The following is a 72,089-nucleotide window of genomic DNA, read 5'->3' as shown; positions in this document are numbered from 1 at the left end:
GATAGAGAATGTATATGCACCTTGTTCTTAACCATAGGGTTATGAGCATCAGTATTGAGCATAATGACCGAGTAAGCAAGGACATATGCTGCATCAGCACTGATGAAAGCCTTCGGGTTACATTTGCAATAACGCTCAGCAAACTTTTCCATGATTCGATCAATCTTTTGTGCCTCACCTGGCAATCTGAAACCTTGCAAAAAGGCTCGGATTGCCTCATAAAACTCCATGCCTTGAAAGTCAAAGTAGTCAACATATGCATCACTTTCAGTGGTAAATCTTCCCTTTCTCCAAGATAATCACCAATCAACGTTTTCTTCAGACCAGATGTATTTTTAAGAAAAGCAGCTATCTCCTCTGAGGAGTCACGAATCATTTTTGCTTTGATAAGAAATTCAATTCCTCTTTCAGGCTTCCGATTAAAAAGAGATATACCTTCCTGCCAGGAATTTTATATGAGATTTCAAGAACCATGATCAGCTAAATCAGACCAGTTTACCAGACATCATCTGAAGACATACCAGAAGTTCAAGCTTGTAAGCTCGGCGTTGCTCGATCGTTAAGATGCCAGAAGTTTCATTTAGGGTTTCAGAATGAAAATCTGACCCTTCAACGGGCTCATCCCCATTCCCATTTTCCATGGGGGCAGTTCCAGGTTCAAGACTGTTCTCAGCTGCTTCGAATCTCTTGGTAGAATCAGAATCTGGAATGCGCAACTGTATGTTTATCCAGTCTCCCATTGATTTCAAAATAGCCACTAAACACTTTATAGCTTCAAGTTTCATGGTTTCTTTCTGGGGAGGCAATAGTGTTGTCTCTGTACCCGGAGGAACCCCTTGAATTGTTTTCAGAAGTCCATTGACCACTCTGGAAAGAACAATAATGAAAAAATTGGGAAATATTCAAAAGGAATTAACTTCTAAAAGAAGTAGTTTCGTAAGTCTGATAAAATTATAAAGGTAGGGAAAATACCTCTCAAATATGTCTGACGAATTGACATCACAATCAGGGTTTTAAAAAACGACCCGCGATCTCGATTTTGGCCGCGATATAGTGGTTTCGCCGCCGTCCGAGTTACCCGTTACGGCCGCAATCACGGTAAATCTGAAATAACCGAAAATACGACCGCGACCGCGATTTGAAACTCTGATCACAATTATAATTAATAAAGATATCTACCAAGATTTGTGAATCAACAGAGTTTATCCAGAAAGCGTAGAACTATCATCTTTTGCTTAAAATTAGGTTGAGCCACATTTTCCAGGACCCTCAGAACAATCATAGGAAAAAACACTCCAATCTCAGCTTTCAGGCCAGCTCGAAACCTGGACACCAGACTAATGAAAATGGAGCAAGAAAGCTGGAAAACTATCATAAGAGTTGAAGCACTGTTCTTCAAAAGTGACAGACACAAGTACTGCTTTATGGCACCTAAAAACCTGTACCACCAGAAGCATTTTCACCATTAGGAAAAATTCAAATTCATGACAGGGAATGTGAGCCAAAAAAAGAAAAGAAAAGAAAAGAAATGTGGGATAAAATAGAGTCAGTTTTAATCAAGGAAATTGAAGATATTATATACAGACTGCTTACTACTACCACCACTACCAATGTTAAGGCAAGAACAAAAAGTATAACATCTCAAAGACAAATAAAGAACTGAAGGTGGTGCTGGAATATGAATGCGAACAACAATGTTATTGAAATCAACAAGCAAATGCACCACCGTTGTCCAAAGGCACATCAGTAGAACACCCAGAACACGTTGCTAAATGTACAAAGGATCCACACCGACAAGACAGATACGGCACAATATGGTTTAAAATATCAAGAGAGTTTTACACCACCAAGATTTACTTCAACGTCACCTCGTCAAAAAAAGACACCTCAGATGTTTCAAAATCTAAAAATATGTTTCAATGATTTTGTCAATCCTTAGAGACTCATCGTCTGCCTATAACTCACTGTTGATTCCGAATATAACCTAAATTGAGCACATACTAAATCCTATTCTGCAAACTAATAATATTAAGAGGGCATATAAAAAATTACACATCATAGTTTCCATGAATTTAAACAAATACAGAACTAAAGCCCTACACCTAAGAAACTATTGGAAATGCAAATTAGATGATCAAATAAATATGTAAAAATATGGAACACAAAAGATACCTTTCACTTGTTCTAAAAGCAGCTCCAGCATTCTCCAGAAAATCTTCAACAACTCCAGAGCCAAAATCTTCCCTCTCAGCAACTGGGGATCCGCCAAAGCCTCCTTAGGTGGTGTCTTCATTGACAACTTACAAAGTGCTCTAAAGACCAAAAATGCATCCCGTCTTTCATAGTTGTAAAAAGCGCGCCTGAGGCGCAAAAGCGTAGAGGCTCACTGAAAGGGGCTTTTTCAACACTGAAGCGAGGCACGTAGCCTAGGCGCACCTAGGCTCAGTGAGGCACAGCAAGGCTCTGAGGCGCGAGGCTCAGTCGAGGACCGATGTGGGCTTAAAACCTTGTGTTCCTTCATCGGAATCCCCAGGTTTACAAATCGGGCCTCGACTCAAAGAACTCGATGATTTTCTCATGTTTTCCTGTTTTTCCCTCTCATGTAGCTCTTCAGGGAGGCTTTGTCAACCTTTAGTTTATTGGTCGACTTGGCGTACGTTAGCATGTTGAGTTGGTGTGAAGGTTGGAGCGGTAGAAGTGGGGTCAGGTGAAGGGACAGCCACTGGATACGACGGTTCACGAAAGCGATAGATAGGTGTTGTTCATCCTCCATTGTCTTATTTGGATTCATTTTCTACAAAGAACAAAAAGGTCGGTAGGGAGATTTTGAATGATGGTTTGTCTTCGTACGAATAAGAAGGTGAAGAAAAGGAGAAAGTGACTAGTGAGTAATTTTAAACACAAAAGCTATGGTAATGTGTCGTATTTTGATTGGCGGGAAGAAAAATCTTTAGTTGTCGCAGGTACTTGTGGGGAATGGATAAAGTCATGACGCAGAACGTTTTGTGACCGGTTGATGTGGATATTTGTTTATATTAATTTAATCGTAATTAAAAATTTACGTCTAACAACATTTCTATATTTTACCTTTTCTAAATAATGATTAATATAAAATTAAATGTCTAAATCATATTTAAAATTAATTTTTGATGTTTAATTTTTTTTATTAAAAATAAGTGTATAATGTTTCTTCCGTTATACTTTTAGGTTTCTACTGTTAATAAAAACGTGAGTGACATGTGTCACGTTTGATGTTTGATGATGATTATCAGTGACTTTATTTGATGTTTTGTTTATGCATGTTGGATGCTTTTGTTAAACTTAGTACTTGATTTATGCTTGTTGATAACTTTTATGACGTTAGGTTGGTATTTGAGTTTGAGAATGAATTCTATTGAAGCTTAATATTGGGTATATATGATATTTGAGTTTGATTGCATTAATATATACATGTATTACAATTTTTTGGATATCATGCGCCTCGCCTTTGTGAATCCTGCGCCTTTCATGCGCTTCGCGCCTCAAGGCTCTAGGATACTTTGCGCCTCGATGCGCCTTGAGCCTTTGATAACTTTGCCGTCTTTCCCAATTTGAACCTCCAAATCATCATCTCTCTCCGTTTCATCATCCACCAACTCCCCTTTCCTCCCTTCTAATGCCGTCTTATACATGCTAATTTCCCAATATTTTGCATCCAACATATCCTTATCAGTAGAATCCAGAAAATCAGCAGGATTTGTGGTTTCAACAGTAGTAGTGTCAAATGCACCATCATGGACACCTAAAGTAACCTTGTGGTTTCAACAGTAGTAGTGTCAAATGCACCATCATGGACACCTAAAGAAACCTTACTTGGTGTCACTGGATTAAACACTCCCTCAATGCCATGCATAATTTTAGTAATAAACTTTGAACAAAGTTAGTCGTTGATCCATCAACATCTGATTTCTCAACTGGTCCCATCAATTCAGCCACTACAATTGGCTGAACCGGAACTGTGGAGGAATCTGCCTCCATTCTCCTAAACACAACGACTAACATTTGAATCAAAGTCGCTTTCACAGTCGTTTGATTAACTGAATTTTTGGTTTCTAAGTAAATATCATAACAAGTTCTCACAGTTTGCAACAAACAGTTACCATGAATCCGCAATGAGAAGGAAGTTACCGCGGTTAAAAGCGTTTTCAAATAATTCAATGGCGTCATCACCTAAAACGTGGCATCTACATACCGAATCAATCAATTGGGCTAACAGCTTAGCCTCAGGGCCTCCAGTGGGGTCCGCTTCGCCACGCAGGTAACCGTGTGCGATTAACTTCTGAATGCAATCAATGGAGGGATCAACGATCTTGTTCAGTGAGTGAATAGTCCACGTGGCCTCCGTCGTTGATAAGGCCAGGGATCAAGTTTTCCGGCTCCGAATCAGACGGAGATAACGGCGTCTTCGACGGAGAGTGAGTTTCTTGAGAAGAGATTTGCATTGGTGAGACAGCTTCGAGTGCTTCCGCCACGAAGCGCCCTTGATGATCTTCTCTAAGGCCGGGACTAGCAATTTGCTAACGCGGGAATCGGCTTCAGTAGAAGTCATTCCCTAGTCGAGTACAACTCATCAATCACCAACTCGGAAGATCTAGGAAACGGTTAACGAAATGCTGATACGTTTCATCTGATCTCCCTCTTTAGCGTGTTGATTATCCGAGTAAGAAATGGAGTCGGGTTGACTCACTGAGCCTACACTACACCACCATTGCCATTGCTCTAATTGCATACAAATTACACACAATGCGAAGAGCCGAAGAGTGGGATGATTTTTTTTCTGTTTGGCTAAACAGATTCAGAAGGATTGAGATTTAGATCGAAATTTTTATCTGTATTTTTAAGGCATATTTCACAAATAAGTACCTAAAGTATATTCTATTTTCATTTAAGTACTTAAAGTATTTTTTGTCAAAATAAATATTTTAACTTTTTTTTTGTCAAAATAGGTACCTAAAGTATTTTATGTCAAAATATGTACCTAAATTATTTAAACATTTTCATCTAAGTTCTAAAAATGTTGACATGTGACACTAATTAAAGAATAATTTACGTATTTAGATGAAAAAAAATTGAATACTTTAGGTACCTATTTTGACAAAAAAATACTTTAGTTATCTATTTTGACAAAAAAATAACTTCAGATACTTATTTTGATAAAAAAAATACTTTAGATACTTAAATGAAAAAAATGATATACTTTAGGTATTTATTTGTTCTATAAACTTTTTTAATCAAAATTTCAAGTTTGAAAATCAATGTTCTGAAATGCCCTTGCTTACTAACGGCTTAACGGACGGGGTGCAAATTGCACCGTGCAATAAAGTGGAAGCTAACAAGTAGAATGGTGAGGTGTAATTTTTTATATTAAGGAGGGTAATCAAGGAATTTCAAATTAAGTCTGGCGATTGGCGGGGAATTAGCGTCCCAAGTTCCAACCAGTTATAAATTTGAATATTTATCTTAGTTCTTAGTTTAATTCTTGGAGAGAAAAATATATTGGTCAAATTATGTCACAAGTTCTTATACTATGCATAATTTTATAATTTAGTCTCTGAATTTTTAATTATGTTCGTTTTAATCAGTGTATTTTGAAATTTTAATCTTACCCTATAAAGTATAAATTACAAAAACATTAAGGGAAATTATAGACATTATTAGTTAAGGTTCGTTTGAGAATGCTTGTCCAAATACTTTTAGTTCAAAATTCTGTTTGAAATGTAAAATTATTATCAAACAATTCATTTTCAGTCAAAATTTAACGTTTGAAATGTGATTATTGACTTAAACCAATAAGTTGAAAAAACAACACTTTTGCATTAGAAAAAGTGTTTAAAAAACTCTTTGGAGAAGTAAAAATATGATGATCGGGGTAGCGAAGAGCTATAGGGAAAATTGAACAAGAATAAACCATTTTCTTTCTATTTGATGAAACCCTAACTATAAAAATTAATGTACTTATTCATTGACGGGTTTCATAACAGATTAACTAATTTTATGAGTCGTATTTATAATAAGAGAGAATCGCCTCAGTGACCAAAAAAAAGTTATAATATACGATTTTAACCAACTTTTTTTGGATTTGCCAAAATGACCAACAAAATCGCAACGCGAAATAAAAATCGCAACGCGATCCCCAGAATCGCAAATCAGTTTCCAAAATCGCAACGCGATTCTTGAAAATCGCGATGCGATAGTACAAATTCGCATTGCGATTTTCCATAATCGCAACGCGAATATGAAAATCGCAACGCGAACACATAAATCGCAACGCGTATCCGTAAATCGCAACGTGTATCCGTAAATCGCAACGCGTATGGGTAAATCGCAATGCGTATCCGTATATCGCAACGCGTATCCGTAAATCGCAACGCGTATCCGTAAACTGCAACGTGTATCCGTAAATCGCAACGCGTATCCGTAAATCGCAATGCGTATCCGTAAATCGCAACGCGTATCCGTAAATCGCAACGATAATCCGTAAATCGCAACGCGTATCCGTAAATCGCAACGATAATCCGTAAATCGCAACGAGAATCTGTAAATCGCAACGATAATCCGTAAATCGCAACGAGAATCTGTAAATCACAACACTTAAATTTTGGGTATATAACACTGAAATCATAAACTAAATCCCTAAATCGCAACTCATTCCATCTCCATCTATCACTCTCTCCGGCGACATCCGTTCCTATATCCAACGACATCCTTCCCAATCCGGCAACATGTTTTAGTTTCGCAGCTCGTCTGTTTAGTAAATTAATTTACAACCATGAAATCATCTAATGTTGATCATGTTTGGATAGATTTGTGTTTTGGAGGGTCATGGGATAATGTTCATGGTGTTTTACAAATATGCCTTTACCCATGAATCTTCAACTAAAATTGTCTTTACAAAAGTTAACTTATGAAACTCTAATGCTACGTGTTTCAAATAAATTGAATTTAGAGCCCCTAAGTGGATTTAGGCTATCTTATCAGAGAAATGGTAAAGTTTATTTGTTAACCGACAATGAAGATGTTGAACGATTCATTGCTTACATTAGTGTTTCACAAGATGATGTTACATTGTATGTTGTTGAACCTAGAAGTAGTATTGTTGGGTCAGTAGCGGGTAGTAATCAACTAAGTTTTTCTCAAAACCCACAACCTTTCTCTAATCCAAATCCCAATCAACTTTCAGCACCAAATTCCGGTTTTCGTATTGACCAGTTAGACGATGATGAGCCAACAGAAAAAATTGTGAGTACTAGTCAGTATTCGAAATTTGGTCTTGGTCAATATCCGGACTTTGATATTGGTCAATACACGGATTTTGATGATGTTTCAGAAGAAGAAACAGACCATGCGTGTAATGATATTGATATTGGTCAATACCCGAATTTTGATGATGAAACAGCCGTTGCCGAAGAATGTAATGTTGATGTTAATGAGGAGGAAGTTACGACTGTGAATGAACATGTTGAACATCCATTCTGTAATTCATAATCCTGAAGAAGAAAAGAAGAAGAAAAAGTCCCCGAAGAAAAGAAAATGCCACGGGCGTATAACTGGAATATGCCAGAATTACTTCAGATACCGGAAGAAGAGTTGATAAAGAAAGCAGTTGATTGTTACACAAAAGTTATTCGTATCAAGAAAGATGATTGTTTTGATACAAAGGAAGACTTGAAGATAGCTTTATATACGAAATGTGTGGAAGATGGCTATCAACTAAAAGTTAACAAATCAAGCAAGATCGTTTCGAAACAAGGTGTATGATTGACAAAAACTGTACGTGGCGTATGATTGCAAAGAGAATAAAAGATTGCAAAATGTTTCAAGTTAGGACTTTTATTGATAAACATACATGTTCAAGAACCCAAGTTTTTCCTCACCATAGACAGGCAAACAAAAGGTGTTGGGTGGTTTTCTGGCTGAGTTAATGTTTTTGAATGGCAGGGTATATCGGGACATGAAATTATGACTGACATGAATGCTCGGTTCAAGATTAGTATATCATATTCTCAAGCTTGGAGAGCCAAATGTTATGCCTTGGAATTGTTGAGGGGGTCGCCAGAAGCATCGTTTGCCCAACTGCCGGCTTATTGTCACAATTTAAAGCTGAAAATCCTGGGTCGGTAACTCATATCAAAACAGATAGAGATGGACGCTTTGAGTTGCTGTTTATCGCCATTGGTGCTACGGTTAGTAAATCAATATAATTTTGTTGACTCATTTTTGTTAGTTACATGCATTTCACATTTAAATGATTATATTTCTTGTGTATATTATTTTGTAGATTCGTTCGTTTATTACTTGCATGCGCCCAGTTATTATAGTTGACGGAGCACATTTGAAAGGTCGATACCTTGGAGTAAACTTATTAGCAGTAGCCATGGATGCTAACAATGGGATATTGCCAATAGCTTACGGGGTTGGCAAATCTGAAACCTCTGATTCATGGACATGGTTTATGGGGCATCTTAGGGATTGCATAGGTCCTATTAGCAATCTGACATTCATATCCGATAGGGCAAACTCAATTGACAACGCTGTTAGAAGGTGTTTCCCAGATGCTTTTCATGGACTTTGTGGTGTTCATTTGTATAGAAATCTAAAATCAAGGTCTGCTGGTATAAAAAAGCACAAATGGACATACTGGAAGGCTGTAAAAGCTTATCGGGAAGTGGATTTCAATAAGCATATAAATTGTTTAAGACGTGTTTTGCCTCAGTGTGCTCAAACACTAGAAGATGTCGGGTTTGAAAGATGGTCAAGAGTACATCAACTTGGAGCAAGATATGGTTTCATGACGTCTAATAGTGCAGAATCAATCAACGCTCTAAGTCGTCATTCCCGGAAATTACCCATTACTATGTTAATGGAGTTTTTTCGAGCCTCTATTCAACAGTGGTACTACAAGAAAGAAACCATGCAGGTATTATTTCTTTGAATTCGTAACTTATCATATTTATATATTTTACTAAGTATTGTTTATTTAAATTTACAGGAACATTGGAACATCGTGTTACACCATGGACTGAAAAAAAGATAACGAAACGTGTTGTGAAGTCAACGTCATGGAGAGTTGAACCATGTTCAAACACTTTGTTTCAAGTACTGGATAATAACTTAAATGGGCTAGTCGATCTAAATGCAAAGACGTGTAGTTGTATGAAATGGCAAACATCTGGTTATCCGTGTGGCCATGTTATAAAAGTTGCTCTTCATTTAAACCAAGATGATTCAAGCGCATACGCTATGGATTGCTACACTACAGAAGTTTATCGACAGACTTATGCCGAGATTGTCTACCCTATTCCACATCCTTCTGAGTGGGACATACCAGATGACTTACAAACAGTTTTGCCACCAGCCATGGACAGAAGGCTACCTGGCCGACCAAAAAGTCACGATCGTATACCGTCTAAGGGTGAAGAGAAGAAGAGATCGACATGTAGTCGGTGCAAGGAAAGTGGTCATACAAGGTTGACATGTGGATCACCAGTGCCATCAAAATCATCTTTTCCTCTACCAAAATATGGATCCTCATCAAAATCCAAAGCTCATATGGTGTCAAGCAAAAGGCAATCATCTTTAAAATCCCAATCACGATTGGCTTCACCTTTTGAGACTGTTAACTTAGGTGATTTTTAAATGCAAACGTTGTATTATGTGGATTTTATGTGTGAACTTTTAACATTTTCAGTTGAATTAATGACTCAGGCCAACCATTTTGACTTAACCAACTCTTGTTATTCAGTTGTTATCACTATTAGGCATGCATTTGACTATCGCAACACGGAAAATACAATCGCAACGCGAATGAAATCCCAACATGAAAATCGCAATGCGGAAATGAAAATCGCAACGAGAGAATCGCAATGCGAAATGAAAATCGCAATGCGAAATGAAAATCGCAACGACAGAATCGCAATGCGAAATTAAAATCGCAATGCGAAATGAAAATCGCAATGCGAAATGAAAATCGCAATGCGAAATGAAAATCGCAATGCGAAATGAAAATCGCAATGCGAAATGAAAATCGCAACGAAAGAATCGCAATGCGAAATGAAAATCGCAATGCGAAATGAAAATCGCAACGAGATAATCGCAATGCGAAATTATAAACGCATTGCGATTTTCATTTCCGCATTGCGATTTTCATTTCGCATTGCGATTCTCTCGTTGCGATTTTCATTTCGCATTGCGATTTTCATTTCGCATTGCGATAGTCATTTTTGCCTTCAACATAATGCAGATTGAAATCAACAAAATCAACCATTACATTTCAATCAATTAAACAAGCACAAATAAGAATTATGTTCGCATCAATTACACAAATCAACTTTTACAAATCATCTTTTACAAATCAATTAAACAATCAAAAAATAAGCAATAATTCTTATTTCCGATCATCTACTATTGAATCAACTTTTACAAATCAATTAAACAATCAAAAAACAATCAATTAAACTATTGAATCAACTTTTGCAGCTCGACATCATTTTCACGCAGTTCACTTCTGAGATTAACCTGCAGAAACCAAACATTTGTTCAAACAACACTTTCTACGCAAATTATTGAATTCTAGTTAATTAACCAAACATTTTCATTTATAAGTATATAAACTTACCAATTGTTTATGGACATTTTTATAACGCGGATGCAGGTAGGCAGCGTCTCGTATATATCGATTTAGCCATATAATGCCGAAACCACAAGCCTACTGCAGCTTTATCTCTATCGGTGGGAGGTAGATACTTGATGCTTCCCGTCGTCAAACGCTCCAACGCCAAGCATACGAGAGGACCACAATCTCCTCTGGCTCCGCTCGTTTGTTGTGGCGCGGTCTCGTCTCTAATAACTGTAATATTGAGCTTCTTTGGCTTCTTGTTTCCAGAACGAGTCCAATAATTGATCGCATCCAAGAATTTAGCCAAATGAGAGCTCCATCCCTTAATAACATCTCTTAAATCAGCCAATGATATGTAATTTATCATGCTGTCATACACTATTGTCTTAAGGGATGGGAGCTGAAGCTCGACGAGAATCCAATGTTTACGTTCCAAAACAGGGATAAACACCTGCAATCATAAGTAATAATTCATTCATTTGCGCACTTATTTCATAAAACCTTTAAACTCAATCTAAAATAAATACTAACCTTATCGACCTCCCACCATGCAGGATAAAGTTTAGCTTGTCCATTGCCCAAATCAAATGATTCATCTCGTGCATTCTTCAAGTGAACGGCGTGAAAAGACGTCGGCATTATTGTATATCGTATATTTTTATTTTTCTTAAGTTTTCTTATTATTAGAAGACGTGTCACCCACGCATCGATATGCTGTTTTACAAAAAAGACATATTAGTGACTTACATAAATTTAAAAAAAAAATTAATCAAATTGAAATATAAGAAAAATATAAGACTTACCCCCCCATCGAAATAGCCATTGTCTTCGACCCCTAATAATACGCCCCACCAAGGCCGTTCAAGCAACAAAAAGATATCATCGGTGAGCTTGCATATGTCAGTGAAACACCCCTTGCTCCGCTCATGTAGATAAAAATCAACTGCGGTCTTAGCCCAAAGGGTGTTATCCAAAATTGTGTCCGGTAGTTGTTCCCTCTCCTCTTCAGATACCGGTATGGTACTGGCCGGTAACTCATACGAGAGCCAACTTGAATCCATCATGTCCGGCACGACAGAGGGTTTCTCAAGAAGCCTACATATGACGCCATGTGAATCGGGCTCTTGAATGGTGGGAGGGACCTCTTCAATGATGACAGTGGCCTCTTGAACGGTGGGAGGGGACTCTCGAGGAATGATATGGGGGGCCTCTTCAACGATAGGAGTGGACTCTTGAGGGATGACAGGCGAGTCGGGCTTCTTCTTGCGGTGTCTTCGCACTATTGGGGTGTACGGAGACTTAATAGCACGTGCACGCTGTCTGATGCGTGAACTCCGTCGTGCAAGCATAACCCGACGTAAAGCATCCACTCTATCGGGCCGCTAAATAATTAAATACAAAATCAGTAAATAAACAGACATGATATTTAAACAGTGAAAACAAAGACAAATATGTTTCAAACTTGCATTGTATTCACCCAAGTCATTATTCTATCATAGTTCACAAAATGCATCAGATAACAAAGAAAAATATGTTTCAAACTAATACCCTGAAGTTAGTATTTGTCTTTGTTTTGTCTATTGGTTGAAGTAATGCAATCCATTCAAGTTTCAATTTGCAGAAGAAGAAATAGTTTACTTTCGCAACACGAAACTTAAAATCGCAACGCGAAACCAAAATCGCAACGCGAAATGAAAATCGCAACGACAGAATCGCAATGCGAAATGAAAATCGCAACGAAAGAATCGCAACGCGAAATGAAAATCGCAATGCGATTTTGGTTTCGCGTTGCGATCTTGTCGTTGCGATTTTGGTTTCGCGTTGCGATTCTGTCGTTGCGATTTTCATTTCGCGTTGCGATTTTGGTTTCGCGTTGCGATTTTAAGTTTCGTGTTGCGAAAGTAAACTATTTCTTCTTCTGCAAATTGAAACTTGAATGGATAAATTTACTTTCAACCAAAAGACAAAACAAAGACAAATACTATTTCACAGTGTTAAAGAATACACAGTTTAGCAGAATTGGCAGCAACCGAACAAATTTACTTTCAACCAAAAGACAAAACAAAGACAAATATATTTCACAGTGTTAAAGAATACACAGTTTAGCAGAATTGGCAGCAACCGAACAAATTTACTTTCAACCAAAAGACAAAACAAAGACAAATACTATTTCACAGTGTTAAAGAATACACAGTTTAGCAGAATTGGCAGCAACCGAACAAATTTACTTTCAACCAAAAGACAAAACAAAGACAAATATATTTCACAGTGTTAAAGAATATACAGTTTAGCAGAATTGGCAGCAACCGAACAAATTTACTTTCAACCAAAAGACAAAACAAAGACAAATACTATTTCACAGTGTTAAAGAATACACAGTTTAGCAGAATTGGCAGCAACCGAATAAATTTACTAAGCAATCTAAGTGAAATGGCTAATCTAAGTGAAATTACGAGTAAATTTATCATTAAGTTAAATATGGAAAATCTTAAACTTACCTCGTTGCGTAGAGTATGAACCTCATTCTGCAACGATACTATCATCTCACGTAGAGCGGCAACCTCACCACGTAAAGTTGACACCTCCACACGCCATGCACCATCGTTATCGCGTAGAGTACCGATCTCCTCACGCAAGGCATTGACCTCATCACGTAACTCCCTTGACTCATCCCGTTGAGGTGGAGGTGGAGAACAGGGAGATAGGAGTCGTGGCATCTTTGCCGGTCGCCTATCATGAGGTGATGGTGGAGAAGAGGCTCGATGATGTGACGGGATAGGTGATGGCTCTCGTTCTAGAGATGTATAGTCGGGTCGATCGGGTGATGGCTCTAGGTGAGGTGATGGCTCTCGAATTGGAGGAAGTGGATGCTGCTCATCATCCGTGCCATCAAAAAAATTCTGACTAGCTTGCCACCAATCAGTGGCAAGCTCTTCCTCCGTGGGTGTCAGTCTTTGTAATGGAATGTTGGCCTCCTAAAATATAAAAACTCAAACAAAGTTAAACGTCTACTATTAATAACTTGTTTATATATTATATGAAAGTATTTGTGTTAACTTACATTATTTATTGTGGCATATGGTATTAAGTCTTCCCAATCCAACAGAGTTTTCCTCTTCCAGGAAATAGCCCTGGGAATATCATTTGACGTTTTTATTGCATATGTACGCATGCTGGGGAAAGCCTCGAATATCCAAATCTACAAACAATATAATAACAAAATTAGTAATTGTTAAATAATTAATTATAATTTTAGAAACATTATATAGAAATTCTTACCTTAAAGGCCCAAACAAAGCCTGACAAAGTGTATTTGGACCCATCGCCCCGCAAACTTTTGCGGTCATCAAAGGCAGACGACAACTTAGTCCAGGTAGCTTTCCATATATACGAACCCCACGGAAACAGATTCCATGCATTCAGGTCCTCTACCAATATTATTAGCTCCCGATGAATAGGTTGTCTGGCCTCTCTGCCTAAAAAGCCGGCATACACAAGTAGTAGAAGGCATACTCGGACAACATCGACGTCTTCCATCCGAGTGAAACCAGCTTTCTTATTAAATAATTTCTTCAGGTCGTCGACATGTAGGTTCGGCTTCTCCATTGACTCATCCGGAAAAACCCGGGATAACCATGATGGGCGGGCGATATGACGAGTGTACCGGCCTACATCATCGTGTCCGAATCGTAGACCAGTGATTAAGCAGAACTCCTTCCGCCCAAAGCAAGTATACGCTGGTGGAAAATGAAACCATATCTCTTCCTCACCACGTTGTATACTGTCGGGTAGATTTGATGTCATGGTCTGAAGCCACAAATGGGTCAAATTAGCATCTCCACCCGGATGCTGTACTCTCAGCCATGGCCCGAAGCAGGTTTCCTCAAACAATTGTCTTTGAGCAGGTGAAAGCTTCTTTGCAATTGTAGTGGCCAGGCTGACTTTATTTCTCAAGGTCAATTGAGCCGAAAAAAATTTCTACAAAAACAATAAACATACCAAGTTAGATATACCAAAAACTACACTGTGAAGATATACCAAAAACAATAAACATAAAAAGTAGTAGTTTATTCTTGAAACTAAAATTTGCAACACTGTTTTGTCTTTTGGTTGAAATGAAAATCGCAACGAGAGAATCGCAACGCGAGATGACAATCGCAACGAGAGAATCGCAACGCGAAATGAAAATCGCAACGAGAGAATCGCAACGCGAAATGAAAATCGCAATGCGATTTTGGTTTCGCGTTGCGATTCTCTCGTTGCGATTTTCATTTCGCGTTGCGATTCTCTCGTTGCGACAGTCATTCTCTCGTTGCGATTTTCATTTATCTCGTTGCGACTCTTCTGCAAATTGAAACTTGAATGGATTGCATTACTTCAACCAAAATACAGAACAAAGACAAAGACAAATACTAACTTGAAAATCGCAACGAGAGAATAGCAACGCGAAATGAAAATCGCAACGACAGAATCGTAACGCGAAATGAAATCTAAGTGAAATGGTTAATCTATTATTGAAATGACCAGTAAACTTATCATCAGTTTCAATATGAAAAACCTACAATAATGCAAACATTTCAAAATAAAAATAATTAAAAAAACTAACCCTCGGAGGTTGATTTTCCATTTCTGAATATTGTGAGGGATTTCTGACCGTGAATGGTTGTGAGGGATTTCGCCGGAGATGGGGACGGAAATCTTCGGAGATGGGGACGGATTTCTTCGCCGTAGAGAGTGAGAGATGGAGATGGGACTGAGTTGTGATTTTAGGTTTTAGGTTATGAGTTGCGATTACGGGATTTTGTCTTAATATTCTTTTTGTAATTTGAAAATAAAATACGCGTAGCGATTATAATGGCGCTTTAAATATCGCGTTGCGATTTACGGATACGCGTTGCGATTTTATGTATTATCGTTGCGATTTACGGATACGCGTTGCGATATACGGATACGCATTGCGATTTACCCATACGCGTTGCGATTTACGGATACACGTTGCGATTTACGGATACGCGTTGCGATTTATGTGTTCGCGTTGCGATTTTCATATTCGCGTTGCGATTATGGAAAATCGCAATGCGAATTTGTACTATCGCATCGCGATTTTCAAGAATCGCGTTGCGATTTTGGAAACTGATTTGCGATTCTGGAAACTGATTTGCGATTCTGGGGATCGCGTTGCGATTTTTATTTCGCGTTGCGATTTTGTTGGTCATTTTGGCAAATCCAAAAAAAGTTGGTTAAAATCGTATATTATAACTTTTTTTTGGTCACTGAGGCGATTTTCTCTTATAATAATAGTTAATTAAAATTTATGAGTCATATTTTATAATTTTAAGCTTTATTTTTAAAAGATTCGAGTCGAGTTATTAAAATGAGTCCAATCAAGTTGTTCATGTTTCTATTTAAATTTCATTTATAAATATATATAATACTATGATACTAATTGATTCTAATTTAAAAGACTTTTTATAACCGCACTAATCGGATTACCTCAGTGGTTAAAGTAATAGTTGTTATTCTTAGAGATCATAGGTTTGAACACTAGCGATTGCAGCAAGGGTGATTGAACGTTTATTATCAAATGATTGAGAGTATATACATATGTATTTCGTCATATTTTTCATACGTGATATACATATTTCATGCAAAGTTGAAAGACTCGACTCAAACTTTAAAATAAAATCTCATAATTACTAAAAGTTAAAAGTTATTTGAGTCAAAACTTAATCACATTGCTGTAAACGAGCTGAATCGAACTCGAGTATTACTGAGCTCGACTCAAAAACTTTAAAATTAAGCTCGACTCGACTAAGAAACTCACGAGCTTAAAATTTTCAAACTCGCCTCGAACTTGACATTAAAAAAATTTGAAACTTGACTTGAACTCGAACCCAAACCTTATGTACATGAAAACCTTATATTGTACTTTTTTTTTAAAAATAATATATAAATATTAATATTATTAATAATTTAATTTAAAAAATCTAAAATTTTAATATATTATTTTTTCAAGTAGCTCGCAAACTTTTCGAGTCGAATATCAAATAACTTACTTCGACACTTTAAAACTTCGAGTCGAGTTCAAACTCGAGTCGTCCATTGAACTGGGAGGAAATGTGAAGCTCGAGGCTAATGCTCGTTCGTCAGGGGCTGATTACTAAGTCCAGTGGTTGTTTGAAAACATAGGCCAATGCTCGTCGTTTTCAGAGGAGGAATGGTTGAAGGAGTCGGCGGAGGGGAAGAGAGGAAAAGGAGGACTTGAGGGAAGGAAATGGAGGGCCGGGATTGAGAAGGATCCGAGGGTCCAGATCATATATTAATCAACTTTATATTTATAAAAATTTCAAATTGGATTTTGGACAACATTTCACTGTCTACTTCGCCAAAACATGATCAAAAGTGGAAATAAATTTGCAGTTTTCAAACAACCAAAAGATTAGTTCATCCATAGAACATTATCCAAAGCCTGTGTTTGCCTAACACCCGAAATCTCTGAAGATAAATCAAACTGCACTTCATGATTTGAGTATCCGAATATGATAACAGTAATTCGAGATAAACATCGAGCACAAAATAACAGTCATTCCATTAATCCGAGAACTCACACATCTATAAGAGGTGAACCCAGTTCAGGATGGAAATTCGATCAATCTTTCCGAAGTTCCATGTATTCCCGGCGGATACCAGCTGCATTTACGACAATGATTTCGAGTTTGACTCCCTTTTAAGAATCAGAGACAAATAAAAGAATAAAAAAGAGTTAGAGATGGGATTGAAACATTAGCAAGATTTCACCCTGGCCTAGTGCAAGGCTCCGAGCACAACCGATGCTAGGGAGGATAAATCTGTTATTACTGGGTCGTAGGGTATATGAGATTGAAGTTTCATGCCCCAGATCCTGACGATGTCCCGATAAAGCCAAGATCGTAACAACTAAGAAGAGAACTGACCTATATTTCGAGGCACTTAAAATCTATGGTAATCGGACTCGAGAAGGGAAAATGAACTGTAAATATTTTCCATGTTATTTGAACTCGAGAAGGAAATAGAAGGGAACAATAAACTAATAGCAGACTCGGTTTGACATTGAGACATAGCAGTAAACTAACACCGCTGCTCCAACTATGTTCTTTGAACTCAAGTGTGAGTGTCGGTTATGAGTACATATGCAACATGGGGTGTTCAATATTTCTAACTTTTTCCATGTATTTGGAGGGTCATGCCTCATACCCATGGCCAAAAATGTGTTGGACACGGATACTAGAAGAAAAATGAAAACCCGGAGCAATGCCACTGGTGCAGCCTTCACATGTCACCAAATTATAGAAACTAAATGAATTAGAACTTACGGTTTATATATCTGTCTCGGAAGCTGATGCAAAAACAGTTTTTACCAAATCGACAGCTTCAGCTTCCACAAGTGGAGTAACAGCATCCTGCAAGACCATGGGTTTGAGATGGAAAAAAAAAAGCAGTCTTGATGATACAAGACATAAAATACTTGAACCCGAAGCCATACCTGGACAGGCAATAGTATAGGCCTGGGAGATTTCAGTTGGTTATCCAAGAAAGGCGTGATGAGCATCGAACCATACCCTTGGGAACTGTATCCAACCTTCTCATAGGAACCGACAGCATCATATGTGAACACACAACCCTTTCCTAATGGTGTAAGATAAGAAATATTAGTTCATATTCATGATATAAAGATGGGCAAAAACTAGAAACTAAAGCTCAAAGCAGAATACCTTCATTATCTAGGCCGCCTAAAACATTAAAAGAATAATTAGGAAAGAAACGCTTGTAATAAAGGGTGTTGGACAGCAGTTGAGCCATTGCAGGGCAGCTCATTTGCTTCTTGTGCTGATGCTGATAAATCTGTATTTTGAGAAGCACTATTAAAATATTATATATATATATATATATATATATATATATATATATATATATATATATAAAGACACATACATGTATATAATATTAGCTGCAGCATAGGTTTATAAGTACTATAATCATATTTCAATTCTTAAATGTTTACACTACATCGTTTGAAATTATTGCAGTACAGTTAATCCGAAAATTCAAATGAAGCCAACATTCCAGCTCAAAACAAGTATGTCCTCATATCTTTCAAAGGTGAAACCTTACCAAGTGTCTAGCCGCCAGTTGCTTTTGTCAAGCTTTGACATCGGTTTGAAATCCTGAGGATGCCATAACACATTTATCTGCACTGCAAACGTCAAAGAGACACTAATGAGAAGCTCAAGATAAGAAAGAAAGAGTGAAGACAAAAACATAAATAAGTAAAATCAATCATTAAAGACCATCATCCCCACACCTTTCCATCCCCGTTAACACTAGTTTTAAACATTGAGATGCACCAAAATGACTCAAAACGCTACCAAACATAGGAGGAATGTTTGTAGGAAGACTTACCAATTTATATTTGGATAAACTACACAAGATACCGTCGAATTTTAGGCATTTTATCGTTTCTACCATTGAACTTTCAATTTTGCCAATTATAGCACTGAACTCTGATTTTCGTTTCAATTATACCACTAGGCCATTAAATCGTTAACAGCCGGATCAAAATAACGTCGTTTTGGTGAGGTATCTACGTCGGCAACCATCAGTGTAACACCCCAATATAGGGGCTAAATTTTATAAATTAGAAAGTGGGGAATTTAATTGGAATTTTAGAAGAAATTGAGGATTAAATTATAAAATTTCAAAGTTGGCAGACCGTTTTATAAAGTACAAGCAATTCGGTGACCTAGTCATTAATTTAACCATTTTTCATATATGTTGAAAATATATATCATTTCCCCGATCAGTTTCTGCAGATTTTTCCCATTTTCCTCTTCCCCTCAACCCCTTTTGAACTCCGATCTACTCATCGTCAGACCTCCGTTCGACGAACCGAAACCACCATCCTGTTCGTTGTCGAAAGATGGATAAAAATCCTCAAACCTTTCATCGTGTATCGCCATCGTTTGTCGTTAATTTCAGTCAGAAGTATCGTCGGTTTTAACTCACTTTTCGTTGGTTTTTCGTCGATTCACGTCGATCCGGCCATCCGTTTTCGACACCACCCACACCATCGTGTTCCTTGCATCGTTCATAGTCCACCGATGTCCTCCGTGTCTCCGTCGTCGCCGGCGCGTGGAGGGGTGAGAAAGTCAAAGCTTACAACGTTTCGGAATCGAGCTCTCCACCGTTCAAAATTGTGAACCGAGCTTAGTGTCTCAAAATGCCTTAAAATAATTTTTAGGAAATTTTTCGAGAATTTTTTGACACTCTACGGCGTCACACGCGCCCCACGCCCCGCCCTTGCGCGTGGGGAAGTTCTGGCCACAGGTAAAAAGAACTCGGGTGCTAGTTTTGTAAATATTTTTAAAATGGTGCCTAATATGTAATTAATTTCTGTTAGGGTGATATTTGTGTAAAACCGGTTTTGACGGTCCAACCCAACCCGGTCTGACTCGACCCGTTGATCCGACCTGTTGACCGTTAACCACCGTTGACCAGAACTTTGATCAGCGTTAACCGACCAATGAACGACCGTTAACTTTTTCCGGGTAGACCTATCCTGACATTTTTCGACGTCCTGAATCTGTTTTTGGGGTCCGTTTTGCCCAATTTGAACCCGATAAGCTGTTTTTCACTGATTTATCACTCGATTCGATCTGTTTTTCGAAATTAAGCTTCGTTTTTTATATATTTATGTTAATATGTATCTGAGGAATTATTGGGAGATGATTTCAAGATCGAGGGCATTCAAATGGAATTTTTATGGTAGATCAGTATGGCACGAAAATCGAGATAATACATTACTACATTTTTATGCTTTATGGAACATGTTTGTATTGGTAATTGCATGAATGAACATGTTTGGTCACATTTGGGTTTTTAATTAATTCATACAGTCGATATGAATGCGGTAGAAATTCGGTAACTGAATACAGCTCGAATGACTAATATAAGAAAGTGAGGGATTGTTAAAATTAAAATTACAAGTTCTGTGATTAGTGATAAAGGAGTCAACCCTGGTTATGTAACTTATATTTTATATCAACAAAGGTTAAATGTTGAAGGTACTTAGACGAAAAATTATGAGAATACTCCGGTTTGGTAAAATTATGAAAATACCCTTATGCTGTCAAATGATAAGAATTGCCCTGAAAGTTGGTTACTAACTCTGAAAAGTCATATTGAGCTGATGAAACTACTGATAGGTATGGAAAATGATAGTTCTGCTTAGAAAATTTGGATAATCGATTTTTAACCCCAAGAGGGTTTGTGTAAGATATTAGAAGTCTGTTAAGGAATCATTTCAATATCAGAGAATGTTCGGGAAAGCAATTAACCATAGGATCTCTAAGTTATAATTATTTTCGTTATGAGTTTATACCGAAATTATCTGGTTAAGAAATTATGAAAATGCCCTTGAGAGGTAAAAATAGTCCAAGTTAACCCGGAATTAGAAAATACTTTGAGGATTTATACTTAACTCGATAAATTACAGATTTAATTGTTATGATCTTGTCTTTGTACAGAAAAATTCCTGATAACCTGTTTGTAACTTCTGAGAAGGCAATTGACCTGAAAATCTCTGAGTTAAGAATAAATTATCGAATGTGCTCTTTTGTCAAAATTGTTCGAAGGGTCTGGAAAAGATGATACGTTTGTATTAAATAATAAGATCAAATGGAAGGAAATGATTGAAATATATTGGATCTGTAAAATGATCAAAGTACCCTAGAGTGCAATTGACCCATAATTATCATCAAGCTCAGGAAGGATTGGATATTTTCAATCTATGAAATGACAGGTATAACATTAAGCACCAAAATGACCAAAATACCCTTATGACCAAGAATAAGTAAATTTTTTGGATTAATTAAGGAATTCAAATAAATATGGATGTGACATTGCCCTTAAAAAGTTATGGAAAACATCTTATGCGGGTCGATCAACGATAATACTATATCAGTACCTGAATGACATAGATATCACTTGAATGTGTGTTCGTCTCCTCGAGTTTGGATCGATGATAATTTTGGAAGCACTCAACTCAACGCTAAATCACATTCGATACTAAGAAGTGGATACTCGTTAAACAAATCAACCATGAAGACCAAATTGAACAGAACAGAAGTATAACATGTATCCGAAATTCAGAAACGACCGAATTACTGTGGAGAACTCTGAAGTAATTGGAATGGACTTGAATGTTAAATGAACTAAGTAACCTCAATGACTGATGATTTAATTAAGTGATTTGGATAAGTTTGGAAACTCTGATGAGTTTACATAGTTTACAATTACTACGAACCAAAAATCAAGTACGTCGGTATTTCATGATATTGTTAAAACGTGGAAATGAAATAAAGACCCTTGGAAGACCCATTCAGCAATGACTCAAAAGATGATTTATGATCATTAATTATTGTTATTAAAGAGTGAACACCTGAATGACAAAGAATGAATCAGTCAACATGCATTAGTTTTAGGAGTTGTTTAGCTTAAGTTATTTCGATAATCTGATAGATCAACACAGACTGTAAATGTCCTAAACCTTCATTTCTTTCTTATCAGCTCAGATCACATTCTGAATAACTGATGATTTCGTTAGTTAATGAACTCTTCTAATAGTGATTCTAAATTCTAGCATTGTACCGGTATACTAAAGATTCGTGTTTCTCTACCCAATAAGATTATCAAGTATCTCTGAATAATATCTTATAAATACTTTGATCCTCTAATGTGTTCCATATGTACTACATGACAGTTTTATATGTTTGAAATGAGTTTTAACGATTTCGTTAGTTAATGAACTCTTCCAATAGTGATTCTAAATTCTAGCATTGTACCGGTATACTAAAGATTCATGTTTCTCTACCCAATAAGATTATCAAGTATCTCTGAATAATATCTGATAAATACTTTGATCCTCTAATGTGTTCCATATGTATTACATGACAGTTTTATATGTTTGAAATGAGTTTTAACGAAAGTATTGATTTACTGGTTTATGAACCATGGAAACATGGTATGTGATCTCCGACTACGGTTTTCATCGAAAAATATGAATTGTACATGATTTATGAAATCATGGAATTTACTGGATTATGAATTATGGTTACCTGAAATGTTTTATCTGGTTTCCTATTTTCACTGGAAAATATGAATTGTTCCTGATTTATGGAATCATGGAATTTACTCGGTGTGCAGGTGGGTGTATGGTTCTGGGAACCTACACATTATGGAGTGTTCAGTTGGAGGGAATACTATGGTTTTTTATAAATGTTTTATGGGAGGGTATTGTTGGAGGAAGTTACTGTTACTGCAGGCTCTTCTGCTTTGTGCTCAGGGTAAGTCCTTACTTGGTGTATAGGTGGGTCTATGTGTAACATCCTCAATACCGGGTTAGTGACCAAATTATAAAGTTTCAGAAATTGGTGATTAAAATAGCATAATTGAATAGTTCAATGATTTATTAGAAATATGATGAAGGTTATTTAGTAATTATTGAATGAATTAAAGGGTAAAATGGTCAATTGACAAGTAATATTTTTATATTCCTTTTATAAGATAAGGAACCACGTGGGAAAGGAGAGAATTATCCAGAGTTTTCTTTTTTCTTCTTCCTCCTCCCGTATCTCCAAGCTCAAAGGTGAGTTTCTTTGTTTATGGATTAATTGTTGATTTTAAGGTTGAGTTTTGATTATTAGATGATAACTAAGTTTAAGGAAACCTTAAGTTATCTTAAAATCAAAGTATAATGGAGTTAGGAGGGATTAAAGATTTGAGGTTCTTGGGTGAAATCTTGAAATAGAGTTCATAACTAGAGTTGGAAGTTAAATTTGACTTGTCAAGGGTCTAATTAAGAAGTTAGAAGCCATAGAATTTTAATCAAAACATATTGCAAAGTTGGTTTAATTCTTGAGTTACATATGAGTAGAATTTTGAAGTTAAAGATGGTTTATATGGATATAAATTGGTTTGAGCATGTGTATATGAGTTGAAAACATGAAAGGGGATGAAAGATGAAGCATTTGAGTTGATTTGAGTAGATTTTCGGGCTTAAAAATGAATTCTGGGCTATGTGCATCGCTGCACATTCAATGTGCACCGATGCATCAAGGGTAAATTTCCAGAAATTGTTCAGAGTGTATCCCTATTAAAATGGAAACATCAAATGCAGTTAGTGCATCGATGCACACCCTTAAAATGAAAACATCGAAGGTGATTTATGTATCGATTCATGGGTAGTGTATCGATGCACATGTTAAAGAATGCGTCGATGCACATGTTAAAGAATGCATCGATGCACTATAGAATGCATCGATGCACTTCAAGGGGAAATTGAAATATACATTTCTTTTGGTCTAAGAAATGATAGATTACAGTATATCAATGGGATACTGATATGTATTAATGTATGATTATGTAGATATTGAACATGAACAAGTTCCGGAACGAGTACCAAGTTAAGATTTGATCGAAAGAGAGAAAATCATAAAATGGGATCGAAACTTAGTGAGGCCAATGTGAGTGCATAATAGTGACATGTATTGTTTAATGGAAATAGGACTTGCGATGAGTCTATTTCCTAGAATAATATGCATGAAGTCATTAATGAGATTATGTGGTTGTTATTATTATATGTGTTATATGTGATTATATATTTTACATTAATTGTATGTATGCATAACTAAAGATATTGATATGCTTTGTATATGCTATAGGATTTGTGTAAAACACTAAAATGTAATAATGGAAGAACATGAAATAAATTATATGATAGAGACATAAGGAATGAAATGAACGAGTGAGCATAAGATAATCGAGTATAAGTCATATTATATGGTATAGGTGATTACACGAGAAAGGTTAGAAGACTCTATGAGGATAGTATAAATTCAAGGGTATATGCATAAATAAGGATACATAAGTTATATAGGGAAGATTTATATAGTTAAAGGAAACTATGGTTTATGAATTATAAAGTGAAGAGCTACAAAGCTTTATGAAAGAGTATATGTATGAAGTAATGGGAAATCAAACTAATTAAATAGATTAAATTAGTATATATAGATGAATTATGTAAGTGAAAGGGGAAATGAGATAAAATAAGTTGAAATTTTTATAGGATAGAATGAGACTATTTGAACATGTATTATAAACTTTATAAAGGATGACTTAGGTTAAATCATTATATGATATAAATATAGGGCATTACTATGTAAATTACATTAAAGAGACATGTTTACACGATTACAAGATATGATACCGGACATTAGATATATGAAAGAGAAAGTATATGTGATATGAGAAAGTGAAACAAGTTAAATGATATTGAATCAGGTGAATATAAGAGATTAAAGCATAAATTATATGAAAAAATATAAGTCATAGGATATGACATGTTTATAGGAACATTGGAGAAGTGTATATGCCATGTAATACATGAATACGAAATGATATGAGAATTTACATGAACTACGTGATTAAATGAATATGTGAATGAAGCTACGAGTTTATATGAATATGTGATATGTTTACATGAATATGAAAAAGGATATAAAAGATAATGCTCATGATATGTGTCATGAGAGCTAAGGGTATAATTGGCATGCCAAGAGTCGAGGGTCTACGCGGTCCTTCGGGACAGATATGTATTCCTTAGAATATGTGTGATGTCTTTTGAGACACATACTTGATCCTTTGTATATGTATATGATTCTTAAGGAATTTTCTACGTGGTCCTTAGGGACATCTTATATAGCACTTTGGTGCATTTCTACGCGACACTTAGGTGCAATTCTACGTGGCACTTCGGTGCATTTATACGAGCTGTGGTGACAGCATTAGTGCACAACCTCTATAGACTCACATATCTATAGTACTCACATGTGTACATGGGCTAATAAAGAAGATGATATAAAAGAACCTTGTATGATATTATGTGATTTGTTTGTAATCTTTATGGTGAAATGATATAGGTGATATAATGGTGGTGTATATAGCTTGGTTAAGAAGAATAGGTACAAGAACATATGACTAAAAGATAAAGAAGAAAATAAGACTATTAAAGAGATAATGAGAAATTTACTACATACGTTTTATATGTTTTGTGTTAGGAAATATGTTACCAGAATTATATGATGATATGGATATTTCTTTGTGAAACAATATGTATGTATATATATATATATATATTTATGTTTGGATGCATTTTATGGTTTATCATGATTACATGAAATGTGAATAATAGGAATTAGTTATGATATGCTACAGTCAGTTTGTTTATGCCTCACTAAGTCATAGACTTAGCGTGTGATTGTTTCACACGTAGGTATATAATCGAGAAGAGAAGCGAAGAAGAGCAAGACAGGTCAGCATATCCCTTACAAAATTTCAGATCAGAAAATAGATATTTTAAATGTGTTTGGTTATTTTGATTATAGTTGGCATGTACTAATTGATTGAGTTGAATATGCTTTGATCAATTTTGGTTATTTTGGTCGCTTTATGTAAATAAATTGTTTTTATTTTAATGAAAGTTTTAAATTTTCTTTGAATTTTCTCAAGAGTCAAAGTTTGAAAGTCAATGTGACACCTCAGACTCGTATTCGGGTGGGTACGGGTTGGAGGTGTTACATTTAATGGTATCAGAGCTAAGGTTTAGCCGATTCTAGGCTTATATCGAAGTTAAATGAGGTTTAAGAATGTGTATATGTCAACTAAAAGTGAAAATTTCTGATCTGATAGTGTAAGGAGTATGTTGTCTTGCTAATAGAATAAGATTTGTATGATAAAGTAGTAATTGATTATAGAAATTGTCAAAGTAAAGTAAATCGATAGCTGACAAATCTGATGGTGATAGCAATTCACCTGCCCTGGCCAGGTAGGATGAAGAGCGGAAACCTCAGAAAGTGTCTTATAAGATTAAAGGTTGATTTCAGAAAGTTGAAATCATATTAGAATAGTGAAAGAAGATCTTCATTGTTTTGAATCGGAAAAGCGATATGGATTAGTTTTGTTAGTATGTGGATAAGATAGAATATGGTGAACAAGTGTCACCATAAGAACGTTAAAAAAATCAAATGAAGTGGTGAGTACTTATAGAAGAGCTCAAGAATAAGTGCATCAGTGATAAGCGTATAAGATGTATAAAGCCAGAGCTTATGAGTTTGAAACGAAGTGATAATATTGAGCATAAACAAGAGTGTGTTTATGATAAGGGTTTGCAGTTAAGATGGAAAGAGTTGGCGTTGGCTAACCAGAGTATGTGATAAAAATGTACTGGAATTATAAGATTATAAGATATTTTCAGGCTATGATAACCAAATATGAAATGGATCTGGATACAGTTGTATATCGGGATCATAGTAATGTGGTATAGTAAAGGAAAAGGAAGTAAGGATTTGTATATTTTAGTAAAGCTGAGGATTGATAAGAAGAGTTTAAGAATGAGTATATCGATGATCAGATTATAAGACAAAGGAAGTTAGAATGTTGAGTTTGAACAACGGCAATTACAGGATGTATGAGAATAAAGGTGAATTTGATAAGTTAAGTAAACTAATTTTGAGATAATTTTGATTGGAAAGGATGTATATGATTGGTTGACTAGGGCTTGTGCCCTAGATTGGACAGATGTTATTGACTAGCTATCAGAGTAAAGGTGATAGAGTTATAAAATTGGAAGAAATGATAAAGTTGAATTAATTAATTAAGAATATAGTTGTGTATTCTGATCAGATAGCTATGATGTAGAAAAAGAGATAAGTATTTGCATGGAACCTTAAGAAAGGAAAATACAAGTATAAGAAATGATAAATAATAAAGTTCTATATAAGTAAATGGGTTATCAAAGTTATGAGGATGCAATGAAGATTGATACATAGAGATGAGTATAGGTGATAAGAAAAGAGTATGTGAACATGAAAGGAAATATATGATTTGTGTATAAGGAATAAATAATGGAATAAAGAAATGAAAGGGATTAAGTTAAAGGATCAGATACGATAAAGGTTATATGGAAGTGTAGATGATAATTTTGATATAGAAGTGAGAAAAGTGTGCAAGGTGATGTGAAAAGATTCTTTAAAGTATATATTTAATCATATTTAAAGAAGATTTAAGGTTGTGTTCTTGGTCAAATGATGATGGGAACGAGTTTGGTTATTGTTATAAGGTAATTAGAGATGGATTTATAAGGTTAAGTAATGAAAATTGATGTTATTGTCTACGTGATTAGTGACACTATATGAAATTTTAGAAATGGTCAAAGGAAAATGCATAATAGAAGGAGAGAAAAGACAGAAATGGATTGAAGTTACTGGTTGTTGTTTAAATGATAAGTGGTAGTAAATGAATATATAAAGGAAAAAGGTAGTTGAAGAAATAAAGGAAGGAAAGATTAAGTAAATGAGGTAATATGAGAACATTAGAAGATATGTTCTTATTAATATGTTCAGTGAAAATTCGAGGATGAATTTTTTTTAAAGGGGGGGAGATTTGTAACATCCTCAATATCAAGTTAGTGACCAAATTGTAAAGTTTCAGAAATTTGTGATTAAAGTAGGATAATTAAATTGTTCAACGATTTATTGAAAATATGATGAAGGTTATTTAGTAATTATTGAATTAATTAAAGGGTAAAATGGTCAATTGACAAGTAAGATTTTTATATTCTTTTTATAAGATAAGAAACCACGTGGGAAAGGAGAGAATTATCCAGAGTTTTCTTTCTTCTTCTTCCTCCTCCCGTATCTCCAAGCTCAAAGGTGAGTTTCTTTGTTTATGGATTAATTGTTGATTTTAAGGTTGGGTTTTGATTATTAAATGATAACTAAGCTTAAGGAAAGTTTAAGTTATCTTAAAATCAAAGTATGATGGAGTTAGGAGGGATTAAAGATTTGAGGTTCTTGGGTGAAATCTTGAAATAGAGTTCATAACTAGAGTTGGAAGTTAAATTTGACTTGTTAAGGATCTAATTAAGAAGTTAAAAGCCATAGAATTGGAATCAAAACATATTGCAAAGTTGGTTTAATTCTTGAGTTACATATGAGGAGTAGAATTTTGAAGTTAAATATGGTTTATATGGATATAAATTGATTTGAGCATGTGTATATGAGTTGAAAACATGAAAGGGGATGAAAGATGAAGCATTTGAGTTGATTTGAGTAGATTTTTGGGCTTAAAAATGAATTATGGGTTATGTGCACCGATGCATCAAGAGTAAATTTCCAGAAATTGTTCAGAGTGAATCGATGCACAGGAAGTGCATCGATGCACCCATTAAAAATGGAAACATCGAATACAATTAGTGCATCGATGCACCCCCTTAAAATGAAAACATCGAAGGTGATTTGTGTATCGATGTATGGGTAGTGCATCGATGCACATGTTAAAGAATGTATCGATGCACTATAGAATGCATCGATGCCCTTCAAGGGGAAATTGAAATAGATATTTCTTTTGGTCTAAGAAATGATAGATTAGAGTATATCAATGGGATACTGATATGTATTAATGTATGATTATGTAGATATCGAACTTGAGCAAGTTCCGGAACGAGTATCAAGTTAAGATTTGATCGAAAGAGATGAAATCATAAAAGGGGATCGAAACTTAGTGAGGCCAAGGTGAGTGCATAATAGTGACATGTATTGTTTAATGGAAATAGGACTTGCGATGAGTCTATTTCCTAGAATAATATGCATGAAGTCATGAATGAGATTATGTGATTGTTATTATTATATGTGTTATATGTGATTATATATTTTACATTAATTGTATGTATGCATAACTAAAGATATTGATATGCTTTGTATATGTTATAGGATTTGTGTAAAACACTAAAATGTAATAATGGAAGAACATGAAATAAATTATATGATAGAGACATAAGGAATGAAATGAACGAGTGAGCATAAGATAATCGAGTATAAGTCATATTATATGGTATAAGTGATTACACGAGAAAGGTTAGAAGACTCTATGAGGATAGTATAAATTCAAGGGTATATGCATAAATAAGGATACATAAGTTATATAGGTAAGATTTATATAGTTAAAGGAAACTATGGTTTATGAATTATAAAGTGAAGAGCTACAAAGCTTTATGAAAGAGTATATGTATGAAGTAATGGGAAATTGAACTAATTAAATAGATTAAATTAGTATATATAGATGAATTATGTAAGTGAAAGGGGAAATGAGATAAAATAAGTAGAAATTATTTATAGGATAGAATGAGACTATTTGAACATGTATTATAAACTTTATAAAGGATGACTTAGGTTAAATCATTGTATGATATAAATATAGGGCATTACTATGTAAATTACATTAAAGAGACATGTTTACACGATTACAAGATATGATACCGGACATTAGATATATGAAAGAGAAAGTATATGTGATATTAGAAAGTGAAACAAGTTAAATGATATTGAATCAGGTGAATATAAGAGATTAAAGCATAAATTATATGAAAAGATATAAGTCATAGGGTATGACATGTTTATAGGAACACAAGAGAAGTGTTATATGCCATGTGATACATGAATACGAAATGATATGAGAATTTATATTAACTACGTGATTAAATGTATATGTGAATGAAGCTATGAGTTTATATGAATATGTGATATGTTTACATGAATATGAAAAATGATATAAAAGATAATGCCCATGATATGTGTCATGAGAGCTAGGGGTATAGATGGCATGCCAAGAGTCGAGGGTCTACGCGGTCCTTCAGGACATATATGTATTCCTTGAAACATGTGTGATGTCTTTTGAGACACATACTTGATCCTTTGTATATGTATATGATTCTTAAGGAATTTTCTATGTGGTCCTTAGGGACGTCTTTTATGGCACTTCGGTGTATTTCTACGCAGTACTTAAGTGCAATTCTACGTGGCACTTCGGTGCATTTATACGAGTTGTGGTGACAGCATTAGTGCACAACCTCTATAGACTCACATATCTATAGTACTCACATGTGTACATGGGCTAATAAAGAAGATGATATAAAAGAACCTTGTATGATATTATGTGCTTTGTTTGTAATCTTTATGGTGAAATGATATAGGTGATATAATGATGATGTGTATATAGCTTGGTTAAGAAGAATAGGTACAAGAACATATGACTAAAAGATAAAGAATAAAAGAGATAATGAGAAATTTACTACATACGCTTTATATATTTTATGTTAGGAAATATGTTACCAGAATTATATGATGATATGGGTATTTCTTTGTGAAACAATATGCATGTATATGATATATATATATATATATATATATATATATATATATATATATATATATATTTATGTTTGGATGCATTTTATGGTTTATCATGATTACATGAAATGTGCATAATAGGAATTAGTTATGATATGTTATAGTCAGTTTGTTTATGTCTCACTAAGTCATAGACTTAGCGTGTGATTGTTTCACACGTAGGTATAGAATCGAGAAGAGAAGCGAAGAAGAGCAAGACATGTCAGCATCTCCCTTAAAAAATTTCAGATCAAAAAATAGATAATTTAAATGTGTTTGGTTATTTTGAATATAGTTGGCATGTACTAATTGATTGAGTTGAATATGCTCTGATCGATTTTGTTATTATGGTCGCTTTATGTAAATAAACCGCTTTTATTTTAATGAAAGTGCTAAATTTTCTTTGTATTTTCTCAAGAGTCAAAGTTTGAAAAGTCAATGTGACACCTCATACACATATTCGGGTCGGATACAGGTTGGGGGTATTACAGTATGGTTCTGGGGAACCTACACATTATGGAGTGTTCAGTTGGAGGGATTAATATGGTTTTTGAATAAGAATATGTTTTAAATTGCTATTGTTTTAAAAAGAAAAGATTTGTATGGTTTTGCGGAAACACACTAGATAACCTATTCTGATCTCCTGAACTCAGTTATTCGAAATATTTCTCTGAACTGAAAACTCATTGCCTGTTACTACCTGAAATATCAATATGATCTTTGCTCAACATAAAGATTTGTAATTGTCTGAACCGATAAGGAAATATATATTTATCTGTATCTGCATATTCTTCAGCATCATCTGGTAGTTCTGTATTACTGAGCTTTCCGAAGCTAACTCTAGTACTCATCATTGCAAGTTAAAAGAATTGTATCAGTGCATCTATCGACATCAGCAAAGGAGTTCTTCCGGCGTTGCTATCAGAATATGGTATATGTGATTAGGGGGATGCACTTGTATTTTGTTTTATATACGAGTCTGAAAATCTGTTTTATTTCTACGTACTGATAAATCATTTTATAAGTTATATGTTTTAATAAAAGTTTTAAATTTTCTACTATTTTTACAGTAGGTCGCTCTGGTGGCCCTAATGTGACACTCCAGATCAGATCGGTTACCCGTATCGGTCTGAGGGGGTTACATTTAGTGGTATCAGAGCTATAGATTGAGTCAAAATTTTCATGATAGACCGGCCGATCGAATGTCAAAAGATGTATGATCAGTACATGCCCCTAGACTACAATCGTACTTCTCTGAGCCGAAACTCCAAGGTTGAGTCCCTATCTGTAATGAGTAAACCTATGTTTTTATCCGTTAGGACTCTACCATTGTATAAAGAAATACCAGTAACGTTTGTCTAATCTTTGTACAGTACCTTACGAGCCATGTGAGAGTTACTCATCTGAGAAATTCTGACCTGACTTCAAAAATAAAATTGGGATATGTTACCGCTCTATGAAGTCTATTCTCGTAACCAAGGCTGAATTGTTTCAGCAAGGATAAATTTGTTTTAATTATTTTATTGGACTGTGGAAGAGTTCTGATAAGAATGTAAAATCAACTACTAAAGGATTGTAGAGGACTCGTACTTCTGTAAAAGTTATTTGAAGATATGAAAGAACTGATGGAATTTTCATTTTTGCAATTATGTGACATGAAAGAATTTCGAGGACGAAATTCTTTTAAGGAAGGGAGAATTGTAACACCCTAATTTAGGGGCTAAATTTTAGAAATTAGAAAGTGGAGAATTTAATTGGTATTTTGGAAGAAATTGATGATTAAATTGTAAAATTTCAAAATTGGCATACCGTTTTATAAAGTGCAGGAAATTCAGTGATCTAGTCCTGAATTTAACTATTTTTCATATATGTTGAAAATATATATCATTTCCCCGATCAGTTTCTGCAGATTTTTCCCATTTTCCTCTTCCCCTCAACCCCCTTTGAACTTCGATCTACTCACCGTCCGGCCTCCGTTCGATGAACCGAAACCACCATCGTGTTCGTTGTCGAAAGATGAACAAAAACCGTTAAACTTTTCATCGTGTATTGTCATCGTTTGTCGTTAATTTCAATCGGAAGTATCGTCGGTTTTAACTCAATTTTCGTTGGTTTTTCATCGATTCACGTCGATTCGGTCATCCATTTTCAACACCACCACACCATCGTGTTCCTTGTATCGTTCCGAGTCCATCGGTGTCCTCCGTGTCTCCGTCGTCGCCGGCGCGTGGAGGGGTGAGAAAGTTAAAGTTTCCAACGTTTCAAAATCGAGTTCTCCACCGTTAAAAATTGTGAATCGAACTTGGTAAGTGTCTCAAAATGCCTTAAAATAATTTTTAGAAAATTTTCCATGAATTTTTGGGCACTCCACGGCGTCCCACGCGCCCCACCTGTCGCCCCCTGCGCGTGGGGAAGTTATGGCCGCAGGTAAAAAGAACTCGGGTGCTAGTTTTGTAAATATTTTTAAAATGATGCCTAATATGTAATTAATTTCTATTAGGGTGATATTTGTGTAAAAATGGTGACTCGACCCGTTAATCGTTGACCGGCGTTGACCAGAACTTTGACCGGCGTTGACCGGCCATTGAACTGCCGTTGACTTTTTCCGGGTAGACCTATCATGACATTTTTCGATGTCTTGAATCCGTTTTTGGGGTCTGTTTTGCCCAATTTGAACCCGGTAAGCTATTTTTCACTGATTTATCACCCGATTCGATCTATTTTTCAGAATTAAGCTTCGTTTTTTTTATCTAATTTCTGTTAATATGTATCTGAGGAATTATTGGGAGATGATTTCAAGATCGAGGGCATTCGAATAGAATTTTTATGGTCGATCAATATGGCACGAAAATTGAGGTAATACATTACTACCTTTTCAAGCTTTATGGAACATGTTTGTATTGGTAATTGCATGAATGAACATGTTTGGTCACATTTAGGTTTTTAATTAATTCATACACTCGATATGAATGCGGTAGAAATTCGGTAACTGAATACAACTCGAATGACTAATATAAAAAAGTGAGGGATTGTTAAAATTAAAATTACAAGTTTTGTGATTAGTGATAAAGGAGTCAGCCCTGGTTATGTAACTTATATTTTATATCAACAAAGGTTAAATGTTGAAGTTACTTAGACGAAAAATTATGAGAATACTCCGATTTGGTAAAATTACGAAAATACCTTTATGTTGTAAAATGATAAGAATTGTTCTAAAAGTTGGTTACTAACTCTGAAAAGACATATTGAGCTGATGAAACTACTAATGGGTATGGAAAATGATAGTTCTGCTTAGAAAATTTGGATAATCGATTTTTAACCCCAAGAGGGTTTGTACAAGATATTAAAAGTCTGTTAAGGAATCATTTCAAGATCAGAGAATGTTCGGGAAAGCAATTAACCATAGAATCTCTAAGTTATAATTATTTTCGTTAAGAGTTAATACCGAAATTATCTGATTAAGAAATTATGAAAATGCCCTTGAAAGGTAAAAATAGTCCGAGTTAACCCGAAATTAGAAAATACTTTGAGAATTTGTACTTAACTCGATAAATTACATATTTAATTGTTAAGATCCTGTCTTTGTATAGAAAAATTCATGATAACCTGTTTGTAACTTCTGAGAAGGCAATTGACCTGAAAATATCTGAGTTAAGAATAAATTATCGAATGTGCTCTTTTGTCAAAATTATTCGAAAGGTCTGGAAAAGATGATACGTTTATATTAAATAATAAGATCAAATAGAAGATAATGATTGAAATATATTGGATTTGTAAAATGATCAAAGTACCCTGGAATGCAATTGACCCACAATTATCATCAAGCTCAGGAAGGATTGAATATTCTCAATCTATGAAATGATAAGTATAACATTAAGCACCAAAATGACCAAAATACCCTTATGGCAAAAAATAAGTAAATTTTTTGGATTAATTAAGGAATTCAAATAAATATGGATGTGGCATTGCCATTAAAAAGTTATGGAAAACTAGGGATGGCAACGAGGAGGTTTCGGGCCGAAGATTGGTCCCCCTGTTCTCGTCCCCGTTTAAAAAACTCGTACTCGTCCCCGCTTAAAAACTGCGGGGATTTAAACAGGGATCCCCATCAGGTAATCGGGGAAACGGGTATCCCCGTTTAGCATAAACGGTTATTTAAACGGGTATCGGGTCGGATATATATATTTAAATTAAATATATAAATATTATATATATATATATATATATATTTAATTTAAATTAAATTTATTAATATTATATTTATATTATATATATATATATATATATAATTATTTTTAATATTTATCGGGCTGGGTATTCGGGTAATCGGGGCGGGGATTACCAAACTCGTCCCCGTTTAAAACATTCAATTTTTCACTATCCCCATTTATCATCCCCAAACCCGACCCGTTTAATTTGGTTTTCGATTTTCCCCGTCGGGTTCGAGTTTTTTTGCCATCCCTATGGAAAACATCTTATGCGGGTCGATCAACGATAATACTATGTCAGTACCTGAATGACATAGATGTCACTTGAATGTGTGTTCGTCTCCTCAAGTTTAGATCGATGATAATTTTGGAAGTATGCAGCTCAACGCTAAATCATATTTGATACTAAAAAGTGGATACTCGTTAAACAAATCAACCATGAAGACCAAATTGAACAGAACAGAAGTATAATATGTATCCGAAATTCAAAAACGACCGAATTATTGTGGATAACTCCGAAGTAATTGGAATGGACTTGAATGTTAAATGAACTAAGTAACCTCAATGACTGAGGATTTATTTAAGTGATTTGGATAAGTTTAGAAACTCTGATGAGTTTACATAGTGTACAATTACTACGAACCAAAAATCAAGTACGTCAGTATTTCATGATATCGTTGAAGCGTGGAAATAAAATAAAGACCCTTGGAAGACCCATTCAGCGATGACTCAAAAGATGATTTATGAACATTAATTGTTGTTATTAAAGAGTGAATACCTTAAGGAAAAAGAATAAACCGGTCAACATGCATTAGTTCTAGGAGTTGTTTAGCTTAAGTTATTTCGATAATCTGATAGATCAACACAGATTGTAAATGTCCTGAACCTTCATTTCTTTCTTATCAGCTCAGATCACATTCTGAATAACTGATGATTCCGTTTGTTAATGAACTCTTCCAATAGTGATTCTAAATTCTGGCATTGTACCGGTATACTGAAGATCCATGTTTCTCTACCCAATAAGATTATCAAGTATCTTTGAATAATATCTGATAAATACTTTGATCCTCTAGTGTGTTCCATATGTACTACATGACAGTTTTATATGTTTAAAATAAGTTTTAACGAAAGTATTGATTTACTGGTTTATGAACCATGGCAACATGGTATGTGATCTCCTACTACGATTTTCATAGAAAAATATGAATTGTACATGATTTATGAAATCATGGAATTTACTGGATTATGAATTATGGTTACCTAAAATGTGTTATCTAGTTTCCTGTTTTCACTGGAAAATATGAATTATTCATGATTTATGGAATCATGGAATTTGCTCGGTGTGCAAGTGGGTGTAAGGTTATGAGAACCTACACATTATGGAGTGTTCGGTTGGAGGGAATACTATGGTTTTTGATAAATGTTTTATGGGAGGTTGTTATTGGAGGAAGTTACTGTTACTGCAGGCTCCTCTGCTTTGTGCTCAGGGTAAGTTCTTACTTGGTGTGTAGGTGGGTGTATGGTTCTGGGGAACCTACACATTATGGAGTGTTCGGTTGGAGGGATTATTATGGTTTTTGAATAAGAATATGTTTTAAAATATGTTTTAAACTGTTATTGTTTTAAAAAGAAAAGATTTGTATGGTTTTGCGGGAACACACTAGATAACCTATTCTGATCTCTTGAACTCAGTCATTCGAAATATTTCTCTGAACTGAAAACTCAATGTCTGTTACTACTTGAAATATCAGTAAGATATCTGCTAAACATAAAGATTTGTAAATGTCTGAACCGATAAGGAAATATATATTTATTTGTATCTGCATGTTCTTCAGCATCATCTGGTAGTTCTGTATTACTGAGCTTTCCGAAGCTCACTCTATTACTCACCATTGCAGGTTAAAAGAATCATATCAGTGCATCTATCGACATCAGCAAAGGAGTTCTTATGACGTTCCTATCGGAGTATGGTATATGTGATTAGGGGGCATGTACTTGTATTTTGTTTTATATTCGAGTCTGAAAATCTATTTTATTTCTGCGTACTGATAAATCATTTTATAAGTTACATGCTTTAATAAAAGTTTTAAATTTTTCGCTATTTTTACAGTAGGTCGCTCCGGTGGCCCTAATGTGACACTCTAGAATGGATCGGTTACCCGCATCGGTTTGAGGGGGTTACAGTCAACATCTTGACGATAACGATTTAACGGTTTAGTGGTATAATTGAAATGAAAATCAAAGTTCATTCCTATAATTGCAAATTTGAAAGTTCAGCGGTGTAAATGAAACATGGCCTAACGTATGGTGGTATCTGATGTAGTTTACCCTTTATATTTTGTTATCTTAACCGGAAATGGAATCAGGTGTCGGGATCCTTTCAACCATTATAGTAGCAAACTACTTCAAATATTACCAAAAATCTTCATGAGTAAAATTTCACAAAATTCTTTAGTTTCCCCCATAAAGTACCAATTGCCAAATTCATTATACATAAGATTAGGTAGCCAGTTTTACAATACTAAAATGTGATAATCCTGTTAATAGCCGCGAAAAGGGGGGGGGGAATCCTGCTCCAAATTTCTATTATTTTCAATCTATTCTTGTTAACCTAAGAACAAAAGAGACTGAATAAAAGAACATACAGTTTACAGATTTTGGGGTATTCGCGGGTCAGTATGTTGTAACCGGTCGGCATTCGAGTATCGGCGGCGATAACACAGTAATCGGCTCCGGCGAACGCAACGCAAGATCTGCAATTTCCCAAAACAAACATAAAACAATATCATCATTAAACAACGAAATCGAGAATTAGGAACAGATAATAAGCGTAGTTCTTTTAAATATATAGATGGTAATTATATTATTATTTTATAAAGAAAAATATTTTTCATCTTATATTTTGAACCCAAATTCACTTCCTTCTTCACAAAATCAATCGACAATCGAATTAAAAAAATGAAAGATCAAGTTAATACATATCAAGTTCAGCTAATTTTAGGTACTTATTATTAATCTTTCGACATTGAATGCTCACATCCTTAACATTTATAGTGCTTGACCCAATCCTCAAGGAATAACAATAATTTTTTTACCATAGAGACCGCTTGGTTTGTACAATATTTTAGGTATTTTTTATTAAGTTAAAGAGATTTCAAAATAGTATATGTTCTAAATAATCTCAACCATTTCATAATTAACGCTCAATCATCCTCTACAGTTGCTAGTGTTCAAATCCGTGACCTTTAGAAACAACAACGATTCTTTTAATCACTGAGGTAAGTTAAGTCGTGCTCATACAAACCTATTTTAAATAATCATTTATCTCGTCAAAATATATATTTAATAATAATATAGAACACTCAAATTTAGAAGGAAAAAATAAAAATAAATTCTTACAATATTTATTCATCGTATTTTTAGAAAATAATTTAAATTAATCATTAATAATTTAATATTGTAAATCATGGGTGGGCAATCTTTAGTTAACCAGGTACTGATATTGAATCTTGTTCCGGTAAGGTCATTAGCCCGTCTAGCTCAGTTGGTAGAGCGTAAGGCTCTTAATTTTGTGATCGTGGGTTCGAGTTTCACGGTGGGCGTGTTTGTTTTCACTCGTAGTTGTTTTATCATGGTTTTCAGAACCGGACCGGTTAGTGAACCGGTCATGCTACCGGTTCACTGGTTCAACCGGTCGAACCGGTCTAACCGGTCGGAAGAATCGGACGACGTCATAATTATTTAAAAAATTAAATAAAAATACCAAAAATATTTAATAAAAAATAATTTTTTATATCACAAGTCATATTCAAAGCAAGTCATAACATATATAAGTTAAAAACCATAAAATCAAGTGAAACAAAATGATTCAAATTAACTATAACATAATATTTAAGGTAAAACATATTAAATAATAAATATAATTATATAACTATAATTAAAAAATAAATTTGGGGTTAAAAAATCATAACAAAATGATATTGTTTAGTTTAATTTTTTTTTAAAACAATCCCACGTGGCTAAGAAACATAGAAGAACATCCCAAAAGCCTAAAGAGTAAAAATATGAGAACAAAACAATCTCACATTGCTAAGAAACATAGAAGCGCATCACAACTAACTTCTATAAATAATAGAGGTAATTTGACATTCAAAATCATGGAGCCTTTTGGTGAGCATTGAGTGAATTATTCTTTCACTTCAATCAAGCTCGAATTTTAGGCTTCAATCGAGCTTCTAATTTTTTTTTAGTTCAAGCCTTTTTAAGTTCAAGTTTCAATATTATATTTCGAGTTTGAGTTGAACTTGATAATTTTTAGCTTGTGAGTTTGAGTTGAGTTGAGCTTACTTTTAAAGTTTTCAAGTTCGAGTCGAGCTCAACAATACTAGAGTTCGACTTGGCTCGTTTAACAAACGACGTTGTTTGGTTTAATTTTTTTTAAAACAAAAATCCCGGTTTTTTTCCGTTTTTTCCAATTTTCAGCCGGTCCGGTTCGAACGGTTCAACGGTTCTGACCGGTTCACTAATAGCGGTTCAATCGGTTTAGATTAAATCAGACTAAGCAACGGTTCCCGATTGAACCGGTTGAACCGGCCGATCCGGTCCGATTTTTAAAACAGAGTGTTTTACCAAACTTGCCGGTCCACTCTTTATTTTACCTTTAAGGCTAAACTGGAAATTTACACCTTAATACATTATACATTGGGTCGATACCTTATTTTAATATTTATAAAATATACTTCAAATCATGTCAGGATGATAATTTAATTCGAAACCAACGAATTCTGAGCTAGTTTGATACGGTCAATTTTTTTTAAAAAAATATTTGGGTCGTATCAGATTTTATAATATAGTGAGGTCTAGTCGAGTCAGGTGAAGGGTGAAAAAGTTCCTCCGACTCAAAATGACTGATCCGAGTGAATAGTGTAGTTTCTTTGAATAAATTTATGAATAATTGTTATAATACTACTCTATTAATTTTTAAATTAAATCCTTATTTTATATTGGGTCGGATTAATTTTATACTCTAAAAACTTGAGTTGGGACAGATCGAGTGGAAGATATATATTTTTAGATCAGATCGAGTTCAAGTAGAGAATATATATTTTTCGCATTAGGTCGAGTTGGGATGACAAAAAACCCAACCAAACCTTACATGTTGTCATCCCTAAAATCAAAGTAATCTCAATGATTAAGGAGCTCGTTGTTATCTCTTAACGTCTCGAGTTCAAACATTGCGCATATAAAGATATAAACGTTCACATTATCAAATAATTGAATCTTTAAATAAATACTACACTATATTCACCATTTATGAAAATATGTTTATTAAATATTAAAATGTTGCATAAACCTTCCTCTAATGTATGATATAGTACATGATTGTTCATCAAATGTGTAATATCATATAGTATAATTTTCATCAAACATTCAAACGTATAATACAACAATTAAAATTTCTATATATAGCATGGACTTTTATTTTGTAGAAAGGTCAAAACTATTCTCAATTTTTAATTTTTTTTTATCAATCTCAATGTTTAATTAAATAGTTTTTTACTCTCTTTCTTTTAAGTATTTTGGTTCATTATCAATTTATTTTAGAATAAAAAATCTACGATATTTAACTAAATATTCATTTTAGCCTTTGTTATTTTTTAGAATATTCTAACTACCGTATTTTATTTTAGGGCAACAAATATTTATTTTAGAGCGTTGATTATTTATTGATTAATGATTTTCAGTTACAAAGGGGATTTTTTAAACAAAAATAAAATATTGGAGTCCAAAATATTCTAAAATGTATATATCAAAATGATTATTTAATCAAATGTCATGGGTATTTTTTGTCATTATGTATTTTTAAAATTATAAACATAAAATTTTCATTTTGATTCATTTGAAAAAAAAATACAACTATATATTTTTATATTAAATAAATATAATTATTCTGTGAGTACAATATATAAACACAAAATTATACTAACTCGATAACAATTTAAGTAAATTGTAAAAATTGAATTAAAACAAAAAAAATCATATATATATATATAATTATAGAAATAAAAATTTATATATTAAATAAAATTCATATTCTTGTATACGTGATGTTAAAATCGTAGACTTTAAGAAATAATAATAATAATCTATTAATCAATAAAGTCATTTGATTCATATTAACAATTAGTTTTTTAAATATATATTTCATTAAATTTTCGTTTTCAATATTAATTTTTCAAGTAAGTCATTATATATTCATGGGATAAAAAATAATAAATCTTATAAATTTTAAAAATTAAAGGGTAAAGTACACTAATGGTCCATCGATTATAGGACGTTATTTTGTTAAGTCCTCCAATTATTAAAAGTTACAAAATTGAACTTTGACTATAGGGTGTTACTTTGTTGAGTCCCTCTACTATTAAAGTTACAAAATGATCACCTCATTATTCATATGTTTCAAACTCGTCATTTTCCCTTAGAAACTTGATGGTCATTTGAGTTGTATGTTAACATACTGACTGAGATATGATAGTCGTTTGAGATTTTATGATCACATTTTATCATATCTAGGATGGGCACGAGACTCGAATCCGATGAGTTTCAACCAAACCCGATCCTATTGGGTCATATTTAAAAAAAAACGGGTTTGTTTCGAGTCATATCGGGTTTTTTAGAGAATAGATTCAGGTCGGGTCGGGTTCGAGTTTAGGGTAAAAAAATCCAACCCGACTTAAAAAATAATATAAAATACTTTATATATTTATGCATAATTGCAAGAATACCCCTCTTTATATTATGTTTTTCAATTAAGTCCCTATTTAATAAATAAAATTAATAATTTTATACTATTTCGGGATGGGTCAAGTCGAGTTAGAGTAAGGTTTTATCTCAAAAGTCTGATCGAATTTCGAGTTGAGTGGAATTACTCTAAACTCGTGTCGGTCAGGTTTCGGGTGGAGGTATAAAATTTTTTAGTCGGGTCGGGTTGGCCTGAAACCCAACCCATGTCCATCCCTAATCATATCTTAGTCAACAGGTCAACGTCCAACTTAGACTATTATCTGTTTTTCAACAAAAAAGACGATTTTAGAACATATGAAAAGTTGGGCAATCATTTTATAACTTTAATAGTCAATATACTCAACAAATAACACCCTATAGTCGAGGACCACTTTATAACTTTTTATAGTCAGGAAACTTAACAAAACAATACCTTCTAGTAGAGGAATCATTTGTGTACTTTACCCAAAAAAATCTAAAAAATAAATTTTAGGATAAATTATGTGTTTAGTACCTAAACTACTAGTTTTAGTACCTATACCTAAATTATGGGTAAATTACGTCATTCATCTCTCAACTATATTCCCACTCCTAATTTGATACTAAAGTTTAAAAATTTTCAATTTAACAACTCAACTTTCAAATTAATTCTATTTTAATCACTCTAATTTATTTTTATTAATAATTTTTGTGAGATGACATTTATTATTATTATTATTTTATTAATATAATTAAAAATAAATTTGAAATTTGAAGTGATTAAATTAGGATTAATTTGAAAGTTAAGTAATTAAATTAAAAAAATTAAACTTTAGTAACCAAAATAGGAGTGAGAAGATAGTTGAGTGATGAATAATGTAATTTACCCATAAAAGTTACAACGTTTAAATCACCCGTTAAGTTTTAACGATGAAATATTAAAACGAAACAAAAACTAAACGTTAAGTATGGTTTTAAAAAATTTAAAAGTTTAAATAATAAAAGATTAAAATTGATAGTTTAGATACTAAACTCATAATTTACCCTAAAGTTTAAATGGCTTTATCAAAATTCACTAGCAAGCTCTGGCCCAATGTGTACGGAAAACAATACTTTAAAACCAGACCACCAATGGTCTAAAAAAGAAGGCCCAAATAAGTTACTAGCAAAGAACAAGAGGGATAATAAGAACCCTAATCCCCATCCTCCATTGTGTTATAGGGTTTATCTGCTCATTTCAACAGCAGAAGACAGGTGACCAAAGGAAGCAGCCGAGCTCCAAACACTGTTACAATGGGTCGTATGCACAGCCGAGGGTTCGTATTTACTCCAAAAAGTTGTTTCATTTTCACCTGAAAACAACCCCATGATTTCATCGATCGAATCTCTTCTACTCCAAAAAGTTGTTTCATTTTCACCTGAAAACAACCCCATGATTTCATCGATCGAATCTCTTCTATATGCGTTCGTCACTGATTTGAAATTTTTCTCTTGCAGGAAAGGTATTTCAGCATCCGCTTTGCCTTACAAGAGAACCCCGCCTAGTTGGTTGAAGATCTCTTCTCAAGATGTGAGCCACTACTTGTTTTAACGCTGTGATTTTGATTAGTGGCTGAAACGAGCTTGATATTTTCTTTAATTATTCGGAGCTCCATTGATTGAATAATGAAATGTTTGGGAAAATCGAAAGCTGTGCGGGAAATCCCTCGATGATGATTACTGTTTGAGTTGATGTGTTCAAATTAAAAAAAAAACATTTTTAAATAATATTTTATTTTAAAAAATTAAAAAACATATAAATGTGACGTGTTTTTTTAAGGCACTTAAAAGTGTAACCTAATAAAATATTAGGTACAATTTTTAACAAAAAATTCTTTAATCACCGAAAGGTAATTTTGATTATAGTTTAGTCATTTATTTTTGTATTAAGTCTAAATTTATCGTAAAAATCTATAATTTATGATTTTAATTGATTTTAATTTAAACAATTATATATATATATATATATATTCATATATATACATATTCATGTTTATTCATATGGAATATAAAAGTTGAGTAACTCGAATTTGAAAATTAATCTATCAATTACTAAAAAATTGATTCATTTGAGTCTTATTTTATAACTCAAAATTTATTTGAAAATTTTTTCGAGTGAATTTTTTTTTCCGAGTGTGTTTAACATGGTTATATGGTTTGATTATGTTTTGATGTTTTTTTTTTGCATTTTCAAATGTGTATCAAAATATTCTCTGGTTCTTGTTTGTTGTACGTTTTGCTCATTAAAACTATTTCATTTTGAGTAAGCATCAAGTCGTTTTGATCTTCGGGTTATTTACTAGCAGATTTAACCTTACTTTTACTAATGATGTGTTGTGAGATTGTTGTTGTAGTTCATTAATCTTCCTCAAAGGCTTGGACTATTTCATATAATTTGCCATTTGTGGATACTCTAATGGATTTATTTTTTGCATTTACATTATATTCATCTGAACCTTCATTTTCCTTGAAATATTCATATGTTCGACACATATTTGGCTGTGTGTGCGAGGGTATGGTATACTTAAGATACATTGAAAAATCTAGAACAAATGATGCATGCAACATACCCCACAAAAATACTCACCCGAATTTTGAGTAACAGGTTGAGGAGAACATTTGCAAGTTTGCAAAGAAGGGTTTGACCCCATCTCAAATTGGTGTCATACTCCGAGATTTCGAGCGGAACAGGAAGGACAAGGATTCCAAGTTTAGGTTAATCTTGGTCGAGAGCAGAATTCACCGTCTCGCCCGCTATTACAAGAAGACAAAGAAGCTTCCACCAGTGTGGAAATAGTAAATTTTTGTATACTGCTTCCCGTTGATGTTCTTAACATGTTTAACTTATAGTTTAGTTAGTTGGACCCCGAGCAAGTGTTCGATGCATGTATCATTGACAAATCTTTATTTTATACCCATATCCGGTTATGTGCCGGACTGAAGTGTCTGTCATTGAAACTTGGTGTTTAAGTAATGGTTAGGAGTAATGCTCTTTCGGAGAATGTTGTGGCCCCAACAGTTGTTATTCTAGCATTCTCCAGTCTGAAGATTTGGGTTTTTTACTTGCAATCTTGACATATTTTTCTTCGCGCAGTGAATCGACCACCGCCAGCACTCTTGTGGCCTAGAGCTCAGAGTTTGAACCGTCTTCCAGGTGCTTTGGATATGCAGGGCTAAACTTTTGGTATCAATGTGTTAAAAGAACTTGTTCATTTATGTCTGAAATTGAGATACTTGGGAGGGAAAATATTATGTTTAGTGTGTCAGAATTATCTATCTTTACATTTTTGGTTCAATTTGAAATGCTTTTGGTGTTTTCCATCTTACATTGAATTGGCTCTTCTTGGAACTAAGGTTGTAGAGCATCGAATTGAATGCTTAAAAAAGTTCGAGCTTAAATTTGAACATGCCTCGAACTATAGTAAAACACAAACAGTCGAAGTGAATGCTTAAGAAAGCTAGAGCTTGAGCTTGAACTTGACTTGAACAAACATAATATATGAACCGTTGAACTGAATGCTTAAGAAAGCTCGAGCTTGAACTTGCCTTGAACAAACATAACACACAAACCGTCTCTACCGAATGCTTAAAAAAGTTAAAGCTTGAATTTGAACTTGCGAACAAGCGTAACACACAAACAATCGAACTGAATGCTTAAGAGAGCTCAACATATTTCATATCAGGTTCAACAAAGTGAAAGTTACTAATCTACTAGCAAAAGAAAGAAGATAAAGTTTATGTGCTATTTTTATTGAAATTGCATAACAATGATACAGGTCCATCAATCAGCATATGGTCTTGTCCAAGGCCAAAAACTGCAAAAATTACATTCCAAGGGGAAAGGCAAAAGATTGTTCAATTATTCTTTTGATACAGTGTTTGCCCACTGATTAAAAAACTTCTTCAAAGCAGGACAATAATGTACCTCCTTATACAACAATCATTATAGATAATGTCGAATATCGATACTTAAGCAAGTTAATACGAATAATAATGAACAATAATTCAGAGGATTCGATCCTACCGCGATACAGAGAACGATAGTTATTCGGCAGCTTTCTTCCCGTTGGAATAGAAACCGAGATACCACCTCACAAACTTCTTCAACCCGGCATGCAAATCGGTCGTGGGCTTATATCCAAGCTCCCTTTGAGCCAAGCTAATATTGGCGTGCGTAAACTGAACATCCCCGTTCCGTGGCAACTTCATGAAGTTCCTCTTTACCTCAACCTTCAAAAGCCTCTCGAGAATACTCACGAGCTCCGAAACAGGCACCGGCGAAGTATTCCCCAAATTGTATATTCTGAATTGAGCCGGACCCTTCTTCTTCCCTCCGCTACCGGTACACTTCTTGGCAGTATCCAATGCAGCTAGACACCCTTTTACGATGTCATCAATGTAGGTGAAATCCCGAGCCACCGTGCCGTGATTAGCCGCCTCGAATATCGGTATCGACTTCCCTTTAAAAATGTCCCTAGTGAAGAAGAAATACGCCATATCCGGCCTTCCCCAAGGACCATAAACAGTGAAGAACCTCAAACCAGTTAAAGAGAGTCCATATATATGATTATATGTGTGAGCAATCTCTTCACCGGCTTTCTTAGTAGCAGCATACAAACTAGCAGGGTGATCAGTCTGATCTCGTTCTGAGAATGGAACTTTGCTATTAAGCCCGTAAACCGAACTCGAAGACGCCCACACGATCGCTGGCTGCGGATTTGCCGACTTGCAAACTTCGAGCAAATTAACGAAACCAGCAATATTGCTATGCACATAAGAGCCAGGGTTTTCCATGGCGTACCTGACGCCGGCTTGAGCAGCCAAATGCATAACGTGGGTGAAGGCGACGACCTCGAAAAGTTTCCTTAAAAGAGCGGAATCATTGATATCTCCTTCAACGATGAAAACCCCACTGCGCTCCAAAAGCGCTTGCCGAGCTCGTTTCAACGAAGGATCGTAATAGTCGTTGAAATTATCGAGTCCCAGGACGCCGTCGCCGCGCTTTTTCAAGGCGGCTGAGACGTGGGTACCGACGAAACCGGCGGCTCCGGTGACCAAAACGGAGAACCCGTTATGAGAACGGACTCGGGCGGAAGAACGGACCCGTTTTTCCCAAACGGGTCCTCCCCAATTGTAAGTACGGAGAGAGCGGCGAGAAGGGTCTTGAGCGATCGAATTCGACGACGGAGATCGGAAGAAGAATATGAAAATCACGCCGGTGAAGATTAATGACCAGAAACTGAGCTTCGCTAGTGAAGATTGCCAATGCCACCTCATTCGACCGTGGATGAACGGCGATTTCTCCATCTTGAATTTCCCCGGCGTTGACGGAATATCATCAAGATGAGACATTGTACAAAGCTTTCAAGAAATGGGTATTAAAATTTTGGGGTATTGAAGAAATGGGTGTTCAAGATTTGGGGAATACTCCGCTTTAAACGGCGGCGCTGACGGTGGTTGACACGGTGGAAGAAAGGGAAAAGCAAGTTCTTTAAATGCTACTACTTCTTCTCCATATTCTGATGAAAAAAATGGGGAAAAGTCTTGGTTTTTCCAATAGATGAAAAGGGTTCGATATTGCTGCTAGAATTGATTCATGGGTTTCAATCAAGAATCAAGCAACTGGAATTTAAATAAGCTGGGTACTTTGATTTGGTAAAAACCTAGGAATTTACAGTTTTTTTCCCTTTTTTTAAAAAATTTTTTGTTCTTCGTTTTCTCGCAGCGAGAAAACGAACGAAAGAAACAAAGAAACCGAGAGAAATAGTGAAAATCAATGAGCTTTTTTTTTTCTATAATTTGATCGATTGTTTTGTTATTTAAATTTTGGGCCAATGTTTAATTAGGCATTTTTACAAAATTCATATTATAGTGTTTTATTTATAGATAATTAATTTTGAATGGTAAACCCTTAAATTTGGGCTGTTATTTGGTTTTGGATTTGTTGCCGATGCTCTATGATACAGTTGTATAAAAACAACTTTATATTAGTTTTGGGTAAAACTCACCCATTTATCACTTATTTACGAGGAAATTTTAATCTTAATCATCTTTTAATTTTTTAATTAAAATTAATTAAATTATATATATTTAATATTTGATAGAAGAACTGACGTGATAGATAATAAAATCGGTATAATTGTAGCAATAATATCAAATTTTATCATTTTTCTTAATTTAATCTATTTAATTTAATAAATTCTAGCAATAATATCAATTTTGATTAGAGAATTATATTTATTGAATTAAATTAAAATTAAAATCAAACTGATATAATACATAAGTAATTAGAACTAAATGTATAATTGTATTAATTATATTAACATTGTCAACTATAGAATATCATTAAAAGGTAAGTGACTTGATTGATATCATATAAATATGGTTAAGTGATATGATTAACAAAATTAAAATGTCGATTATTAGATTAGAATCCCCTATAATAATTCATCAAATTATTATAGAATATCATTAAAAATGATCGAATTATTATAAAATAATCATTAGAATCATAAAATTTGTATAATTATTATGATTGTTACGATGATATTTTATAATAATTTAATAATTATTAAAAACTAAATGGTTAAAATAATTAATCTTCTAATCGAATTTGATGATGCTTGATTCAAAGATATCAACTCAATTAAGAATGTAAATGGCAATTTAAAATATAGATAAATCATTTGTATTTATATGATTATATTAGTAAATGAAATTATTAATTAAGGGTAAAATAATATCTATTTAAAAACTTTCGATTCATTTGTTAATAAACTCTTAGACACTCCAAACATGCTACTGTACTTAAACTCGAAACCTTATTATTTTTCTATTTTTATTTTTTATCTAAACACCTCATTTACGGTAAAAAAGTTACAACCGACTTATTTTTATTAATAAATAACATTTAATAATTCATAGCAGGTATGAAAAATCTTTGTACTTTAAAAAAAATCAATATATCCCGTATTATTTTCTCTGTGACTCTTCAATTCATCAAAAAGAGTTTAATATAGCCTCTTTTTACCAAAGTCTTCCATCATTAGTTTAATATAGCCTCTTTTTACCAAAGTCTTTCATCATTGATCAATAATTCATGTTGACGTGACACATCAAACGAACCAGTACCTTTTGTTTAATATTGATACAACCCTATGTTTAATGATGATTGGACACCTTTTAGGTTTATACAACGATTAAACGAAATAATCTAGCCTGGTTGACGTGCCACTTTAGCAAGAATTAACATAGGACATTGTTGGTCAATGACAAAAAACGTTAGTCAAAAAATCACATTGAGTTCTTTTTTTTTGTTTTAGTTAGAACACATTGAAAGAAAAAATAATAGGAGAATCACATTAATTTGTTTTCGTGTACCCTTTTGCCATAATTATATATATATATATATACACATACATTCGTGTTCGAATATATTTAATACATGTCGAAAATTGATACTTCAAACAGAAAAGTCAGAGCACCATGGATCATGGATCTGGAGGCCCAAGTAATCTAAAAAAACAGGATTGTTTTTCAACACTTGTACATAGTTCATTGCTTTAGATAAATGGTCCTAGATGTTGCATAAAACGACCCTAAATTCGAATCGAAACGCGGGTGAGAATGAAGAACTCACTCGTATAATAGCAAAATCCTGCTAAATCAAGAACACAAACTTACGAGCACAAAGTCGACGGGAGATCGGAAAATGTAGAGTCAGATGTACCTATTGGGGAAAAGTAGAAGAATACCATGCTTGTATTTTTACTACTGCAAATCGAAAAATCTCAGCAACACAGATAGAGTTGAGATACAAAAACAACAATTATCATGGAATTGAAGTTCAAGCACATTTATTTCACATGATTCGCGATTCGAGTACAAAAAAGATGGATTGCATTGTTCACATCCAAGAAAGGTATGACACAATTGCATGGATCAATACACTCCAGATTCGAATTGATTCAACAAAATCACAGAACTCGACCGCATTAAAATAGCAATGCAAGTATGCTTTAATATGTTTGCTATAGTCTAATCAAAGACGCGACTTGTAAAGGAAAAAAATACAAAGTCCAGTTGTATAAGAAACAATTATGCAGATACACATTTGGTGTAGTATTTATCTCATATCAAAATCAAGTCATTTCTACATGGACTCAAATGCAAATCGTAAGAAGAGAAATTCACAACCTTAAAATTTTGTTTAGTATAAGAAAATAGTCAAGAAGCAGCCTTACCGCAGTCACTCCCTCGAGCTCGGTGTAAACTTCAGCAGCAGGGTTAGTATAAGTGTTTACTCAGTCTTTAGGTACTGGGGTCATAATGTCAATACAGTTTATCTACAATCCTGGAGGACCTTCAAGGTTTGCACCCGAAGATTCAAACCAAAATAACCTTTCTCCGAAACCCTTTCTATAAAAGAGAAGATTCAGTATAACTTGGTTCTCTCATGGTGCGATATTTGAGCAACTACCCTTTACATTGTGACCCACCTAAATAAACCTGACACTGAATCATGGTACTTCTGATTTTGAAGCCCGGAACCACCGTGAACCCTACTTTCACCTTAGTTTGTCCGGGCAAGTTACATCTCTTGGTGACATCTTCCATAAATACGATCGAGAAATCGACTCCTCTTTCGACTTGAAATATCTCAACCATAGGATCAAATGACAAGGCCAGCTTGTGAAGTGTCCATACGGAGCTAGCCATGCCAACAAACGACTCATAGAATATGTTCAACGATCGCCACGAATTCAGCATGACCTCATTTCGATCCAAATTGCTAAAAATCGACGACTCCATAGTGGGATGAATAAGCTCTTGATACTTCTTCTCACAAAATCTCGAAAAGTCAGAGTCTTGGTCCCTAAGTAACTCCACGGGGTTGCTCGATACGTGTTCGAGCAATTGCTTCAATGAACAAGTACCCTTATTCCCTTCGTTATCGTGCAAACATAAACCTTCTAAATCGAAACCTCGAAACATCCCCAAACAAACATATGATAGAAAAGCAAATCTAGTGTGTCCTTCCTTAGCATAATCGATATCGGGATAAATTGAATTGGCAACCAATCCAAGATCCCAGCCAGCTTTTCTCATCAAACCAATCAAAATCTTACTGAACTTATGAGTTGCTCTACAAGCATCATGCAAAACAGAATGAAATACTTTAACCGTCAAAAGAACATCACAAGCTGAATTCAGATTACCGGATAATTTCTTGGATAATTTGGTGTTAGCCCATCGAATTTCAGCTAATTTCTTCCTCAAACTCGAGACTTGATTGTCCTTTTCATCAATCTCTTCCTGCAAACGGTTCGAAACAATCTCCAACGTCCTCAACTTGCTTTGATTCTCCTGCACTTGAGATTCCGAGCAAGACCCGAGACCCGACCCAATTTCGGAATCGGGATTCTTCGAAATCTCCTTGTAGAAACGCTTCAAATCAGACAATCTTTGGAGATGAGAAACCAAAGCTCTATCGGCCGCCTTCACGTTTTCCTCCACGAAGGGCACGTGCGAAGTTTGTAGCTGGAGATACGAAGCTTCGAACGAAGAAACGGTGGCGAAAACGGAAGAAATCAATGAATCGGCGATCTGGGTATCGACGGTCCGAGCCTGCGAAACTCTGTTAAGTGAAGAAATCAATGCATTGGGCGGTGGGTCGGGCTTGATGACGACGACTTTCTGGTTGGTGATGAAGTCTTCGGCGGAGTCGAGGAGGGAGAATCCATCGGCGGCGGCGTTGATGCTGTGACGATCGTCGTTTTCTTCGTCGGCGAAGAATTCGAAGGTCTTGGTCTTGAAAGCCAAGGCGAATTTTTGGAACATTTGGGAGATTTGTGGGGGATTAATAGGTGTTGTTTGAGCTTCATGGCCATTCATTTTTCTTTTTCTCTGTGATGGAAATGGCAAAAGAAAGGAAAGGTTTCCTTTTTAATTCACTGATATTTTTTCTCTGTGCTAAAGAAAAGAATTGTCTTGTTTTTTTTTTAGAGGAAAGAGGAAGAGTGGCTTTTTGCTTTTGGATTTGTGCTTTGGATGCCTTACAAGGCAGGTAGGTATGTATGTATGTGATACATGATAGAAATCATCATTACCATCATACACAAATATATTACAAATAAAAAACATTGGCGTAAATACCCAACTATAGGGTAATACTTTATTAAATCCATTAACTATAAAAAGTTATAAAATGATTCTTTAACTATAGAATGATGTTTTGTTAAGTCATTTGACTATTAGAAATTATAAAATGGTAACTTAACTATTCGTTTTGTTCCATATTCACCATTTTTCGTGAAAATATTGACGATTGTCTAAGTTGGACAATAACATGAAATTTGTTTGAGATTCTGGGGATCATATTTTATACGCCAGTTTTTAACGAAAAATGATGATTTTAAAACATAATGAATAGTCAGTGACCATTTTGTAACTTTTAATAATTAAGGGACTCAACAAAGCAACACTCTATAGTCAGAAGACCATTTTATAACTTTTAATAGTCAATGAACTTAATAAAACAATATCCTATAATTAAGAGACCATTTGTATACTTTATCATACAAATATTAATATCATACAAATATTAATATATGAAAAATGTTTAATATTTCATTTAACTCTCGAGTTATTAAATTAAGCTTTCATTTTTTTGATAAATTTGGGAGAAATATAAAATATTATATGTTCAAAAACTCTTAATCATTTGGCAATGAATGATTATATTTATATAAACGTAATACTTAAATACATGATCTCAAAAAATAACAACAAATCCCTCAGCTACTGAAATCATTTGATTCTTACTTACGCTATCATATTGAAATACGTAATCATATAATAAAAGCCAATTTTATCTTTTAATTTTTTTTAAAAAAATTATAATCATTTAAGATACGACAAAATGACTGAGATATTGTACTGGAAATTTTTAATTCCCAATATAATCAACCCCAGGGATTATTTTCCCATCTAGGGTGAAATCTACAGTACCGACCCAAAGAAGCGTGGAGAACCTGACGTCTTCAACCCAAACATGAAGACTCCATGTGTGCATGGCGTCTTCAGGCGGGGGAGAGACGACTCTTTAGTCCTCGAAGAAGCCTTCGAGAATACGCGACGTCTTCATCCACGCGTCGACTGCAGCACTAACTCTAAAGCAAAGTTGCATGGCGTGGGGAAGTGGGGAACGTTAGTAATAATAATGTCATTATTAGACCAATAATGCAACACCAGTTTGTGTTATAAAATAGGGGAAGTTGGATTTTGGGATGCAAGAAGAGGGGATGAGAGTGGGGCTGAGAGAAAGAGCACATTTGCAAGAGAATAAAAAAATAAAAAAGGGGAGAAAAAACTTTGAACGAAGAAAGAAAGAATTAATATTTAAGTGGTATAGTAAGCGATTTGATAAATTTAGTGTAAATTTTATTGTTTCATTTTTAATTCTTATTTTAAATATAAATTAATTAGATTATTTATTTTGATTTTACAGATTAAACTGTATTCGTGTGGTTTGGTAAGTTTAATTTAAATTTTCTTGTAATTTTTAGTGTAATTTTTTAATTTAAATTATAATTATTAGACTATTTATATTGATTTTACATATTAAGTTGTATTTGAGTAGTTTGGTAAGTTTAGTTTAAATTATATTTTTTTATTTTTTATTGAGTAATATAAATTATTAGAATATTTATTTTTAATTTTACATATTAAATCGTATTTGAGTGGTTTGGTAAGTTTAGTCAAAATTTTATTGTTTTATTTATTGTTTTTATTGTAAATATGATCAATGAATTTAATTTTTCTTCATTAGTATAATTTTACTTTTTTACTTTAGGGATCATTAGTATAATTTTAATAATATTGATTTAGTATTTGTAGTAAAAATGTTAAAAATAATTATTTTTATTTTTTATTTTAATAATAACTTTAATATAATATATATAATATGTCACAAATTGTTTTATTTATGTATTTTATTTTTTATTTATTCTAAATATCTATATTTTTATATGTAGATAAAATGAGCAACAAAATTTTCATGATTGTCCATTACAATGGACATATTATGGAAAATGAGGTTGAAGTTATTTTTCAGTCTGAAGGACCTATAAATATGATGTTTAAAAGGGACATCACATTTGTAGAAATGAAAGAGATGATAGAAAGGAAAATCTTAGCTACAATTGATGGTTTGAGGTACAAGTTTATAGTATGTTCCAATCCAGTAAGGTATGTTGCAATACCACTTGAAGAAGATGATGGCATTACAACTATGATTGAATTACATGACTCAACAAATATTCCAATATTGAGTTATTTGTTGAGGTGTGTAATAGGTATGATGTTCGTGGGTCATCAAGAAATATGGTTGGAATTTCATCTCAAATAGCTTTCGAAAGTCGGATTGAGAAACCCGCCATATAGGTCGATAAACAGTTTCGTGGTGGTGTTGGAAAGTGCAAATGAAGCCGGTAGAATATCTGCAGTCGCTGAGTATGGGGCAAGAAACATACATCATCCACATTCAACTATTGATGCTGACGCTAAAAACTGCTGGGGAGAAATACATGATGATTCCAGTGAAGATGAAGAAACTGAGGAACCAATTTTGGCTGAGGATGACGATATTTTTGATGGTGATGAACCTGATATGACCATTACTGAATATCTGACACCATATCAACCTACCATTCACATGTACGAGATATATTGTGATGCGATAAGGGCACCTGAATACCCAGAGATACCACATTTAACTTCAGGTCACATGACTGAATCATCCGAAAACTCTGGTGAATTATCATTTGGGAAACAATTTAGGGGGAAAAAGAAGTTGCATTGGCCATTAAAGAGTATTGCATAAAAGGCCATGTAGATTGCAAGATTGTAGAGTCCAACCAGAAAACTCTATACGTGAACTGTGTTAAATATGGGCTCGAGTGTAAGTGGCTGATTAAAGTGTCCAAAATGCAGATGCAAGATGCTTGGGTTATCACAAGGTACAATGGTCCACACACATGTTTGCAAAACTCTATCGAACAAGAATATTGTTACTGTTCACGGTACTGTTCATACCGTATAGTACTGTTCATAAATAAGTTTTTGACTTAATTTTTTTTATAATGAAGCATAATTTAATGGTATATTATTGTATTTCCTTAATATGAGTTCAAATGTTTTGATATTTTGTAAGAATATTGTTTTAAAAAGTCAATGTGACATCTCAGACTCGTATCCGGGTCGGGTACGAGTTGGGGTGTTACATGAATGAATGATGAATTTGTTGTTTTTTTAATTATTTTTTACTCTGAAATGGCCAAGAAGATTTTAGTTTTGAGTTTGTGTTAAAAGAAAGAGAGCATATGAGGGGGAGAGCACGACTGAAGAAGAAACATAAATGAGGAAGATGACCACGTATAAATGGGGTTTTTTTATTGCCTTTAGGGAAATTTTGGTATAACTAGGTAATGGGTCGTTAGAAAGTTTTGTATTTTCATATATGAACTTAATTTTTATTTATTTCAATTTAGTCACTGCATGTACATTAAATGTTTCCTTGAATTTTCGATTAATGCAATTTAGTTATGTTTTGAAATCAAAAAGTTAATTCATTTTAATTTGATATTTTTCCTTATTTATATTTTCTTTATAATTTAACCTTTTTATTTTTATTTTCCCACCTTTTTTTTCTCTTTTAACATTTTTATATTTTCCCTAAAATTTTATATTTTCTTCTTTTGTTTTGTTTTGTTTTCTTCTTTTAACAATTTTTTATTTTTTCCTTTGATTGATTGATTGATTGATTGATTTATTTTTCTTTTTATTTAATTAATTTTTATTCGATATTTCTTTTATTTTACCATATAACATATTTTTGACTTTTTTCAGTAATATTTTCGATCGATCAAATGTAAGTAATTCGAATCGAACGTTTTAAATTTCAATTTTAATTTTCGTAAATAAAGACAACCGACAAATTAATTGGTACCGAAAGGGCGATTCAAGGGTGTTAATCCTTCATTGACTGTAACCGACTCCCAAACCCGATTCATTTATGGTAAAACACAGATCAAGTAAGATGATATCAGATCCACCTAAATGTTTTTAAAGTGGTCGGTAGCGACTCTAACACTCATTTTTCAAGTCAAAGCCCAATTTCGGGCCTCAATCGAAAGATGACCGCGACAGCTTGGCAACTCCACTGGGGAAAGGTAAGCGAGTCAGGCCGAAATTAATTTCCGGTTATTTTTTTAGCGAAAATTACAAGTTTAAAATTTAATTTATTTATTCGATTCTAATTATTTATCTTTGATTATTTTTCAAATAAATAGTTGTATTGACGTTTTTTTTAATGATTTCAGATTCTCAAAATTTTCATCTCAGTCTCCATACCCGAGCTCCAAACCCTTTTTAAGTGGAGGTGAAAGCGACACCTTCGTGAGAATTTATTCTCCGTGTGGGCCTAACAAGTAACCTTCGGGATTCATATACCTTATGTCTTCGTGTGAATTTATTCACCGCGCGGGCATAAGGTAATGTATCCCCTCGAGTTTAACTTAGTCCACATGAGCTTGTAATGGGCTTAGGACTAAGGGTCTGGCAAGCCCAAGGGGGCACCAGCAAGGAGAACTCGAATACCTTCTATAGAACTCAAACTGGGAGATTACAGGGAATTAGAGCCCACCCCAAAACCTTATTTTAAACCCTAGGCTATTTTGAGTTCATTTCCTGCCTTATTTTATGTTCAAAGCATGTGAACTATAAATTTATACGGTTAGGACTTGTTCAAAATCAACTTGCGGGATAGAGATCATGTCCGGGTAGGAATACTAAGCATGTGGGGTAGGACTTTTTCATTATTGTTTTGATTATTATCCTTACCTCAATAACTCTTTTCATTTTTGTTCTCTTTCATTTTATTTTCGTCAATTGCATCATTCAAAAGAGGTGTTGATCCACCAAAAACGTGTTTGTTAAACGTAAATAATTTGCATTAATGGAGAAAGGGGTTATAATACAAAAGATAAAAGCTCAAAAGTTTGGCTCATAAGGGTTCAGGATTTACGACGAGCACACTAAAAGTCAACTTTTTGAGTTGGCAAAATTTGCAGGGGCAGACAAGAAAAGGTTACTGACCTGGAGAATCCCTTCAAAGACAACAAGAACAAGATGGCGAAACCCTAGCTAAGCTGGAGACCATTGTTGACGAATTCAAGAAATAAGCAGATAAACTCCGGATAGTTCCTATTGATGGAGGGCTCTAATGGCGCTTTCATTAGGAACAAGCTCAATAGAAAGTGAAAGTCGAAGATGCAGTCATTCGAGACTTTTTGGAGCAAGCAGCTCGTCACTGCACAGTTTAGCCAGAGAAGCTAGAATAGTTCAACAGGGCATTCAACCAGTGACAGAAAAAAGGCGGAAGACGAATCAACCTGTCAGAAGTTGTTCAAGGTCTTTACCTTTAAAATGTTTTTTGTCTCCTAAGACATAACACTTTTGTCTCCAATAAGGATTATTTATAATAACACACCTTTTTTGATCGATGCCTCGAACATTGCATACATCATGCATTTAGACGTATTTTTTTTCAATTTATTTCTTTACATCTGCATTAACTAATAGAAACATGTCTCATAAAAAGGAATAAATACTGGATATACCATCTCAAGCATTGAACACACCCCATCCACATAACACCCACTTCAAAAAGAAGAAGATGAAAGCCATAATTACTCAACTTGAAGAGAACATGCTAAGGTTACAGAAGGATTTGGAAGAAAAGATAAATAAGAATAGCCAGAGTACCCTAGATATAATCACGAAAAATGAAGTCCTTGGTCGATCAGATAATTGCCAAGTTAGCTGGCCTACATCAGACAAGTGCACCTGGGGCAGGTTCATCGAAAGGGGTAACTATGTCACCTACCCCGCAAGTGGCTGTCTCACCCAGAATCTTACCAGGACTTCAAAATAATTCGGATGGTTACCGTATTCCAAAATTTAGTGAAGAAGTCAAAAAAAAGATGGTAGAAATGACCATTAAACCAGGAGGTAGGTCGAGTATAAAGCCTCCCCTGAAGAAAGAATGAGAGATCATCAGTATTTTCAACGCTAGCAAAGGTGTTACAATCTCCAAATCAAAACCAATTACAGCTGTACCATCTTCTAGACAAGATTCGAGAGAACCAAGGAGAGGAAAAGAGCATTTCGATCCCATTCCCATGACATATAAAGAGCTTTACCAACAACTGTTTAACGCACATGTGGTGTCACCCTATCCAGAGACACCTTTAAAGCCCCCATACCCCAAGTGGTATGACAAAAATATGCATTGTGAATATCATGGGCATGTTATCGAAAATTGCCTCACCTTTAATACGATTATCCAAAGAATGCACAACAGGAGTTGGATTTATTTTAACAATTCAAAATCACCCATTGTCGTACAGAACCCTCTATCTAATCATCAAGAGAATGAGGAAGATGTAATCACCAAGGAGACGGGTAAATAGGCCAAAACTAGAGTCTCTGAAGTGAAGTCACCTCTTGCTTCGGTATGGAGGCAAATGATAAATGCTGGATTTCTTGCACCACATCATAGCACATCAGATTCGAAAGGTGGCAGTCATTGCTGTTATCACAATGAAGATGTACATGATGTATAAGAATGTGTCGAATTTAGAGCCTTGATCCAACTAATGATGGACAGAAAAGAGATAGAATTTTACGATGAAAGCAAGGACACTCCTGGAGAAATTCGTGCTTCTGAGGGTATTTCAAAAGAAGCCATGATAAGTAAATCAATTGAGAAATGGGGCGCAAGTGCAGATGAAGGACTTAATCCAACTAATGGGGCATCCTAAGGAGGCCTTATTCCATTTTGCAGCATCCTGTTTGATTTTTTTTTTGAACTTTTTCATATACTTTTTTTGTAACTTGCTTCCGAACTCTTATATTTTACTTTTTAAGGATATTTCAATGAATTTATGCTGAGCATTGAATCAAATTTACAACTTGAAATTCTTTGAATATCATCTGAATTAAAAACTCTGTAAATGATGGGAGTTATAGATCTTTGACAAAGTAACACGAGTAAAAGCCAAAAAAAACAAAGAACTTTAACCTTACCCCAGAAGATACACCGTACCTTTCTCTTGCAAATAACCAATATAGCATTCTCCTCTCATTAGGGAATAAAAAAGAGGCTTGGTATTTAGATGTGCATAGGTGCAGACAACATGGGGCATCTTTTGCTTTTTGTTTAAGATGTTCAATGATGATCATGATCTTTACAGATGGAATAGTCGAGTAGGTGAATCTAAGTTAAGTCAGTTGCTTGGAAATTGAACTCTAAAGATGAAATTTTTGGACTTTCAACAAACACCTAGACTATAACATGTTATTCTTGACAATCTTAAGAAATTAAATATGTAAAGCTGAGCTATTCCACTAAGGCAATTGGTTATAGAGGAAACTTGAAAGCCCTGGCTTTATAAATAGATTACGTTCAAACCATGTCATTGCTCAAACACTTGGCAATTCGATGTTTGCTCCACTGCTATTGTCCGGTCGAAGACTTTGTGAAGAGATGTACCATTCAGTTAACTTGATAAAAGTGATTATAATATTAAGGTTTCCCTCTAAAGCAATTGGTTAAATGCCCCGGCTTTATGGATTCAGCTAGCCAGATAACGACAAATTAAATCAAATTTATCTAAACAAGAAATTTTCGGTAATGATGGACTAAGGGAGTTAAGGAACACCTGTTATAGTCAATTTCACACGAGTACTCAAGAATTTCATTTATAGACCGATATTTTTGCATTGCCCTTGTTAGATAATCCTACAAAGCTTGAACAAATGGAAGATTTCAGAGGACCGAAATAGAAGGTCTAGTAATTGATCATGCTAGTTGCATCATTTTGTCCGTATAAAATGCCAAGCAAAAAAAAGGCATGTTGCAATGACCAAGAAATGACATTTTTTATGGCTGAAACCTTAGAAAATAGGAGGTCAACTTAAAGCCAACTCATCCACTTGAAAATTTGTCTAAGAGCTATAACTCTGAAAGCATGAAAGAGCTATTGATTCTTTTGATATCCTTTGAATTCATGTTTATGATTTGATTCAATTGCGAGCCTGAATTAAGGAACAATGTTTTACAGGATTATTCCCTCTTAAAATAAGAGAGAAAAAAATTCAAACACAACAGTCTCAAATATGAAAAGTTATAACCCGAGAAGAAAGTGGGGCATGGTCAATTCTGAATACAAGACCAGCAGACAAAAATGAGACTCCATCCATGACTAATTCATATTTCATACATCTTAGACATACTTAAGAGCATCACATTTATTTTTTCACATACATAATGTTTTGCAGCTTTTAGAGTCAAGTTTCGACTCCAAAGTGGAATATACTCGATTCAAAAACACATTCAACAAAAGACCTTCATGTTCGATCACTCAGCTCAAAGGCATATCATTTACAACATAGCTCAAGTCAAGAAGGGCTATCTGCCAACAAAAGACCTTCGAGTTCAATTACACTCAGCTCAAAGGCACATCATTTGCAGTATAGCTCAAGGCAAGAAGGGTTATCTGCCAACAAAAGACCTTCGAGTTTGATTACAATTAGCTCAAAGACACACCATTTATAGCATAACTCAAGGCAAGAAGGGTTATCTACCAACAATAGACCTCCGAGTTCGATTACACTCAGCTCAAAGGCACATCATTTGCAGCATAGCTCAAGGTAAAAAGGGCTATCTACCAACAAAATACATTTGAGTTCGATTACACTCAGCTCAAAGGAACATCATTTGCAGCATAGCTCAAGGCAGGAAGGGCTATCTGCCAACAAAAGACCTTCGAGTTCGATTACACTCAGCTCAAAGGCACATCATTTGTAGCATAGCTCAAGGCAAGAAGGGCTATCTACCAATAAAAGACCTTCGATTTCGATTACACTCAAATCAAAGGCACATCATTTGCAACATAGCTCAAGGCAAGAAGGGCTATCTGCCAACAAAAGACCTTCGAGTTCGATTACACTCAGCTCAAAGGCACGTCATTTGTAGCATAGCTCAAGGCAAGAAGGGCTATTTTCCAGTAAAAGACCTTCGATTTCGATTACACTCAGCTCAAAGGCACATCAGTTGCAACATAGCTCCAGGCAAGAAGGACTATCTGCCAACAAAAGACCTTTGAGTTCGATTACACTCAGCTCAAAGGCATATTATTTGCAGTATAGCTCAAGGCAAGAAGGGATATCTGCCAAAAAAAGACCTTCGAGTTCAATTATACTCAGCTCAAAGGCACATCATTTGACACATAGCTCAAGGCAAGAAGGGCTATATGCAACCAAAGACCTTCGAGTTCAATTACACTCAGGTTAAAGGCACACCATTTGCAGCATAGCTCAAGGAGAGAAGGGCTATCTGCCAACCAAAGACCTTCGAGTTTGATTACACTCAGCTCAAAGGCACATCATTTGCAGCGTAGCTCAAGGCGAGAAGGGCTATCTGCCATCAAAAGACCTTCGAGTTCGATTACACTCAGCTCAAAGGTACATCAAATTTGCAGCATAACTCAAGGCGAGAAGGGTTATCTGTCAGTAAAGACCTTAGAGTTCGATTACATTTAGTTAAAAGGAACATCAAATTTACAGCATAGCTCAATGCGACAAGGGCTATCTGTCGACAAAAGACCTTCGAGTTTGATTACATTCAGCTTAGAGACACATCAAATTTATAGCATAGCTCAAGGCAAGAAGGGTTATCTGTCAACCAAAACTTTCGAGTTTGATTCCATTCGATGACACATCAACCGCATGGTAGCATCAAGAAACTACTTTTTGGTTGAAGCTAAGGTCTTTAGGTCAAGAAGAAGATCTGAGGCAATCTCTCGGCCTAGTACAACGTAACTCAAGGCATGAAGGGTTATCGGTCTATGAAAAATTTCAAGTTCGATCCCATTCAGCTCGATGATGTATTGACTACTTTCCGGTCAAAATTTTCAAATCAAGGTTTTTAAATCGAGAAGAAGACCGAAGTTGATTACAATTTGGCAACGAAAAGCCACGTTCCGAACTACGACTTCGATTTCATATCATTTCAAGATAGATTCAACTTCACTACGAAGGAGTTATCCGTAACTTAATTCGACATGGAGTTATTGAAACATCAGAGTCAATTTTTAACTCCACTGAATGAAAAGTGTGTCTTTTAATTTTTGCCCTATCCCCGTTTTACGACTATAGGCAAAGAGGGGCAGTTGTCAACACACTTTTTTTGTCTGGGTATAACACACTCAACAACCCCGATTTAATAGGATTCAAAAAACAAATCAACGTATTTGAGTCCTATTGAAACACTAAAAGGCATTTGAGTCCAAGTGGAACTCTAAAATATCTCTAAAAATAGCCAATCCCTCGACTATTTAAACGCAAGCAAGGGGGACTGACACAGTATCTACACACAAGAAATAACCAAAAATCATATGAAAAACGAGGAGGAAGAAAAAAGGGAAAAGATGCAAGATTTCTATTTATAAAAGAAAAGTTTGAAAGAAAGAGGGACGAAGCTTACATCGATGCCGTAAACCGCCATTTATTGTCACCAGAATAGCCATTTGCAACCATCAGAATATTGTAGGTAACTCATTCCTCTCCTTGGTTTTATGTTATCTATTTGAGTTTTCTTTGGGATCGAATGGAAGAAGGTTGATGGGTTTCGAAGTGTTGGAGATGAGTTTCGCTGCCAGGTTATGGTGGCCAATGGCCAGAGGAGGTTGCTGAGGTGGTCGATTTAAGAAGAGATGGGTTTTGTTTTTTATGGGTTAAAGTTTGAGAGTTTGATTTTTAGAAATAAAATACGACTTTGGATATGAATGAATGATGAATTTGTTGTTTTTTAATTGTTTTTTACTCTGAAATGGCCAAGAAGATTTTAGCTTTGAGTTTGTGTTAAAAGAAAGAGAGCACATGAGGAGGGAGAGCATGGCTGAAGAAGAAACAAACATGAGGAAGATGACCACGAGTGAATATGGTTTTTTATTGCCTTTAGGGAAATTTTGGTATAACTAGGTAATGGGTCGTTAGAAAGTTTTGTATTTTCATATATGGAACTTAATTTTTATTTATTTCAATTTAGTCACTGCATGTACATTAAATGTTTCCTTGAATTTTTTATTAATGCAATTTAGTCTTGTTTTGAACTCAAAAAGTTAATTCATTTTAATTTGATCTTTTTTCTTTATTTATATTTTCTTTAAAATTTAACCTTTTTATTTTTATTTTCCCATTTTTTTCTCTTTTAACATTTTTATATTTTTCCCTAAAATTTTACATTTTATTCTTTTGTTTTGTTTTCTTCTTTTAACATTTTTATATATAACATTTTTTTTTATTTTTTCCTTTGATTGATTGATTTACTTATTTATTTTTCTTTTTATTTAATTAATTTTTATTCAATATTTCTTTTATTTTACCATCTAACATATTTTTGAATTTTTTCAGTAGTAATTTCGATCGAGAAAAGGTAAGTAATTCGAATCGAACGTTTTAAATTTCAATTTTAATTTTAGTTTTCGCAAATACGACAACCGACAAATTAATTGGTACCAAAAGGGCGGTTCAAGGGTGCTAATCCTTCCTTGATCGTAACCGACTCCCGAACCCGATAAATTTATGGTAAAACACAAATCAAGTAAGATGGTGTCCGATCCACCTAAATGTTTTTAAAGTGATCGGTGGCGACTCTAACACTCATTTTTCAAGTCAAAGCCCAATTCCGGGCCCCAACCGAAAGACGGTCGCGATAACATGCATGTATCACAACGAAAGAGCAGAGCGAGAAATATTTAGAGTTAGTTTATGACAAAGATAGTGTGATTGTGGCCGCTTTCAGGCATGGAGATATCCTTGTGCTCATGTAGTCGCTGCATGTATGCTTACTAGAATAAATTCAGTGCCAATATAATTTCTCCATTATCGTATGACCTCAGTATAAACTATAAAAGAAAATTATATAATTATTAATCAATTAAATAATAATAAAATTCAACTAAATAAATAAACAATACAAGAAAATAAATAAATAAATTACATACCTTCACTTTGCATTTGATGTCCATCTTAAATCTAAACTATTTCACATTATTGTGCACCAACCCCATTCCTTCTATTTTATCCCTTAATCTATATACCAATCAAAATAAAATTCACTAATTATCTGTCTTATAAAAATACTCGTTAATTAATTTAAGATAAAAGATTTTAAATCAAAATATTACCTTCTGGCAAGAGGAAAGTCAACTGAAGTTTGGTTAATCGGTGTTAACCATGGAAGTCTGTTTCAGACCCATGATTGTAATAACATCAGACATCAACTGATTTCCATCGTACACGTATTATTTACAAGTAATGATGCCTTGCACATCTCGCGGTACAAGAACACCAATATTATCGATCCCTAACTATACTGACGGGTATTCAAAAAGTTATCCAAAACGGAAGATATTGTATATTAACAAGATTACCAGATTTATCCGGCATCAAGACTCCCCCGATCAACTGTAATATATATGCTCGAGTTGCATATATAATGTCTTGCTCAGCACTATAACGATTGAGCTTAAACTCATTGCTAACCATGATAGCCTCAAATATGACCATTTTGTAACTGTTTTTTCTGGCACCTTCCCTAGGTACGCCTCACAAATTTCAAACACGTCATGATCATTTTTTCCCACCACTGTCATCCTATTTGTAGAGACCCCGAGTTGTAAAGCCACATCCTCCAAAGTGATCATACATTCACCACACGAAAGATATAATGTATGAGTTTCTGGTATCCACCGTTCAATTAATGCACTGATCAAACCGGAGACCAAATTATATTCTCTTACAAATGTTCACTCGACTACGAAGGACTCGTTGTTCGTCATCCTTCAATTTATTAATCCATGGAATTAGATTTAATTCATCATTCTCAAATAAAATATATTATTCAATAATAATACAAGTGCTCCCAAATGACTTGAAATATGTTGATCATCTAGTCTCAAAAAAACATTTTGTCCTGCCACGCTTCAACAAATCTATGAAAGAAATTAAATATTTCAATTTATAATATTAATCATAATTAAAGAAAATTTAAACAAAAAATATGTTAAATAAAAAATAGTCTAATTAATTTATATTTAAAATAAATAAATAATAAAATTTAAACTAAAATTACCAAACCACTCAAATATGATTTAATATGTAAAATTAAAATAAATAGTCTAATAATTTATATTACTCAATTAAAAAGTAAAAAATATAATTTAAACTAAACTTACCAAACTACTCAAATACAGTTTAATATGTAAAATCAAAATAAATAATCTAATTAATTTATACGTAAAATAAAAAAATGAAACAATAAAATTTACAAGACCACTCAAATTTGAATCGTTTCTTCCTTTGTTAGAACTTTCTTCTCTCCTTTTTATTTTTCTTATTCTTTCTCAGCAATGAAAATTTTCTTCTCTTTGCCTCTCACCTCACCCCTGCTCCCCAAAACCCAACTCCCCCAATTTATAATTCATACCCGTTAATTGCATTATTAGTGCACAATAATAACACCATTATTAGTAGTGCCCAATAATGGCGCCATTATTTGCCTGTTTCCGGTGCTGCAGTAGCCGTTAGCCTTCCCACTTTTAAAGTATTTAAGTTTTTTTTACCATCATACGTTTAGATTAACAAGAACGTCATTATTCTAAATGAATCAAGGTCTTAGATTCAAAATCTTTGGGATTATAATATAATTCAAAACTTTTAAAAGAAATTTTTTGATGCTCTTTGTGATTCTATCCAATTAGATAGAGTTCATCTCTGTTTAGATTATTAATATGAACAGATGAAAGACACATCTAAATCAGATTAAAAATAATTTTTAATTGCAAGAACCAAGCGACTTCGGTCTCAAGTTCGAACATCATTAATGTGAGCAGTTGAACATTTAAATGTCAAATGATTGAGAGTTATTTTTAAATAAATACTAACATGTATTTATCCTAGATTATAAAAAAAATTCATGATAAAAAATTATATGAAAGTATAATCTCTACTTAAATTATTAAATGAATAGACGAGAAATACATGTGGGTCGTAAAATAATTTTAATCTTGCAAAAGAGTAGGCGAAGCTTTGCATTTCTTTTAAAAGAACCAAAATGGCCTTGTACTATTTTTTATCTCAACGTGACATTCCAATTAAAAAATATATATAATGTAACCCTTTGATAAACATTTTTCATTATTGACCAACGATTCCATTAATTTTTGTTGATGTGGCACGTCAAGTAGGTCAGCGCCCTCCGTTTAATGCTGATTGGGCCCTCCGTTTAATGCTGATTGTGTATCTTTTGGGTTTATATCAACTTGGGTTTATAAATGTAACCCCTTAAACCCGACCCAGACGTTACGACCGAATCTATGCGGTCACATATTATATACAAAAATCATTTAGTTAAAATAATTTGTATAACGATAAAAATACGAAAATATACAATGATAAAGTTAATACGATAGACATATACATATACTAACATCAAAATTTTGTATATATATGTCAAGAAATAAAATATCGGTAATACAAATATGTAGGCAGTAGTAAAACATGTGTCACAAAAATATAACATAAAAGGGCATATAGAAATATACAATGATACAAAACGGAGAATATTCGATCATCCTAATGCTAAGTCTACTAGCCTACTGTCGAGTAGTATATGAAAAGCTAAAAATTTAAAAAATGAGCTTAAAAACTTAGTGTGCTCCTTGCGGTGTATAAAAACATACATATAAAATACTTCGGTAAAAGTTATGTATAAAATAGGTTTTGAAAACATGAACACTACTCTCATCTAAACACCAGAATGTGTAGGTTCCCCTGAATCATACACCCACCAATACACCCGGTAAGGACCTTATGTTGATAGTATAAGGGTCTGCGATAAAGTCTTACCCTGTGCACAATGCAGAGGAGCTTGCGGTAAGGTCTTACAAGTCATAGACTAAGTTTGAGAAACTTCCTCCAATCACACCCCCAGTGATAATAAACATGCATGTATCTGAGTGGAAACAATAGTTTAACTCTTTAAAACATTAACACATTCCATTTTTCAGAATCAAATACATAAATTTGATAACGAAAGATCATGCCAGAAATATATGGTAAATCAGCTATCAGAGGTCAAAGCATGCAATAAACATATATCATGCAATCAAAATATTTAATTTCATCAAAATTTTAATACAGTTTAAAAAGATAATTCAAAACAATACTGTAACACCAATGGAACACACTTGTACCGATCTGAGAAGTCTAGGATGGTAGCCTACTATCGAATCTTCCTATCACGATCATTGACAGTGCTAGGTCCTATAAATTGGAATAACTGAATCAAAATCCTAATAAGATAAATAATAAACTTTAATTAAATAATTTACGAAAACCTACGAGTAGCTCTCGAAATTTGTGGACCATACTGATCTACCAGACGAGAAGCACCAGATCTAGTCGACCTTCAATCGGGGGAATCACTAGTACCTTAATGAAACATAATCCAAGATCAATTCTATAATCAAATCCAAGATAAATAAGCAGAAATGCTAAAAATATTTTTGGTTTAACGAGGCTCAATCGGGGCTTTCGGGTTAGGATTTGGTGAAACAGACTGTAAAATCAGACTTAGGATGACGAAAAAGGTCAAGAGAGATGTTTTTGAAAAAAGTTAACGACGATCAACGATTAACAAATCAGCTCGACTCGGTACGGTTCGGCTCGACGAGGCTCAGCTCAGCTCAGCTCAGATGAACCGATTCAATATTTGGGCCAATTTGGAAAAATGGGTTTGGGCTCGACGAGTCGAATACGGTTCAGCTGGTCTAGTTAAACCGCTTTTAGAAAACCCCCCAAGCGATGGACAAGCCTCACAAGTAACGACGACGCGTGGGGGCATGTGTAGGGTCTCGGGGTGTCAAAAAATTTACGGAAGAATTCTAAAAATTAATTTAAAGCATTTTAAGGCACTTACCTAGCTCGATTCACAATGGTGAATGGTGGAGAGCCCGATTACATTTTGCTGGAAACTTACTATCGCTCACCCCCTTTACATGCTGTCAATGGAGATAGTAAAACTAACGTCGATGGACTCGGGATGATGCAAGGAACATGATGATGAAGGTAGTACCGGAAACGGAATAACGGTCGACGATGATAGAAATACTTGGCTTAAACTTGCTAAAATTGGAAGTGAGGTAGAAAGAGTTTTGGGGTTTCCAGAAACGAAAAGATGCACATTTTTTTGGGTGTTTTAATCCCAACACAAATGGAATATGGCTAAATTATGCCATAGGTCATTGGGCTTTGGTTACTTTATGATTTGAGTTTGAATTTTAAAAAAATCATTTTGATCCCTGAATTTTATATTAAGCCCTAATTTGGGATGTGACAATAAACCCAAAAGGCGTCCAGTAAATATTAAACGGAGGATGTTGGCCTGGTTGACGTGCCACGTTAACATGAATTAATAGAGTCGTTGGTCAACGACAAAAACATTAGTCAAAGAGTCACATTGAATTCTTTTTTTGAATTAAAATATTACGTTGAAAGAAAAATAATATGAAAATCACGTTATTTAAAAAAAAAGTATATGGGCTTCGCGTACATAATTGTCTTTTAATTTAAAAAATGATTTTTGATTTTTTATTTTGCCATTGCGAAAGTGACGAAATGAAAGGATCCATTTCGAAGTAGCTTTTACATGCCTTTCAAGCTTCGTAATTAAAAAGCGTGTGGATATGTTTTTTTTTGGGCGTTAATCATATATGGTATAAGCTTTTATGTATGTCTTCAAGTCCTTTTGCGATGCTTTTAACCGACACTTTATAGTGGTTCTCTCACTCATTACAATTCACAAGCTTAGGCCCCCATCTTCAATAATCCCAAAGCACAAAAAACTCTAAAATAATTAGTACTCAAGTGAAAACTCTAGGTTTAGTATGATAATTCTGTCGACACCCGTTTTCGTCCCACTGTTATTATTATTATTATTATTATTATTATTATTATTATTTTTTGTGTAGGCCTATACAACCAACCTAAAATTGGGCCCCAAATACAATAGACCCACCCAGTCTAGACCCAAGCCTACCTACCAAACCCAAAACCCAAGCCCGAGCAGAAAACCCTAGGTTCTCTTTTCGTACCCTTGGCGTCGCACGATCATAGCCGTTGGATCTGGGAGAGATCCAACGGCCCGAATTAGTCACCAACTAGGCTTTTACCCTTAGCTCCAGCCGCCACTTATCATGGATCGTTCGATCTGGACCCATCCAATGGTCCAGATCAAGCTAATCAGATCCACCGCCATTTCCGCCAGTCCCCATCCACCACCGTTGCCACCAACCACGTGCCAATAGCCATGCAAGGCAACCACAACACTCCACGCAACATGCAACATCAAACAACCAACAAAAAACAAGTTGCACTGATTTCATTTCGTAAAGAAAGAAAAAAAAAGAGAAAGCTATAAAATAAGGGTTATAAAACTCTGAATACTTTGTAAACAAGGGGTTCTCTAGCTCTCGGTTTTCCAAAAAAATCAAAAGCAATAAAAGTAAGAAAAATGCAAAAAGTTAAAGGTATATTTTTCTTGTAATTTTTTTAGTTTCGAAACTCAGTAACAAAATAAAACAACCAAACATTTTTTTCGAAGCAAAAACTAGAGGGGGAGAGAGAGATTATTTACCTGAGAGGGGAGTCAAATCGGGGAGATTGGTTCGTCTTCGCGGTGGTTGGAGTGCGAGAAAGTTTATTGGTCACGGGGCTTTTTGGGTCATTATGGAGCTTTTTAGGTAGTTTTAGCCCTAGATCTAGGCCTAAGGGTGTATATCTGAGTGATTATGAGGTTTTAGGTCGGTTTAGGTGTTCTGACCACCGTGTGTGGCGATCAGAATGGCGGCCTGACGGCGGGGTAAGGCGACTGGTAGTGGGTCGGCCGAAGAAAAGAAGAGAGAAAAGAAAGGATTTTGGAATTTTTTTTAAGAACCAATTTCAAATGAAAAAAACTAAAAAGTTGTATTTAAAGAAAAATTTAAGGTAAAATCACGCTTAGGTCTTTCCAGTTTAAGCGTGTTTTAACAAAGTAGTCATTTGTAGGGATCGGTTCTGCTATTTACCTGTTTTTATACATGCTTTATAATTTTTGGTATATTTGATGTTTAGTCCTCTTAACTTTCGCGTGTTTTTGTATGTTAGTCACATGTAAGGACTGATTCTGCTATTTATCTATTTTTATGCATGTTATATATTTTTATGGTTATTTACTTTTTAGTCCCTCTATGTTTAGTGTTTTTTTACATTTTGGTCATGTGTAATGATTGTTTAATTTTATTTTAAATGTTTATGGACTGATTAGGTAATTTACCCATTTTTCTTTAAAAGCATGTTTTAGACTAAAAAGGGAATAATTATGAAATGGTCCCTGTAATTTCAACATGTTTATATTTTGAACAATAATCTATTTTTTATTTAACTTAATTTGGCCATGCAATTTTATTTTATTTTAATTTGGTCCTCATTTATTTATTTATTTTTATCTTTGTAATTTTAGCACTTAATATTAAAAATGTTCATTTTAGTCACTTTATAACTTTATTTTGTTTTAATTTTTGACATGATGATTTGATTGTTTATAATTTAGTCCTATTTTCATTTTATTTTATTTTAATTTTTCCATGTTGCTTGCATGTTATTACATTTTAATCACTAATTAATTTTGCATGACACCCTCATAAGCATTTATTAGCTCGAATCAAAATAATTTGACTAAGGGTAATATTCGTTCATTTTAATATTCTCATAAAGTGATTGTCTTAACGTATATGAAAGTTACTTTCGATAATTTTAAAATGAAAATCTATCCCATTTAGTGCATGAATTAAATTGGATCTATTTTAAAATTTGGGGATTGGGAAAATCATGTTATTTTAATTAAATTCATTTAGAAAAGACTGTTAGATCGAATCTAAGGTCTCGTCTCGATGTATTTAAATAATTGAACATACTTATTGTTGAAAACATTTTGATGTTTCCATATAACAAATTAAGTGTTATTGAATTTTAAGATTTTATAATCATTTTTAAAGTATATTCGATTAAATTAGTCGAATATCAAAATATTAATCCAAGTTTTTTCAAAGATCAATTTCAATCCTTACTGAAGTGTAAAATTATGTTTTAAACTTAAAATATTTTTTGAAACAATTTTTACAAAGTATTTCGAACCAAAATCGAGCCAAAAATAAAGTTTATAAAGGGATGTACCGATGCACTCCTTGATGCATCGATGCACACCCTAATTCGAATGCATTTTGTGTACCGATGCACATCCATGCATTGATGCACTCCTGATTTTATTGAAACATCGAATGCATTTTATGTACCGATACACATACCATGCATCGATACACTCATGACTCTTTTAAAACATCGAATGTAATTAGTGTACCGATGCACTAGGTCTTATAACGGTCGAAATATTTGTATTTTACACATAGTGCACCGATGCACCCTTGAGAGTGTATCGATGCACCCACGCTCCCACCAGTTTTTTAAATGATAATTACTCAATAACAGCTCTATTGACTTCACCAATGATCTCAACGTTCAAAAGTGATTCAAGGTGTATTTAAACAAGCTTAGGAGCCATTGATCAACAATAATTAAGAAGAGAAGCTAGAGAATCAAAGAGAAAGCCTTGAACTTATCGTTTGAGCATTTTCAAGCCTATTTTCATTCAATATTCATTTTTGCTTTCAAGAACACCCTTTGTGCTCAATTGTATTCATTCTTGAGTGTTCTTTCTTTGTTCTAGAATTGTGAAAACATCTTGCCTTGTGAGGTTTTTTTGTAAGTTTGCGAGATTTGTATTTTTCTCTTTGAGAGAGAGTGTTCTCAAGAATTTGGGGTATAATTATTGAGGGATTTGTAAGGTTACTCTTTGTCCTCAAATTTATGGAAAATCCTTAGTGT

At 34.2% G+C, this 72,089-nt stretch overlaps 3 protein-coding genes and 2 pseudogenes across 4 annotated transcripts; 1 reads left to right on the top strand and 4 right to left on the bottom strand.

Annotated features, from left to right (window-relative positions):
* The window catches only part of LOC120129574, a 20,615-nt pseudogene extending 16,027 nt beyond the window's left edge, over positions 1-4,588 (bottom strand).
* A 12,601-nt stretch (positions 4,589-17,189) lies between these two features.
* LOC120129772 lies at positions 17,190-38,228 on the bottom strand (annotated as a pseudogene).
* A 4,913-nt stretch (positions 38,229-43,141) lies between these two features.
* On the top strand, positions 43,142-45,318 carry LOC120129600 (40S ribosomal protein S13-like). Of its 2 annotated transcripts, none has more exons than XM_039147065.1 (4): positions 43,142-43,258; positions 43,440-43,512; positions 44,587-44,787; positions 45,076-45,318. In XM_039147065.1, the coding sequence occupies exons 1-3, from the start codon at positions 43,236-43,238 to the stop codon at positions 44,776-44,778; spliced, it is 288 nt and encodes a 95-aa protein (XP_039002996.1). In that variant the 5' UTR covers positions 43,142-43,235; the 3' UTR covers positions 44,779-44,787; positions 45,076-45,318. The 2 variants fall into 2 exon arrangements, with proteins under 2 accessions (XP_039002996.1, XP_039002995.1); XM_039147064.1 differs by having other exon boundaries at positions 44,587-44,777; positions 45,076-45,307.
* Positions 45,319-45,707: 389 nt separating this feature from the next.
* LOC120129633 (UDP-glucuronate 4-epimerase 3-like) lies at positions 45,708-47,701 on the bottom strand. The gene has a single exon (XM_039147096.1). It carries the CDS (start codon positions 47,331-47,333, stop codon positions 46,026-46,028), a length of 1,308 nt encoding a protein of 435 aa, XP_039003027.1. The 5' UTR covers positions 47,334-47,701; the 3' UTR covers positions 45,708-46,025.
* A 2,318-nt stretch (positions 47,702-50,019) lies between these two features.
* On the bottom strand, positions 50,020-52,010 carry LOC120129635 (protein GRAVITROPIC IN THE LIGHT 1-like). The gene has a single exon (XM_039147097.1). It carries the CDS (start codon positions 51,873-51,875, stop codon positions 50,457-50,459), a length of 1,419 nt encoding a protein of 472 aa, XP_039003028.1. The 5' UTR covers positions 51,876-52,010; the 3' UTR covers positions 50,020-50,456.
* Between the last annotated feature and the right edge of the window lie 20,079 nt (positions 52,011-72,089).

This window comes from Hibiscus syriacus, unplaced genomic scaffold (genome assembly GCF_006381635.1).
Source record: "Hibiscus syriacus cultivar Baekdansim isolate YM2019G1 unplaced genomic scaffold, ASM638163v2 tig00110503_pilon, whole genome shotgun sequence".
Classification (NCBI taxonomy): Eukaryota; Viridiplantae; Streptophyta; class Magnoliopsida; order Malvales; family Malvaceae; genus Hibiscus; species Hibiscus syriacus.
The sequence above is the reverse complement of the archived record's forward strand: the minus strand, read 5'-3'. Positions and strand labels throughout refer to the sequence as shown.

Coding starts and splice junctions, on each gene's coding strand:
- LOC120129600 (XM_039147064.1), top strand. CDS start 43,236: ATGGGTCGTATGCACAGCCGAGG. Junction 43,259..43,439: donor GGTCGTATGCACAGCCGAGG/GTTCGTATTTAC, acceptor TTTCTCTTGCAG/GAAAGGTATTTCAGCATCCG. Junction 44,778..45,075: donor CTTCCACCAGTGTGGAAATA/GTAAATTTTTGT, acceptor TTCTTCGCGCAG/TGAATCGACCACCGCCAGCA.
- LOC120129633 (XM_039147096.1), bottom strand. CDS start 47,333: ATGTCTCATCTTGATGATATTCCGTCAACGCCGGGGAAATTCAAGATG.
- LOC120129635 (XM_039147097.1), bottom strand. CDS start 51,875: ATGAATGGCCATGAAGCTCAAACAACACCTATTAATCCCCCACAAATC.